This window comes from Adiantum capillus-veneris, chromosome 9 (genome assembly GCF_014529385.1).
Source record: "Adiantum capillus-veneris isolate H3 chromosome 9, ASM1452938v2, whole genome shotgun sequence".
In the NCBI taxonomy this organism is placed as follows: Eukaryota; Viridiplantae; Streptophyta; class Polypodiopsida; order Polypodiales; family Pteridaceae; genus Adiantum; species Adiantum capillus-veneris.
In genome coordinates, this window is record NC_140939.1 from 146,541,090 (window position 1) to 146,613,178 (window position 72,089).

The 72,089-nt window shown below is 40.8% G+C and overlaps 2 protein-coding genes across 2 annotated transcripts; both read left to right on the forward strand.

The window, feature by feature from the left end:
* The first annotated feature begins 33,620 nt into the window (after positions 1 to 33,620).
* On the forward strand, positions 33,621 to 34,118 carry LOC147451323 (uncharacterized). The gene has a single exon (XM_086520902.1). It carries the CDS (start codon positions 33,636 to 33,638, stop codon positions 34,116 to 34,118), a length of 483 nt encoding a protein of 160 aa, XP_086377028.1. The 5' UTR covers positions 33,621 to 33,635.
* Positions 34,119 to 46,375: 12,257 nt separating this feature from the next.
* Positions 46,376 to 48,147, forward strand: LOC147451324 (F-box/kelch-repeat protein At5g15710-like). Its single transcript, XM_086520903.1, has one exon. The coding sequence runs from the start codon at positions 46,856 to 46,858 to the stop codon at positions 48,044 to 48,046; it is 1,191 nt and encodes a 396-aa protein (XP_086377029.1). The 5' UTR covers positions 46,376 to 46,855; the 3' UTR covers positions 48,047 to 48,147.
* Positions 48,148 to 72,089: the final 23,942 nt, after the last annotated feature.

Consider the following 72,089-nt stretch of genomic DNA (forward strand, 5'->3'; position numbering starts at 1 on the left):
TGGCTTTACAATAATGGCAACGCATCTTCTTTTTGCCCTTATCACCAGAATTGCCAGACGAAGTGCTGCCAGCAGAAGCATTAGGAACAGAATTTTTGCCACTCGCAGCAGAACCATAAGAAGTGGCTGCATTACTGTTACCACCCTTTCTTTGAGAAGCAATAAAAGCCTGTTCAACTGCACGCTGCCTAGTCCTGTTTTTTCTAGAAAGTGACTCTTGCAACAGCAATGTGCATAATGCATCAAACTTGACAACTTTAGGATTTCCTTGGGTCATCAGTCTCCAAGTACTAGCAAAAGTCTGGTAGGAATCTGGTAAGGCATCAAGAACAGTCTGCACAAGGGAACTGTCCGAATGACTTCACCTGCAGAAATGAGTTGCTCATTGATATCCTTGACACTAGCAAGAAAAGTGTCCATATCATCTTCCTCATGCATAATCTTCGACTCTAGCTCTTTACGCAGCAAAGCAATTTTAGCCTCATTGCGGCTTGCATAAAGACCTGCTAGAATATCCCAAGCCTGTTTTGCAGATTTTGCTGAACGGATGTGAGGAATAATGGTGCGCTTCACAGACAACGCAATCAATGCATGAGCCTGCGCATCCTTAACATCCCAACGAGCTTGTTCTGCCGTAGGCAAAACAACTCTAACAGCTGCAATCCTTGCAGCAAGACCTGCAACATCCTCAATATCGCCTACATCTTCAGAACCAGGACGTACATCAATGCCCTGCACAATGTTCCAGACACCTTTTGACACAAGAACATGTTGCATCATATAAGCCCACATAGGGTAGTTGTCCCCATCCAACCTGTCCTCAGTAGCAAACATCTTGAACACATCTGTGTTGTTGTTGTCAGCCATGGTAAATGCTGCACCTCATGTGAAAACTGCCCAAAAATAGGAGAAATGGAGCGGGAACAACTTGTGCTATATAGCACAAACCGTAGAAGACTATAAGGCACCTGTTATGCAGAAAACGGCACTGACAGAAAATCTGCACAAAATGACGAAATAGCCTGTGCAGTACTGCCCGTAGTGGAAACGGAGGCCGAAATGAGCCCAAATCAAAATTCTGAGCAGACCAAGCTCTTCGAGCTTGTCCAAAATATTTGTCGACCTGCGAACGCTCGCCAAAGCTCACTGAAATCGGAGAAAGTGAGCAGGCGTGTGCTGGAGGACGTGACCTGCTCTGATACCAATTGTTGGAATTAGGGTTGCAGAGAAACACACACAGCTTGGAGAAGACGAAGGAAGCTCAAGGCACACAATACAGAGTGTGTTACTTAGTGTGCAATGGAAAGATTGATAGCCCTAGAGTGATGGGCGTATATACAATGCACGGGAGAAAAAACCTCCTAAAGAGGGAAAAAATGCCCCGGCGGTCCTAGTGTGTTCACACACATCACTACCACATGTATATGGTAACAATAGGTAGGTCCACCTTCTTAGTTGAGTTGGTGTTATTGTCATTGATTAAAGTGAAGAAGTTCATTAATGTATAAGAAACACATTATATACATTAATGATATATCCATTGCATAATTGGTCTTAACACTAGAATGGTAACCTAACAGGACATAAAAGTGTCCTTTCAAGGTTTTGGGAAAAATTTCCAAAACCATAGTAGATCCACTCATTTTGAAAAATCCTTTCATAAGCTTATAGTTCAATAACTACTACATATACAAAAAAATAAGAAACTTGTAATTTTTCTTATCCCTTGGTCACTACAAGCCTCCAAAGTTGATGGACCACTCCATTTTTCCCAAAACAACAATTTCTTACGGTTGATTGCATATAAATAAGAGTGGAGATTTTGGTAGGACCTGAGATAAAATGCCCCGTTAACTTCAAAAGGTTGGTGACCAACATATATGGTTGCTTTTACCTCACTAATTTTTTTTTGGCAAAAAAAATGGTACAAAAAAGTTGCATTTTTGCCATTCTGCGGACCTATCATCAAAGTTTCTATAGTCACGCTCAATACAGATACTATATACATGTTTTATTAGTTCCCTTTGGGCCTTTGGATTCAAAAGGAGCCATGGAGCATGTTAAAAGGATAATGGATCTCTTACAATTGGAACCTTGGGGGCAATGATAAAGTGCTAAATACAACAAACGTGAAAAATCTGGGTTCAACATTATGACCTCTAAAAACCCATAGAAACTACTCAATATCTAGCCAAGTTTGTAGTCTATGATTAGATATGGTTACTACCAGCAAAATACACGCAATTGGCCTAAGAAACTAGCAATATTGAGAAAGTTATACTTGCTACTCTAAAATGTATCGTATTCTTCGGCAAATGAAAAAACTCAACCATCATCATATATTTATGCTATATAGCATATTAGGTCCCCCAAAACTCAAGGAAGATTAGCTTTATGTTAAACATTACATTTACACAATCAAAATTGAATTTGGATATCAAGAAAGCCACCAAAAAATGTAAAAGTGCTTATTGTGGGCAAAAAAAACAGGACTATGCAATTCTTGTAAATTGGTCATAACTTTCAATTTTAACACTTAGCTCTCGCTACAGGCATCAAAATATGTTGAGAACTATGAAGGCCTAACCTCTAGCCATCTAAACCTCACAAACATGAAGTTTATAGTGGATAGTTGCCAAAAATTGAAAAAAAGCCAAAAACAGGACCCGTTTTTTCACACAGTTTAGGTTCAAAAATGTTGTGCAAGAGTAAGGTTAATGGTGAGATTGATACTCCAAAAAAGCTAAGTTTTTTTCAGCTCATAAGGCAACTTTGTGGATATATAGCACCTAGAAAATCATTTTCATACTCTTCAAATAATTCAAGCAAAATGGTCACTTAACAAGACACAAAAGTGTCCAAGGACATAAAAGTGTCCTGTTACCATTCTAGTGTTAACGGTGAGAACACAAAAAAATCATTTTTTTTTTCCTTTGAAGAGGAGTATTATGAGAAGGGAGGAATGTTTTTTTTTTGGCCGCAACAACGCGCAGGTGACATACTAGTCTTCATAATAGCTTTATAGGGAATCCTTCAAGTTAAAATCTAGACCACATAGCTAAAAGCTAAAACCCGTACAAAAACCTAGACCTATAAGCTAAAAGTATAGTTATAATGTAAATAATCTTTACTTCATTAAATTGCGAAAAAAAGCAAAAGATGTTTTGCCAAAGATTTTGTATCTATTGACCGAACTATACCCCTTGTGGTAGTCCTTTGTAATTGCGTTTCTTCTTTAATATAATTCTACTCTCGCCTTTTATGGTTTTTTTAAAAAAAAGATATTCCGCATTAACTATAACAACCTAAGAGCACATGCTCATTGCTACCAAATTCCCAAACTAAGGCATTGGGTTGCTTTCAATTGGTGCATAAAAAGCTTCTTTTGTGGGAGGTATATTGTATTGTACTTATGTAATCAATTTCAACGAAAGTCAATTTGCACAAAAAAAATACTAATATTGAGCAACTCTGTGGTGTCTAAGTGCTTGGTGTTTGGGTAATTTTAAAAAAATAAAGCCTTAATTTTCATATGTTTGAATTAAAAGAAAACGTACAAATGGTCATAGTATATTTTTAAAGGAGATGCATTGTAATATTCTTTTTTTGGTGGTTCTAGATTCTTTTTCTCACATGGTAGTAACATGAGATTCTCGTGTAGATTAGGATAGGGGTAAAATTTGCTCACATGGTTCAACATCCCAAATGTCAATATTATTTTGTTAGAGAGTGTAGTATCAAAAGTGATCTCACGAAGTACAAAATATATTTCTGGTGGGACTAAACACATGCGTTTTTTCTTACTTTTTGGCTTGGATTCGTCTCTTAAAATATTCTTTGCCAAACTTTAGGCTTTCAAATGCAATGTGTGGTGTTTACGCAAGCTTTCAAGTTCAAGTTCTACAATTAGGATCTTTATTGCAAGCTTTCAAGTTCTACAATGGAATTGACATGGAGGACTCGGGAGCTAATGACTGTTGGCATCATTGACACATGACCACCTTTTCTTTTGTGTCCTCTTTGAAATTCTTTCTCGTTGCCCTTCACAAAACGAAAAGATTGCTACTCGTTGGTTCCTACGTTCCATGCGTTCCGCCTGCACCTCCGGACCTGCTATCTGGGACGCATAGCAGCCCCTCCCTCACCTTCTCGCATGCATGTCCCTCCCTCTCCCTAGTCGCAGCTTCTGGATATAGACGGCGCAATCATGTCGTCCACTGCAATGGCTGAAGAACCACCCTGCCTAGATACAGACAACGCGAGATGAGTGCGCATCGGAGGCAATCTCTCTCCCTCTCCCGATGCGCATCAGTGCTCTCTGTCCTTGTCTGACTCTCTGCCTCGCTCTTTCTCCGGTACAATGCCTTGAGCGATTGTGCCTCGCCTCGTATGCCATGCAACTTCCTACCTAGCAGGCTGCGGCTAGTTGAAAAGAAAAAAAAAACACACACACGTGCACAGCCCTATGCTAGCTCTTGCCCATCTCCAGTTGTTTCCTCGCTGAAAATATATGTCTCTTCTTGCTCTCTCTCTGTTCCACGCGCCCTCCTCTCAAATCTCCCATGCAACGTCAAACTCCTTTCCTAAAATTTTCCAGATTTTTTGGGCCTTATCCGTCAAAAAAAAAGTGAGCATCTTCGTAGATTCTACCTAATGTGACGTGCTTGCAAAATCAGAGGCACATATTTTCAGTGTCTTTCATTTATTGTTTCAAATCTTTATTGAGAGGCCAAGACCAGGGAAGTATATGCTCTACCTAGCCATCTTTATTTATACTTATAAGTAGGCCTGTGCCGGTTTTGATCCACTAGCTCTTGATTTCACATTACTCTCTCTTGAAGAAGTGTTTTTGTCGTCGAAGATATAACTGGGGCATGGCATTTCTTCATAAGAAGACAACTGCTAATGGACTAGGTAATTTGAATGGTATAGTTTGACTAACAGATTTGTTTAGCTTGATGCTACAAGGAATTTATAAGAGGTCAAAGATTAATCTATATTATTCAGCACCAAGGGAATCCCTACCACAACCTACTAAACTATAGGATACATCACATTTTGAGACTCAACCACATGCTGGGTCCATTTGACTAGTTTTCATTAATTAAACGCGTAGATTCTCTTCACTCAGATAGGCAAAAGTATGCCTTAGAGCTTGGCTCTTGTTCTTATGTCCAACCCCTTCTCTCCCCCTGGCCTACAGGTCGCGATGACAAGCAAGAAAGGGCCCGCTGCTCGCGATGACAATGCCGTGTAGCAAACCACACAGTCTATGCTTGACAATCCGCTGCAGCAAACCACACTCTACGGGGCGTGGATAGACAGAAGCTTCATGTTGGCTCGGGATCTTCCTGTTGCGTCCACGGAGGTGTCGGCCTGTCCATCAGCTGTGCAGCTAGTGCAGAGGACGCGTTGTGCATGCGATCCCTCATCCTCGTCTCTATCTCTTTGTGCTTGCAGACGCCCTGTGCATGCTATCCCTCATCCTCGTCTCCGTCTACTGCACATGGGGCCTCCCTGTACACAAGCAAGACAGAGAGAGAGAGAGAGAGAGAGAGAGAGAGAGAGAGAGAGAGAGAGAGAGCCCTTGACTACGCGATGGCCCAAGAGAGAGAGGCCGTCACTGCGCCAACGTGCCCCACTGGTAGAGAGAGAGAAAAAGAGAGAGAGAGAGAGAGATATCTGCATCTCCCTGCATCGTCGTCACCCTCCCCTTCATCATGCGCCCACTGGTAGAGAGAGAGAGAAAGAAAGAGAGAGATATCTGTGTCTCCAACCCCCACGCCAAAAATCTACCCTCTCTCCTCCACGTGCCAATTTCTCTTTTTTTGCTTGGTAGACATGAGAGCATCTCGCTCAGATTCCTATTAATTCTCCTGCTTCCCAAAATTAGAGGGACATACTGGATTTATTTTTAGGAACATCTGATTTGAATCAAGGGGACTAGAGTCTTCAAGTTTTAAATTGTTTGGGACCTATTAGACATGTGGTTCAACAGCCATACAATCTAGAGTCGTAGTCAACCATTGGTCCAGTATATGTGACGTTGGTGCAGCTAAAGTTGATTGGTGCTACAAAAAGTGCAATGCAGGTTTGTGTGGACTCTCAAGGGCATGCCAAAGTGATTGTGGAGATATGGAGATCAAGAGCAAGCAAGGAACAATCTATATGTATGCTTTATGGGGTTTTCAAGGCAATAATGCTCTGCTATGGTTCCTATCAAAGGTGGAAGGTTAAAGGATGCAAAGTGCAGAAGTGGGAGTGCCAAAGATGGCCTTCACTTTAATCTACAGGCTCATCCGGACGACTCCTCAAACGAAGCTACGACAGGAAAGATATTGCAGTTCGAAGGTGGAATACTTTGCAAATCCTCGTGGAATTTAGTAGGTAGAGATGAATGGCCAAAGATGATAAAAATTGATAGACTTGATGCTTAAGTTGTGGTGCATGCCGATCTTTTCGGAGTGTTAATTGGAGCTCGGATGGGCAAGTTATGGGCCGACAAAGTTTTCAAGGGGGCAAGTTGTGTGGTTAAATAACCGCCTCAATAGGCATGCCGACATGAATTTTTTTGACCTTACCAAGGTTCTAGAAGGTTGCATGCAATGTGTGAAGTTGGCCAAAATTTACGGCTCGTTGATCGGAGGCATGGACATTGAGATAAGTCCAATTCAAGTTGACAGGCAATTACAATAGGAAGAGATCAGATGTTTTTTATTTATTTTTAAATGTATTGTCCGAGGCCATGATGCAGAATAATGGAGAAGGGCAGAGATTTTGGAGTCAACAAGTGGAGCTCTCATGCAACGTGAACGAAAGATTTATTTGGCAAGCCCGATCGGATGTGATGTGAGAAACTCATTCTAAAACAAGGTGAGATTTCACGATGGCTTTCCAAAAAGGAAATCAAGATATGAGGGAAAAAAAAAAAAAAAATATATAATATATATATATATATATATATATATATATATATATATATAGAGAGAGAGAGAGAGAGAGAGAGAGAGAGACAGAGTCACAATCGCTTGTTCTTGTGAAAAAAGCTCTTTACTCTTTAAAAACTTTAAAAATAAAAAGGTACAAAAAATAAAAACAATGCAGTCCCATCCTAAGAAAAAAGAACAAGTATAAATTGTGTGTTCATATTGAAAATAATATAAGATAAGCAAAGACAAAAAAAATAAACAAGGCAAAGTCTTAAAAAGCCCTGTAAGGCTATGAAATGAAAGGGACCCATTTGACAAACTTTATCAACATTTAAGATGAGTCTCCACCGTTGGCACCGAAAACATTGGAAAGATGCCTAACTCGACTCAACACTAAGGCTTCTTTTAGAAAGCCAAAAGCTCCTTGGTAGTAAATTCAAAAGCCTAAATGGTTGGTGGACTTGAAAAAGTAAAGGAGGTGAACTTCAAAAGCTAAGGGGGAAAAAAAAGAGGTTCAAGTAAGTGAAAGGTCAAAAGAGCAATAGCGCCAGGGAGAGAGATATTGCCACGAAGTCTTTTTTTAAGAAAGAGAGTGGGAAAGAAATGAAAGACAAAAGTATATATGAAGCGGCTTAAAATTTTGAAGGAAGGAGAGACCCTCCATGTATCAAATTCTGCTTCATTTCAAACAAAACTTTAAAAAAAATATTTAAGTGAAAATGAGGGTAAGTGCTAGGATGGTAGAAAATAAAAGACTTGTGAGGGAGTCTTGGCACTGGCACTGGCACTGGCAGTGGTGGCAGTGGAAAGTCAAAAAAAACTTTAGTACTCTATATAAATTTATAATACTTAAGCATATAGTTTTGGAGTTTTGGGCAGGTCGTTTCACTCCATCCCTCAATTTAAAGGCACACCATTAACTACTTTTATTTTTGAGAATCATTTGACGGTGGCTTTCCTTTACATTTTGAAGGTCATGAAGAAGTTTTCATCATGTGTGCTCAGTGAACCTCCCTCCTTCGTAGGTTTGCACGGACCTTCTATGTCATAAATAATCTTTGATCTCGACGTTCGAAGTTCAAAAGCTAAATGCATGTATTCGTGTATGTGTGTGTGTGTGTGTGTGTGTGTGTGTGTGTGTGTGTGTGTGAGAGAGAGAGAGAGAGAGAGAGAGACCCATTGTCTCGATGTGTGTGAATATAAGAGACAAAGTTGATGTGCCATTCCCCGAGGTGTTGGCGCATTGTATGAAGGTTTTTCACGTTTGCATTGCATTAATGAAGTACATTGAGCTCAACTATTTAGCGATAGGAGTTCAACAATTTGTTATAGATGTCCTACACGCATTATATGTGTGTCCGTGTGTGTGTGTGTGTGTGTGTGTGTGTGTGTGTGTGTGTGTGTGTGTGAGAGAGAGAGAGAGAGAGAGAGAGAGAGAGGGTGAGAGGGTTCTCACACCCGCACTAGAGAGAGAGAGAGAGGGGAGGGAGAATAAGCATTGGATTTTACAATCAGCAATCAACAAAGCAATAATCGACGAAATCCACAATCGAGAATCAAAAATAAAAAATCGATGTTGACATCTACGAAATTGAGAATTGACAAAATTGAGAGTTGACGAAATTTGGAAAGTTCAATCTAACAAATCCAAGGTAGAAGATGTGCAAGCCCAAGGTAGGAGCAAACCTCAACAAACGGCAAAGGTGGATGACGGGAGACAACTCCAACAATTTTAGGCTATTTCTGAAGATTTTTATGCTAGATGTCTTTGAGTTTTGTCAGTGCTCTCGCCTTTGGGTTGACTTGGAACTCAAAGGTGAATCTCAAAATTGTAAGTGGGATTGCACTAAATATAGCTTTTCTTGAGCGTTTAAAAGAAAATTAGAATTTTTTAGGCAAATCTCAAAAATTTGTAAGGAGAATTACACTAAATCGAGTTGTACACTAAATCGAGTTGAGGCATATTGCTTTCTCCTAAAAACTTAAAAAACTTTGGAAGAGAAATTTTAGGGACAACCTGATTATATTCAAAGGTTTTTACACTGAATTTCTCTATACAAAGTATACTTTGTAGGTTTCCTCACCTTCAAATCTATAATTTAAAGATAAGTTTCAATTTCTCTATACAAAGTATACTTTGTAGGTTTCCTCACCTTCAAATCTATAATTTAAAGATAAGTTTCAAAATTTGCACGTGGGATTACACTAAATTGAGGAATCCCACTAAATTGAGGATTTTTCAACCATTTGTCGATACCATCCCTTTCTTCAAAAATTTTAAGAGATAAATTTACTATATTTGAAGGTTTTTGCACTAAACTTCTCTTTACTTTGTAGATTCTCTAAACATTAATTTATGTTTTCTAACCTTTGTAGTTTCTTTTTTCTTTAATGCTCTTAAGAGTTTTATTTAAATTAACTCAAAAAGAATACATGCAGACCTTGGCATACCCTTTGCAGAGGGGTCTCCAACCAATACAACATATGCACATTGTGACCCAAAACATACCCGAACATTTTTGCAAGTACACTATATTTCTATCAAGGATCTATCTTATTCTTCTCGGCAACAAGCCTCTTCCTCGTGCTTGATAAAATCCATTAGCAATTAGAGATAAATCTCAAAAAAATTAGATGGGATTATACTAAACCTAAGTTTTTTCGTCCAGATGTTGTGGGTGTCCTAACATTCTAATTAAACCTTATGAGTGTGTGGCCCATCCTATGGAGATGTTAGGACACCAACCAATGCTCGAGAGTGCAACCGGCTCACGAGCAGAAGTGAAGGGCATCAAATTGGGCTTCTTCAATTTTTGACAGATAGAATTAGAGAGTAGAAAATTGAAGAATTTTCTTTTTATGGTGTGTGTAAGAGTGTGTTCCCACACACACACATAGACTCATCGACTAGAGTTAGAGAGCCGGTATCGATACTAAAGCGGCAATGAAGATAGGAAGAGAAACAGAGAGCAAGCGATAGAGTTCTCTTGGTTGAAAAAAAGAGAGTGAGTGTGTACGCTTTTGTCATGGGTGCACACACACATACATACATTGTATGCGAGCCTCGACAAGTAAGCCCGGGCATCCCCCGGCATCGGTCCGGCATAGGCGGCTCTTTGTATTATGCATTTTTTGCATCTTTCTGTGACTTGGCCTCGACTCAATAGCGGCTACGACTTTGGCATTTTTCCTCCACATAGGCGACTACGGCATCAAGGATTTCTTTCGTCCAACGGCGGAAGGTGGCTTCGACAGTTTTTTCTTGTCTTAGACATAGTGAGCGTGAGAGAGAGCGGCATGGCTCTCCTCTGGTGTAGCTTCGCTAGTGAGTACCCTCCTACGTGGCCATTCCGGAGCGAATTTCCTCCAACAGACATTCCCCGACATTCTGGCTTCAATTTGGCCATTTTCACTTTGATGATTGTCCGGTTTCCAGCTCTAGCGACACATACCGATGCATAGCAGCTCCGACAAACCATTTCGAAGCAATTTTCTTGCGAGAATGGCTCTCAGATGTTGATTTCAACTACACAAAGCTAGTCGTGCTTTGCGCTTGGTTTTTGGTAGACGTGTTTTCGGATCAATGAGGTAGTGTGCCAGTTCCCAAACTATTTTTGCTCACAATTTGTGCATTCTTATAGTGAAGACTATGTATGGTTGTGTGAGGCATTCCAGAGAGATATTTTTAGTACAGGTTTGTGCAGCTTATGCTTTGTATGAATGTGCGGATATAGATTGAGCTAGGTATAGCTTGCAGGTACCAAGTTCATAGGTTTATGTCATTTTCGGACAGGTACAGGTCCATAGAGCATTAAGTTATTTTCATTTCTTAATCATCATTATAGTACATTGACATTATCCATAACTAGTTGCATCTCTCACTAATTAATCCCTAATCTAGCTTAGTGATTAGCATATTCATTAGAGCAATTTGCATTTCTTAATCATCATTACAGTACATTGGCATTGTCCATAACTAGTTGCATCTCTCACTAATTAAGCCCTAATCTAGCTATGTGTGGGCATGTCCTTGGCACACCCAAGAGGGCACTACTCTCCATGGCTAGGTAGGCTTAGTTAGGGAGAGGATTTGTATCCAATTTTGTATTTTCATTTAGGTTATCTATACTCTACAAGGCCGAGTTAAGTACCTCATTTTGTGGAAGGCTCCCACAACCAAGCATTGGGGCCATGTGGCTAGCTTGACTATCTAAAGGCTTTGGACGTACTTGCAAGTCTTGGGGTCAAACCTCATGTCCATTTTTGGAGAGAGCAAGCTCGACGGACACGAAATGCACTACTCAATTGGGCTTAATGCCCCTAGCGGGTCGGCATGCAAAGACTCACATGCGTAATGCCTTTTTTTAAAGCTCGTAAGGTGTCTTCTCACTGCCCAACACCCTATCCGTGTATGCAGGAAGGGTTGTCCACACCTGCCTAGTGGGTCCCACCCCCCCTTCCCATAAGCAAAGCATTTTTAAAAAAAAGCCCAAGGCATTAAGCTACAACCATCTACCCTAGAGGCCCTTCACACCCAAGATCTTCCCCATCCTCAAGATGTTTCCCACGAGTAGTCGGTTAGCCAAACCCAAGCTAGAATTCATTTCCACCTACACAGGAACTTAAAAAGCTTGAGACTCACAAAAGAAGCTTCAACAAGTTTTCAAGAGGCCTTCATAAGCAAGTTCAAAATCATCACTAGCACCAAGCATCAACACAAATCACTAAGGGTCTTTTCCCTTTAAAGGCTTGCTCCCACTGAGCTGCATCTCTTAAACATAAAACTCCCATCACTTCCATGGAGATTCCCCATGGATGGAAAATGATGCAAAAAAAAAAATGGTATCATCCAAGATGGGGTTAACTTGAAACGTACATCGAAACAAAACCTCAACTTTCAAGAGACTCGTTGTTTTCTTAAGGTCTCGTTTGAATAGAATTTAAAAGGGGATAGGAACTAAGGGATTATAATGCAAAGAACCTAATCTAAATTTCCATTAGGATTAAAAATTTAGTGAAAAGACAGGATGTGAATAGTCCTAGTATAACATAGAAGATTTGAATGTGAAATTTGTCTTACATGTTTGGAAAAAGTGTTTACCTGCCGGATGCAGTAGGGGATGGTCCTTTTTGGATAGGACTAATAATCGTTGGCCTATACTTAGAGCCCGGGTGCATTCGATGCCTTGAAATCTAGATTGGATGGGAGTGTATCCCGGTCGGCGGGGGTGGGAGGACCCAATTGGGATGCGTCTGGAAATTGTCCTAGTCCGAGTAGGCCTCATGCCGACACGAAAAGGAGGAAGGAAATCGGATCCAAAGAGGGATCGGACAAGGGAGGAATGTGTGATTTAATTAAGAAACTGTTCTACTTGTTTGGTAAAAAACTAAACCTTGGGAATCCTAAATGGGCCATCCCACAATTTTCCTTATCAGTCGGGACTTTGCTCTGCTTCTCAGAATACTTATCTAAAAGGATCTTAAGGTAGATTAAATTGTAAGCCTTTTCCAAACAAGATAAAGAAAAATAATAATTGAAAATTGTGTAAAGGCGTCGCCTCCACATGTGGCAGAGGATATAGGATACCCAAGTCTTGGGACGAGGATGGGAGTATGCGTGGAGAAGTATATGTGATTGTTTGAAACTTAAGTAGATAACTTTAATAATACTAAAGTAAAAAGGAAGTTAAATATTCTAAAAAGAAAAAAGGTGGGAACAACCTAATACATGAACACTTGCAAGGGTATGCAATTGTTTGCATGTTGCTTTCAAATGCCTCAAATGTATTCTTGGTTTGACATAATTGGAATAATGTTTTTTAGTATCATAGCATGACCTTGGGAATGTGCATTTATGGATATAGATTGACCTAGGTATAGCTTGCAGGTACCAAGTTCATAGGTTTATGTCATTTTTGACAGGTACAGGTCCATAGAGTCACTCGTTCAAAAGTGAGCAAATTTGCTAGGGTTTTGGCAGTGCATGTGTACCATTTGTGGATTTGTTATGCGGTATTGGTGAGATTTTTTGAGTTTTCACTCAATTTTCAGGGGAAATTCTATCGGTGTTTTCCTAAATGCTCGTCATGTTTTTCACGTATTGATCATTGAAATCTATAATGGTTTAGTGGTTGAGTTTGACTCCCACTTTAATAGTGATTGAGTGTTTACTCTCACTTTTGACAGGTTTGTCACCTTGGACATAGTTGAGTGCTCTTGTACCCAGTCTCGCAGGAATGAGGATTGTGTATGCTTCTGTGTCTACAGGCAGACAGTCACAAATTTCACAGGTTTTTTGTACATTTTGGCAAGCAATTTCTCTTGTGGGATGCGTTTTGAGCTAGTTTGCTCACTACTTGTGTATATGGTTATGCACTTTACGCTCAGTTGAGTTTTTCGTCTAGATTCTATGCTCGTTGACATAGTAGATTGTGGAGATGACTTTATGCATATGGGAGCATCGGTTTTGATGCGTTTGATCATGGTATTCATGATTGTGTAGTATCAAGTTATCTTCCACTTTGTTGCCAGTTTGCCATGGTTTATGATAGAGATTGTACTTGAGGTTTCTGCTCAGTTTACAGGAGACACTCTACCAAATGTCTCCCAGGTTTTCTTGCCAGTGTTTCTTAACATTCAATTATGGTTGTAGATATGTGCGACATTTTAGAGTTTGATGACTCGTGAGAGACGACGGTCTCGTTCTTGATGATACATGTGATGTTGGCATTGTGGTCACACAAGGCACATTAGGCGTCATTGTTTCAGACGTATGAGACAACAACAAAGATCAATGCATGGTGCATATGAGGTTTTGACACATGCTAGAGTGAAAACTTCATATACCAATGACGGTGATGTCATGTTTGCCTTTAATTTTCCTCCCGATTTCATGTCTTTGAGAGGTGACACTTCTCCCCGTTGGTTTTTAGATGAGGATGCAATTTTTTACGTCACACCATATCGTGACTGGTTTAGCATCTTCTCTAGTGGGAACTTTAGTTGTGTGCACTTAGCCGATGGTTCAATGTTTGACATAAGGACTGGAGGAGATGTTTTCTTGTCATTGCCCAATGGTCCATCATATACGCTATGTTCATCAGCTGAGACAAAGTTTGATCTCAGTGAGATAATTAGCAAATTTTGGGTGTCAGACATTGCTTAGAGAGAATTATTTCTAGATGTATTGTGGATCATTAATGATTGATAGAGGATCCTTTAGTGGCTTGGTATATCCTATGCATGTGTCGGATGTTTGAGAGGACATAGTCTCATTTTTTTGTTGGCATGCTTTGAGCAGGAGACGAGATGTATCTCCTTTGTGGGTGAGCTCCACCATGCTCATGAGGTAGAGGATTTAGCTTTGCAAGACATGCCAATAGACTCTATAGAGATAGAGGTAGAGCGGCATAATTCTAGTGAGACACCGTAGGTGTTGCCAGAGTTTGTGTGGATAGAGACACATGCAGAGATGACGGACATGGAGTTCTTTGATATGCTCATGTTAGAGGCTGCTGACTAGGTTCCAGGATGCATAGTTCTGCATATGGGTGAGAGGCACGTAGCCAATCCAGTGTCAACGTTGACACATCCATACGCAATAGTGGTTAGTCTTGATGATGCAGTACATGAAGATAGCGCATGGGAGGCAAGTACAATCAGGTTCGCATAGATTTTTTCAACGTTCAAGCGTCTCATGTATGACCTACTAGTGTCGAGGCAGGGCTTGCCAGTCGTACGGTGATTGACACTAGCATGATGCATAATGGAGGATCTATGAGGATAAAGATATTGTAGTTTGAATGCGGAATGCTTTGCACATCCTTGCCAGACTCAGCGGGTAGATATGGATGGCCAAAGCTAATGCGAAAGGATAGACTTGAAGAGCTTGAGTTACGGTGGTGCATGACGGTCTTTTTGAATAGCTAACCGGAGCTTGGATGGACAAGATATAGGCCGATACAGTTTTCAAGGGGGCGAGTTGTGTGGAAAATGGACCGCCTTGATAGGTATGCCGACATTTTATTTTTTTTTTGAGTCCGCGAAGGTTCCAGAAGGTTTCATGCAGTGTGTGGAGTTGGCCAAAATTTATAGCTTGTCAATGGGAGGCATGGATGTAATATATGAGCTTTGTCCTAGAGTCACTAGAGTATGAGTCAGTGAGAGGAAAGGTGTAGTTATCCCACATGTAGTGGTGCAAGGCTGTAGAGCTACTTCAAGCTCATTTCATGAATAAACATCCATTCCAATTTTTCATTACATCTCTCTTGTTTATGGTGATCTTGTGATGGGTTACCAAACTACTAAAGATCGTGTTTATGAGTCAAAGTTACTCTATCTTGCAACCTAATTTGCTTAACAATCTAGCCTACACACACTCACTTGTGTGCATTATGTTTGTCTTCCATCCACCCTAGCTAGCATGATCCCATTCTCTTCAAGTGGTATCAGAGCCATGGTTTTCTAGCTAGGTTTGTTTTTATGCTTTTGTGTATTAGTGATTAGCATATTCATTAGAGTAATTTGCATTTCTTAATCATCATTATAGTACATTGGCATTGTCCATAACTAGTTGCATCTCTCACTAATTAAGCCCTAATCTAGCTTAGTGATAAGCATATTCATTAGAGTAATTTGAATTTCTTAATCATCATTACAGTACATTGGCATTGTCCATATCTAGTTGCATCTCTCACTAATTAAGCCCTAATCTAGCTATGTGTGGGCATGTCCTTGGCACACCCAAGAGGGCACTACTCTCCATGGCTAGGTAGGCTTGGTTAGGGAGAGGATTTGTATCCAATTTTGTGTTTGCATTTAGGTTATCTATACTCTACAAGGCCGAGTTAAGTACCTCATTTTGTGGAAGGCTCGCACAACCAAGCATTGGGGTCATGTGGCTCGCTTGACTATCTAAAGGCTTTGGAGGTACTTGCAAGTCTTGGGGTCAAACCTCGTGTCCATTTTTGGAGAGAGCAAGCTCGACGGACGCGAAAAGCACCACTCAATTGGGCTTAATGCCCCTAGCGGGTCGGCATGCAAAGACTCACATGCATAATGCCTTTTTTTGGAAGCTTGTAAGGTTTCTTCTCACTGCCCAACACCCTATCCGTGTCTGCAGGAAGGGTTGTCCACACGTGCCTAGTGGGTCCCCCCCCCTCCCTTTCCATAAGAAAAGCATTTTTTTTAAAATCCCAAGGCATTAAGCTACAAGCATCTACCCTAGAGGCCTTTCACACCCAAGATCTCCCCATCCTCGAGATGTTTCCCACGAGCAGTCGGTTAGCCAAACCCAAGCTAGAATTCATTCCCACCTGCACAGGAACTTGAGGCTCACAAAAGAAGCTTCAACAAGTTTTCAAGAGGCTTTCATAATCAAGTTCAAAATCATCACTAGCACCAAGCATCAACACAAATCACTAAGGGTCCTTTCCCTGTAAAGGCTTGCTCCCACTGAGCTGCATCTCTTAAACATAAAACTCCCATCACTTCCATGGAGATTCCCCATGGATGGAAAATGATGCAAAGAAAAAAAATGGTATTAATCCAAGATCGGGTTAACTTAAAACTTACATCGAGACAAAACCTCAACTTTCAAGAGACTTGTTGTTTTCTTAAGGTGTCGTTTGAATATAATTTAAAAGGGGATAGGAACGAAGGGATTATAATGCAAAGAACCTAATCTAAATTTCCATTAGGATTAAAACTTTAGTGAAAAGACAAGATGTGAATAGTCCTAGTATAACATAGAAGATTTGAATGTGAAATTTGTCTTTCATGTTTGGAAAAAGGTCGGCATAAGTGTTTACTTGTGGGATGCAATAAGGGATGGTCCTTTTTGGATAGGACTAATAATCACTAGTCTATACTTTGAGCTCGGCTGCATTCAATGCCTTGGAATCTGGATTGGATGGGAGTGTATCCCGGTCTGCGGGTGGGAGGACCCAATTGGGATGCGTCTGGAAATTGGCCTAATCCGAGTTGGCCTCATGCCGACAGGAAAACGAGGAAGGAAATCGGATCCAAAGAGGGATCGGACAAGGGAGGAATATGTGATTTAATGAAGAAACTCTTCAACTTGTTTGGTAAAAAACTAAACCTTGGGAATGCTAGGAACCTAAATGGGCTATCCCACAATGTTCCTTATCACTCGGGCCTTTGCTCTGCTTCTTAGAATATTTATCTAAAAGGATCTTAAGGTAGATTAAATTTTGAGCCTTTTCCAAACAAGATAGAGAAAAATAATAATTCAAAATTGTATAAAGGCGTCGCCTCCACATGTGGCAGAGGATATAGGATACCCAAGTCTTGGGACGAGGATGGGAATATGCATGGAGAAGTATATGTGATTGCTTGAAACTTAAGTAGATAACTTTAATAATATCAAAGTAAAAAGAAAGTTAAATATTTTAAAAAGAAAAAAGGTGGGAACAACCTGATAAATGAACACTTGCAAGGGTATGCAATAGTTTGCATGCTGCTTTCAAATGCCTCAAATGTATTCTTGGTTTGACATAATTGGAATAACGTTTTTCAGTATCATAGCATGACCTTGGGAATGTGCAATTACCAAACGGTTTGGTGGGAGTGTGGATTCTGGGGGGTTAAATTGTTGGCCAGAAATATGAAGCCAATTTTATGTTGTAAATTAAGTTAAGTCAAGAACGGTGAAATGGATTTCAACTTACGGAGTGGGAACCAAAAGTCACACAGGTTCACCCTTGTGGGAGAGGATATTATGCTTTATGGATGCAATGGGTTTCTAAGAAGAACCCTCTATAAAGAAGAGATCAGAATGGTTTTGGAGAAATTTCATGAAGAGAGTGGGCATCAAGGTAAGGATTGGGTACGTTTTGGTATTCTTAGAACAAGTGTTTTGTGGCCTTCCATTGTACGAGATGTTCATTATTGGTGCAAAACTTTTCATGAGTACCAAACCATTGGAGAACAAAGGTTTGTAGCAGAGTCAAAGGGGGCTATCATTGCTCAACATTCATTCAAGAAGTGGGGTTTTGATGCCATTGGTCCTCCTCTCAAATTAGCTAGTGGTAAGAAGTACATTATTGTTTCCAATGATCATCTTACCAAAGTGGGTCAAAGTTAAGACGTTCAAAGAGATAATGCTCACACAATGGAAAAGTTTGGTTTTTATCATATCTGTTGCCATTTTGGAGTACCACGGGCTCTTATTTCTAATAGAGGCTACGGGTTCTGCAGTACGTTAGTATGAGCTTTGGTTGAGAAGCTGGATATTTAGGACATGTTTTCTTGGTGTCTCCAAACAGGACATACATTGTTTGATGGCATATTGGGTACAAGCATCATGAGGAGAATCCAATACACTTGCTAGATGAATCTCAGGTATGAAGTTATTCCTATCCTTGTTTGTGATTGTTATAGCATTCATGATGTATAGCACTCTCGTTGTGGTGTATAGCATGTACTCAAACTGTTATCAAAATTATGTTCTTTGGTTTTTGTAGAATGATGTATACTTTGTAAAGTTGCGTCTAATCAATGAAATTATGGGATAATAGCATCATTTGGAGACAAGAATGATGGTGTATATCACACCCAGTGTGTGATATATGTAATGTACTATGTAACAACACAGAAAGAGAAACATATGAGTGCTATGTATCTTTAGGTAAGCATAGTAACCAATCTATATAGCTTATTCCATATCATGAAAACTTTAGATGTGTGCATTACTTATAGTAGCACTTTTCTCTAGATATGCCATATAGTGATGTACATGTTATATAGTGTATGTTGTATGTTTTTTGTGAGCTATACTATGCTTAGCTACATCTACACATCTCTATGGTATTATTTTTCTCTATTGTAGCATAGTACACGACATATAGCATCCTCTTTGTGCTATATAGTATCCCAGGGCGGTCACTTGTTAACTAGAGAGGATTACTAATAGCCCAAAATTTATACTTTTATGTATAACATTAGAGGGGGGTTGGGTTTCTTTTTAGATAGGTCCACAATGTAAATATAATATGTATATTAGGGTATTATTAATAATCTCCTGAACATACGTGATATAGGGAGCTTTTGATGAGTGGTCACCCCGGATATAGTATGTACTCTATTGTATAGTTGAAAAATTTAGCTGTCTGCATTACTTATAGTTTCTCTTTTCCCTAGGTGTGCCATATAGTGATGCACATGATATATAATGTATGTTGTCTTTGTGTGGGCTATCCTAGCTACAACAACATAGCTCTAAGATATTTCTCGTTCGTTGTATTACATAGTACATGCCGTAGAGCATCATGTTTGCGCTATATAGCATGTACTCTCTAGTTGAAAATTTCATTGTGTGCATTACTTATAGTATTCCTACATAACTTTGAGATATTTATGTTTTTATGTTGTTAAATAGTACCTACCATATAGCACCATGTTTGTGTTGTTGAAATGTTTAGCTATGTTCACTAGCATCACCAAATAGCAACGCTATAATAATCTATTTATGGTGCTATATACCATGCAATATATACCATAGCTATCACAGTTTAGCAATAGAACCATATACCATGTAGCATGCAGTTTTAATACTGTAGTTTAAGGATAGTTAATAATTCATGCACATAACTATAATATTTCTTTATATTTTTGTCATGATTATAATGCATTGCACAAAGCTATAATTTTATCAACATCTCAAACTACACTAATCACTAATCTATCATGCTTCACATGATAGCCTTATAGCACACCATGTTAAGAAAACATACAGACTTTATGCACATAGCAGAGTGGCCTATCAATAGCACATGTTGTTTGCTATATTTCACATACTATCTGCACATACTCCATGCAAATGGCACATGCAATGTGTTCATCAATGATACATACACCATGCAATGCAAACCATCATATAACAAGATGTAGCATGATGCAAATACTATTTTCTATATAGCACATACTATCTTTCAAACAATGCACCTACTATCTGCCCATGCTCCATGCAATGGCACATGTAATATGCTCATCAATTGAAAATACTCCATGCAATGCAAACCATCGTGTAATACATCACATTATTGAATGTAGTATGATACACATAGCTCAATAGCTCATCAACGACACATAGCTCAATAGCTCATCAACGACACATACAACATGGAATGCAATCTCATACTCCATGCAATGGCACATGCAACGTGCTCATCAATGGAAAATACCCCATGCAACGCAAACCATCATGAAATACATCACTTCACTACATGTAGCATGATACAAATAACTAAATAAATCATTAGTGATACATACACCATGCAATGCAAGCCCATACTTTTTGCAATGGCACATTCAATGTGCTCATCAATTAAAGATACTCCATGCAATGCAAACCGTCATGCAATACATCACATAATTGAGTGTATCACATTGCACATAACTCAATAGCTCATCAATGACATATGCAACATGCAATGCAAGACATAATGCAATTGATACATCACAACCTCGTAGCTAGAAAGACATTATCTACAACTACATCTACCAGCAGTTGGGACCATGCATCATACCTTGTTTGTAACAAGAGCTTCGTCCAACAATTATAGATCATTGTGGGCATCTCCCCTCAGCTTTGCAATCATTACAATTAGACGTCATTCAGATTCCTCCTTGAGAGAATTGATCTCACCTTCCAAGGCATTGACCATCGCATTATTGCTTTGTCTACCCTCAACATAATGCAACTCCAACATGGCTTCCTTCACAGCTACCTTTGCATTCTCCAGATCTCATTTGGCCAAGGCCATTGTATCATTAGCTTTATTTCTCATAAGATGAACCTCCTCCTCATGTCTCTTCTCAGACTACATTGGTCTACCAAAAACATGCATTTGGACCTTCTGTGGGAAAGTAGCATGATGTACTCGGGATTTGAACTCTTGCAACATTGTGCATTGTAGCTTCCCATGTCTTAAGTTTATTTCCCAATTTGTGCCTTTATTTGTTTCTCTTCATTTCACACTCTCCAACACGATCTCCAAATACTGCCCAAGAAATCACCTATTCCTTTCGAGAACCTGCCCTAGTAGCCCCACAGTTTTCTAGACCAAAGGCTTTGGAAAATTGTTGGCCAATCTCATACATACGTTGGCCTTCTTGGTACACATCCAAGTGACAGTGTACCAGCCTCACTCCAAACTCCTCCTCCACCACAGTGCATGACTTGTTTGGATATTACTTTGGGCAAGTGAAGACGTGTGACCAATGTTCATCTGAAATGTCATTTTTTCCCTTTGTACTCTAAGGATCCATACCCTCAAGAGACAAGCCCCTCTCTTGGTGGAACTCGTTCACAAAGCCGCAAAAGGTCTTTTGCAATGGAGGGAGAATCTATTTTATGCAGGACGTACTATGAGAGGGTTCATTCTCGGATGGTGGTATCCTCGTCCTTGCTTGTCGAGGTCCTCCCCATCTTATATCTGTAAAAACAAAACCAATGAAGGTGAGAAGGGAAGTTGGATCATTGATGCAGTCTCCCAATACTTTACCATACCCTTGAGGATCCCTAATTAAACAAGCAAGTGATCAAAGCATCTTACCTTCGAAAGAAAAGCTCATTGTGTGTACCACAGCTCTATACGCTAGCTGCAATGGGTGAGAGTGACTCGGAATCAGGAGGAAGATGAAGCGCCAAGCAAGGGCATGTAGAGACAATGATGGCTAAGGTTTAAAGAGGATGCTACCCATGACCATGTGAAGTCCTCCTAGCTACTTTCAGCTATCAAATAAAATGATGACTTGAAATGGTCCATCACCCACTAATAGAGTGACCTTGCACTTTTTATTGATAGTATGACCTCATTGATCGATCATAGTAAATTAATCACATGACAATGCAAGGTCATTAAAGAATGATAATTACCTCATTGATAGGTCATAGTAAAATAGAGTGACCTCTTCTTAGGCCTTAAGTAGGAAGCTAGTATAGGGAGAGTTCCCACTAACTAAAAACTAAACACTACCAAACGATCTTGGGTGATATCTTCCTCTCACTCACATTTGGGGTGCACCATTATGGGAGGAGATGAAGGCATAGATAAATTTACTAACCAAGGATTCTTGGCAAACAAAACTCAAGGGATATCTTATGAGGAAGCACTTGTGGTTAGTTGTTGAGCCATTGGGACAAAGCGAGAAAATACAGGCTACTCAAGCACATTTCCATGCCAAAGATGAGCAAGCCATTGGAGTTTATCACCCCGTTGGATCAAAGCTACATCTTTTTCATAGACACTTCTACTACAACCTATGAAGCTTAGACTACTCTTGAGAGACACTCTAAAGTTGTTACAAACATTTCACAATTGCATTAGAGATGAAACTCTATGGATTGCTCATGGAGTGAGGAAAGAATGTGTTCGCTCTTGTCAATAGGTTTAAAAGCATCGACACATAGTTAGCATGAATCCAAAGGTTGATACAGAATGAAGATGCAGTCTTGTATTACTAAAAACTACATCACACTTGTACCGCAATCAATGAAGCTTGCAATACACATGAGACACACTTGGCAACTATTCCAAACATTCTTTGATTGCATTAAAAATGCAACGCAATAAATTTTGCATGGAGCCAAGGGAGGATCTCTCCTCTCTTGTCAATAGCTCAAAAGCATGTGCACATCCCAAAGGCCGGTAGAGAATTAAGATATAGTTCTTGTAGTACTCAAAGATGTACCTAATGCATACTTTGGGCAAATTGTGGGAGTTCTTAAAGTAAACGATTCCTTGCCAAAGATAAACAATGTTATCATTTCTCTCCAGGATCATGAGAAGAAGCTTCTATGATACCTACAATAGTGAAAGCAAAGATATTCTAAGCTAGAATACCTCGATGATCAAAGAAAAATGTGCCTATACCCCCAATGTGTTTTGAGGCATTCCACTTCTCTGGTCTTTGTGCACAACACCCATGCAAAAACCATGTGTATGAGCTATGTCTAATGACCCTAAACATCCTTGTGAACATCACCTCAATGCATTTCTTAAATTACATGTCTAGTCTAGTTGGAGCCTATGTGGCACAAATCATGTGATAGCTTTATAGCTAGGATTATTGACACACGAAGATGATTTATGCATAATGTCACCCTTTATGTATGCATATGTAAGAGGCTTCTGCTCTTGTCATAATTTATGATAAAAGTAAAATTTAGTCTACTCTCTATCTCTTACCATATTTATTTAGTTATCTATTTGTGTTTGTGTTCGCATGTCATTGATCCACCCTGCCCTACAATTCTTTTGACTTTTGACTTTGGAGATGACCATGGAAAAGGTTGTTGTCAAATGCTTTTGCTCCAAGTCTTGTGGTACATTCAAAAGGCTTAACAAAACCCTAGGTCACATAAAATTCACAAGTTGATGTGCCAAAATTAGTCCATTGCATTTTTCCATTTCTAGTTTACCCATAGGCTATGCTTGCTCATCTTTGTTCTTGATACTATATAAAGACGTTCCACTCATGCAAAAAATGTAAGGTGCAGCGGAATGAATGTTGAACTTTGCTCAAGATGAGTGCTCCGAACTGTGCTCAAGGGTTCCTTTTACTTACGGAAGGGAGAGCCTTCCGTTCCTTTAGTGAGAGAGTGCAATGGACACAAACAAAGTGAAAAGACACTGTGAATGAAGGTGCATGAGACTGAGAGATAGAGAGAGAAGAATACGACACCAGAATGTTGTCAAATCCTTCGAGAGCGGTGTACTTATGATTACACAAATCTCTACAATGCTTGGACTCGACGACGATGTCGACGACGATGAGGCCGACGACAACACCGGCTGAAATCTGCAAATGCTAAGGGCTGAAATCTGCAAACCTTTATCTGCTGAATTCTGACTTTGTCGATGACGATGACGATGGTAACTATGCAACGACGACGCGCTAAAAACGCAGATGCTAAAATTTGCGTTTTTCGTGCTGAAACTACAAATTGCACTGGATCTGACCGTGCGGCGAGGATCTGGTGCGAAAAGGTGAGATTTGCGAGGTTTGGAACTTCTTCTGCGGGTTCTAACTGCTGAGAGCTGGAAATGCTGATGCTTGTGGGGATTCCGTCGCGAAGATATGCAAAGACGCTGAAGTGCTTTGCAGATGCAAAAACGCTAGGGTTGAAAATGGTCAGGTTATGGAGAATCTGCTAACGCTCGGGAGTCTGCTTGGTCTGCTATCGCCAGAAGACTGCAAGAGCAAAAACTCTAGCTGATCTGGTCTAAAAATGCTAGCCTTCTGTTGTGATGCAAAAACGCTAGGCCTCTTGGGGGTTCTCCTAAGAAGTTGCCTGTTGAGCGAGTGTTCCTGCTGCCTCTTCTACCATAAAGTGCTAACTCTGGTTTGCTTTTATATTATCTTAGCAAAATTGCCCTACCCAATTTCCAACAAAAGTCACTTAAAAATAATAAGTGAAAAATATCAAAAATAGAGAAAATAGGTCTATGCACTGTAAAAATGCTACTGATGGGATCTAACTGGACTCTGATGGTCATGCTGTGTGCAACCAGAGGATATGCATCTAATCTAAGTGTCTAGACATGCACGGTCTGCGAACAAACTCACAAAAGTGCCAGATCACTTCCTATTCTAGACTGACTTGACTGAACTGAACCCTGGTCATGTTGTATCTTGTCCATGGACACATAGGGTTGGATGTGTCACGTGATAAAAAACTTTGACCATCCATCACTTGTTTTGTTGTTACAAGAAAACTATATATGCTAGAAAACTAGCTAACATTTTTTAGAGGAGACATTTCCCTCGATCCTCCAAAAAAGGCAATGCACGCTCGATGGGGGAGATGCACAAAGACAAGGGTTTATGGTGTCCCATGTGAATCCCTAATTAGTATTTAACTAGTTTTTAGATATGTCACATAGAAGATAATGTGTTGGAGGAGCCGAAGTGTCGCACTGGGATCCATGGTTTGACTTCATCAAGATCTTCTAATACAAAGGATTTTCATTTGGACTTCCATACAAAATCGACAAGAGCTACTCAAATCGATACATCAACACATGTATCAAATCAATTTTGACACCCACTCATTGGAAAATTTGCGTGCACTAATTGATAATTGTGGCAAAAAAAACTCGCATTTCCTACCAACCTAAAAGTGGATTTGAACCATATAGAAAATGAAGATAATTTCCACATTTAAGTGTCAAAACTGGCAAGTAAGTGTACTCATCAAACTACAGACTTCACAATGTTTTGATTCATCGACCGACTGTTTTGATTTTTCAACCGGCTCAAGGCTAGGTTGAGACACACTTTTCCCGGACACTTCAAACTATAGACTTCACAATTTTTTGATTTATCAACCGATTGTGTTGACTTTTCAACCGACTCAGGATTAAGCTGAGGCACACTTAGGCACACTTTTCCTGAACACTGCTTGGGGTTTAAAAAAGGTAAACTATCTTTTCCAACATTTTGTTTTGAAATGCCCATGTGAGTCTTCACCTTGTTTAAAACCCAATTGTTTCGCAGTCACCAAAGGGTCCCGACTTGCGCGATCAAGCAACATTTCATCTATGTGACTTTCAACCATCCGACTCCTCCCTTCTGCACATGGATGATTATGTTCTCCAAGATGCAAAGCACACCTAGTACAATTATGCTTATCTCTAGGCAAACAATAGTAAATAACTACAGGACATGAAGGAACACATTCTGGAATTTTTCCACAATGAGTGCATACTAGTGTGCCATACTGAGAAGAGATCAATCCTTTAGGACCAGATTTAACAAGCCGACCTCTCCATTGAGACTCATTGAACATATTTGAGCGCAAATAAAATGGACAATCAATGTTGATGCAGCGCAAATGCCCAGAACATCTACTAAATCTGACAAGACCATTAAAACTATCACTGTTACAAGTGACACACTCCGTCCACATGTGACTATCATGTCTTTGCTCCATACCACTCATACCTGAAGAATTACCATGTGGCGGTAATTCAAAAGCAATATACCCATCATAATGAGCTGGAAGCTCATCAATACAGACCACTTTCTTGGCTTGATGGAGGGCAATATATAAATTGCTTTGCAATGGCATGCACTTAATCATGTCAATCACACTTGCGTTGATCTCTGAGAGAGGTACTTTCTTGTCTTGCTTGTCTTGAGAAACTCTGCCAATGCCACCATCAATCTGATCCTCACTTCTCATATCCACCTTGTAGAACTGTGCTGCTCATGATCAAGCATAAAAGTTTGTTCACCATCTGATGATATAGTAGCTTCTACCTTGACTTGCGGTCCAGATAATGTTAATGGACGAAGACAGAAATTAGCATCAGGAAGCTCAAAATGTTCTTGCAAAGAAGCAACTGTCAAAGAATAAATTATGGTATCAAACATAAGCATTAACTTCTATCCACGCCCTGGACCAAAAACTATAAGGCATCTCCCCATGTGTTACTAGTGTGCTCAGCAGAGGGTTGCCAATATTAGAAAGAAGTGGCATGGTTTTGATTGGTACAATGGGTCCCTCTTAAAATCGACTGATATGCTTAAAATCCTATTCATAACCGAAAGCCGCCAAGAGGATTGCATGTTCGTGTTCCCAGGAACAACAATCATAGCTTTATAAAATATATTATAATAAAAATAATTCACTTTGAGTTTTAATATTTTCAGTGAATCTTGCATAGTAATGACAAGCGAATTTCACCTACCCTCGTCAGTATCCCATGCACAAACCCCAAATACCCTCTCCAACCAAATTTTAGAATGTTTGCACAATGTTGAGCTACGGGCATGGTCACGCGAGGCTTAGTCAAAACCAAGGCCTGGCAATCTCTGACAAGAGCTCAGATATGGTCGACAAAAATAACCGAAAACTAAGCCTCGTGTGACCATAGCCTAATGGCCATCCCCTTTTGGGGTGGCAGATTGGTTGTTGCATCCAGTGCTAAAGCCCGCACGTTGTTGGTCAGGGAAGATTGACCGCCCATTGTCATGTCCATGCCAAAAACTGCACCACCACTAATGACTTGTTACGAGCGTCGTCCACCTCAGCACACGCGCGAGGTGCCCAATCTGGAGCACCCTGTGTGTAGTGCTCGAAAAAAACTTTTTCCCAAAACTTGGCAAACCTACATATGTGAAACAACATAGGTAAATTGACAAAATTTGAAGGCTTTTACACCGAATTACACTAAATTTTTCAAAATTTTCTAGGTTTTTTCACCTTTAAATTATAAATTAAGGAGTAAATTTCAAAATTTGTAGGTGGGATTTTGCTAAACCTAGGTTTTTTTTGAGCACTGCCTGTGTGTAAACATACTTACATTGAAACAGTGTTCGAAAAAAATGATTTTCACAAACAAATCCGAATCGAATTTTGCAATACTAGTTAGTATTTTTGTAAAATTACACTATTTTCCGTGTATATTAAGCGAACACTTTTCCCGAACACTATTTTCCGTGTATATTAAATCAGTCATTGAAAGGGCAAGGCAATCAAGAGATCTTTATTGCAATTTTTTTTAATAGATCTCTTGCACCAATCTGGCCTATCTATTGCGCTAGGCGGCAGGCTATTTTAAATACCTTTACCCTTGCATGTATGCCGTGATTTATGGTGTCTCATAGCCTCTGTTAGAACTGTCTGTAGCTATCCACGCCGGCGTGGATGGCTACAAGGAATTTTTGAATATGAGAATTTTCATCTATAGATAAGCTTTCTATAGAAATTTTCAGAGTTTCATAGCTTCTGTTAGAACTATCTGTAGCCATCCACGCCGGCGTGGATGGCTACAAGGAATTTTTGAATATGAGAATTTTCATCTATAGATAAGCTTTCTATAGAAATTTTCAGAGTTTCATAGCTTCTGTTAGAACTATCTGTAGCCATCCATGCCGGCGTGGATGTCTAGAAGGAATTTTTGAGTGTGTGAATTTTATATAAATAACTCTCTCTGGAGATTTGCAGAGTTACCTAGCTTCTGTTAGAACTATCTGTAGCCATCCACGGCGACGTGGATGGCTAGAAGGAGTTTCTTGGGACAACTTTTTTTTGCAGTGATTCATTCTTAGAAAGCTCCCTCAAACCATCCACGCCAACATGGATGGCTAGAAGGAAATTCTCAAGCTGAAATTTTATAGTTGGGCATGCCTTTTTTAAATATGTTAGCTCCCTCTTGTGATCAACGCCGACTTGGATGCTTTGGTGGATGATCAATAAATAAATTTTTTGATGTTTTTAATTGCCTCTAGGCATCCGCCTCGGCATGGACTCCTAGAGGCAGTTTCAATGAAGTAAATAAAGTGGTTTTTGTTGTGTTTTGCAAGTCCTTCAATACATGGACGAGGTCGTAGAGGGAGACGACTCTCTTCAACTCAAGCTTCCAGTATCTTAGAGAGCAGTGATCAAATAAGTGCAGTATCTGTCACAGATATGACAGAAGGTTTGGAGACACGGGAAGAGGAGATGCAAAGTCAAGATTTGGGGCTTGGCTCCATAAATGAAGTCAATGAATCTCTTGCCCCACAAGAGGCATGTTTACAAATAGTGCCTTATGTCGTAAGAGATGAAGTAGCAGTAGATACAGAGACATGGGATGAACACAAGATTTACATGCATAGAGGACAAGATATTCTTCAATGTACTCGCATGTTTAGCTGTTTTGATTGTCCACCAATTCCTTTATGTCGATTGATCCCCTAAGGGTGAGATGCTTAGAGATGATGTTAGTGGATTGAAATCTGCTTTTGCAAAGGAGGGCTACATGCAATAGAAAGGATCTTTTATTGTTTCAATTTGGAATTGCAAGAAGGAGGAAGCTTATGTTATAGGTATTTCATTTCTCTACTTTGATCTTTCCTACTGTCTGTTTCTACTGTGTTTTTTGTCGTTCTCATAAATATTAGTTGAGTATGCTTTTCTGTCTATGCTTATCTATTTTGCAGAGGACCTTCTTACTTCATGGGACCCAATATGGGTTGATATACATAAAGAGTTTGACATTGAGCTTTCTAAAAGACCAAATCTTCAAGTTCTCTCTAATAAAATGTTCTATGTTTGGGAGGGTAATCATAGAACGGTAGCTTGGACGGCTGCTATTAAAGAGAGATTCTCCACTGATCGAGAAAAGCATTGTAGTGTGCTTTGTACAATTATTGATCCTACACGAGTGCCAGAGATAGCTCTTATACGATGTAAGTGTCTCTGGATTGCTTTTCAAGAAAGATCTCATGTTAGGTATTTTTGAAAATTATGTGTTTTCAATTGTGTGTTGAAGGATAAATAATCCAAGTAATTGAGCCAAAGAGTATGTGCTTGTTTTTTTGCAAATTATTTATTTTTAAGTATGTGTTGAAGGTTCAAATGTCCAAGGAATTGAGCCAAAGAATAGAGCAAGCTAGGCAGACAATGACAAATGAAGAACTTATAAAAGAGGAGGAGAAGATATTGAATGATTTAGCACTAAAATATGGAGAGTGCGTTGGAAAGGTGGTTGAATTATTTCTATTTAGGTTTTTTGCACCTAGTGTAATAGCTGTTCAAACTTGGTTTTTTATTCGTTGCTCAAATATTGTAGTTGTTGCTGAATATTGTTGATCTGAATCTTGGACCGGATTGGATGGTTCGAGTTCTTGCACTCAAGTGGGGTCCTGATAGTTGGGCTACACTTGAGAAACTGAACTTGATTGCTATGCATGATGGTCCTGTCTTGAGCAAACTGTTATGGGTTTCCTTGCTTGAGGCAGACAAGATTACTAGAGCATCTTATGGTTTAAAGAAAGGAGATCATGTGTATCGCATGTAAGTAAATTTTCTATTGACATTTAAGAATCTTCGATGTAGGATTGCTAGTTTTTTGTGATTGTTTTAGATTTTTCTCGTCTTCTTTGTTATGTGGTTGGATTCGTAGAGAGGGCCTTCTACAAAGGATTTTTGATAGGGCCACAAAGTTTGTGTAGGACTTAACCAACATTGTTGGTGGTATTTTGTTGCCTCATGATTGCTCTCTTGCCTCTTACTTTGAGGAGCTCAAGTTTGAAGCACAACCCTACCTTTTTCCTTTGGAAACCTCTCTTGAAGCTAAGACAAAAGATGTTGACAAGCAATCTATGAAGAAAGTGGACACAGTACACATGGCATCTCAACGGCTAGCCTATAGGTCAAGCTCATCATACTTTTATTTCAAGCTTTTCATATTTACAAAGTTTATAGAGATGTTATTTTGCTTGATTGTTTTAGATTTCTCTTATCCTTGGTTGGAAAAGGCTTTCTTTCAGGGATTCCATTCTTAGCTAAGCAGTGGACACAACTATCTACTACTGGGGAAGAATGCATGTACTCCCCTTCCATACATAAGCTCACTACTTGGGAGATGGAGACATGTCCATGGTGGATAGACATGGCTTCTGGGCATGTATTGGCGAGAGAGAGAGAGAGAGCTTCATGATACTATGAGAGTTGGTGGCACATCCATCGATGTGACTCTACCTCCTAGAGTGAATGAGGTGATATCAGGTAAATGGTTACTCAAAAAAATCTCAAACATAATTTTTTGAAGAGCTTTAAACTCTCTTTTTCCTTAACTTATTTGTTTTACATACTGGTGATATTGTGTTTTTTTGCTTTTTTCTAAGCTACAAATACTTCTCACAAGGGAAAGGAGGTGATTGTTGAGACTAGGGTGGATGAAAACATGGAGCAAGAGCATGGTGAGCTATCACTTACGATGCAGTGGTTTGTATGTTCATTTATTGGAGTTAATTCACTTTGATTAGTCTCTTGTATCGCAGTAGCTCATGGGGAGATTGTTGCAAAGAAAACCATTTCTTTTGTCTACATCGTTGATATTCCCTTGACTTCTCTGTCCTCATTGTCTGACTCACGATGCATGGCCATTTCTGGGGACTACATAGCCATTGCTACTGATTTTAGGGCCGGTGTTCGACATCCGGCATGGATTTTTGTTCATGAGCACATGGGATCTGCACGCTTTGATTGGACCTTGTGCGTGCGTGGTGGGAGAACAGTCGCATGGGCTACTAATTTTATTTTTTTGGATCTTCCCTTTGGTGGTTCCCACTTAGCCTCCCCTGTTGTGCCCCTTTGGGATATTTATAGTGAGGATCATGTTCGTGCAGGCATGCAACTTGCATATTCGACTTTGTCAGACTCTGGGTGGTTGTTGATCATGGTCTCTATGGACAGGTTTGTGCTTCAATCATAATTTTATGCAATACTTGTCTATATTTTTGTTGTGTGTTTTTATTGTGACTTTAGAAAACGTTTGCAGGAGATACCATTGCGCTGGGTTGAGAGATTTTGTCGTGCATCAGAGATGGCTATTCATCATCGCATTGTAGTCCTTCATCATGGAGCTTATGGTTATGGTAATAGCTTTGGTGGTCGGATTGAGGTAATGCTCTTCTACATAATTAACTTGTTTGTTTCTCATTTTGGTGTGTTATTGTTATTTTTATTGTTCTAATTGTCTATGTGGTGGTGTAGTGTCATTGTTCTCTCTTAGTTATGGTGCATAGGGTTGGCATGCAAACACCTTGCTTTGTGTTTGAGAGCACTCCCCTATTCAATCGACTTGGCATGCAACCTTTGGATTCTTACATGATGCACCATCTTCCAAAGTCTTCTCTAGCGAGATAATCATCCGGAGATCCATGGCATGGTGGCTTGCAACAAAGTCATTCTTTTATTGCATGTTTTGTGAAGCTTATTTGTAGGCCTGGAGGTCTTTGTTTGGAGTTGGGATGTGGTACAACACCCATATTGGCAGCATGTTTAGGCATAGGGCGGGTGTTTGCAGCAGTCGACAGTGATGACACTTTGATTTCAAATTATGTACAACCATTATTTCACCCTAAAAAGTGAAGCAGAGAGGGGGCCTCCACCTCTCTTGATGTTGATGATGTGGGTGACATGCCTTCGCGTGTCAACCCCTTTGATGACTAGTGAGAGTCCACCTTACACTTCATTTTCCCCCCCTATTTTATGTTTCCATCATACTTTTATGCTATTTTGTCACTTTTTGGTATCATTATTCAGTATTTGAAAATTATGGATAATGATCCAAACAACAATTTGAGATTTCTTGTGTTTCAATAATGTAGGTTATGTATTGCTTACATGTGGATTGTGAGACTTATCTTTTTCTTTTTGTATGGAAGTCTGTTGCCAGTTTATGCCAAGGGGATTGCAAAAACCATGCTGCTGATACGATACGATTTTGACACCCACAAGAAGTGTCAGAGGCGCAATGTCTTTATTGATGATGAGTATGACTCTTCATAGTCACGAGATAGAACCGTAGCATTTCTTGTTGTTGTTAGAGTGTAGAGGCATGACATGCTTCTCTCTATATTCCACTTGTTATCTTACAATCCTGAAGAAATCTCTCTTTTTTGGGTATAAGCTATGACAATTGTCTCTTAATATAGTTTAGAAACTTTGTAGATGTATGGGCATTGTTGACTAAATTTAAAGTTAAAATTAAAATTATGGTGTTGAATGTAGTTGTGGATCATTGCATGGTTTGTAATAGCTTTGCTACCTGCTTGGGTTTCTCATTGCTCTACATCAAGCCTCAACTACACAAAAGAATCTAAAGTTTAATTTTGAACAATGCTATTGCTACGATTACTTACGGATTCAAAAAAAGATTCTCATTTTGAATAGTGTTATTGCTATCACTTGGGGCTCTAAGTAGGATCTTCATTCATCTTTCGTAACGAAGCCCATTTGCTTTCTTTATTCATTTGCTCGGATTTTCCTTCGCTCGAGAAATCTCGCTCGCCACATGGTAAGACTCTTGAGTTTCAACTTTCAACAGTCCAGGAATGGGATCTTTATATAAAGTCGATTATTAGAACAAAAACCTTAGTTGCAAATCAAGAAACCATTCTTGCTATTAACGTGCCACACACATATATAGCAGCTAATTTTGCACTCTCTTACCCATCTTCCTCTCCGCCTTCAATGGAAACCTTCAGAAATATGGCAGAATCGTCCCTCAGCTCTCTCCCTAAAGACATTACCATCAACATCCTCGCCCAGCTTTCCCTCATCCATCTCCAACGTGCCCGCAATGCCTGCACGGCCTGGAATCGGCTCACCGCCGGCCCTGCCTTCGCCCGCCTCTCCACATTCCAATCTTCTGCTCCTGCCTCGATGCTTGGCTTTGCCCTCTTCATCTCCAATGACTGCACCTCTCAGCTCTTCTACCTTGACCTCAATGATCCCTCAAAATGGCGCTCCATGCCACTCTCCTTCTTGCCCAACTGTGGCGCCAGCTTGAAGCTTTTGGCCTCCTCGGGTGGGCTTCTCCTTCTCGGCACCTTATCAGGCGACCTGCTTGTTGCAAACCCTGTCACACAAAAATGGTAGAAGCTTCCCACCATGGAGGCCATTCAAGACCCTTTCTACACAGCCCTAATGGCGGACTCCTCCACAAAGAATTTCACAGTAGCCATGGCCGAAAGCGAGCTTCGCAGCAATGCGCCAAAAAATATTTTTGAGTCGAAGACGGGGAGATGGAGAGCGGGTGCCAAGCCCTCACGGGCGGGCGGGTGGAAGAGAGTAGTATCCTCCATGTCCACACCATGGTTCTACGGATCCGTGCCTGTGTTTTGCAAGCCTGTCTCCTGCAGAGCGGGGCCTTCTTTCACTTGACATGGCATCCCGAAGAGATGATATCAGAGCTTGATGTGAAGAAGGGCGTGTGGCGGTGTGAAAAGAGCAATGGAGCAGTGCCCGGAGGCGTGCCTTGGGGCGTTATGGAGGACAATGGGAAAGTTGTAATGCTAGAGATGAGTTACTCCAAGGGCCTCGTCAATGCGGTCGGAGCCCTTAGTAGTGACGCCACCCTATCCATGTGGGAGCTTCGACAGGACCAGCTAAAGTGGGTTCTAACTCGACGCATCTCGCCACCCCCAAACGATAAATATCATGTTGACAAGTGGCAACGGTTTGCGTTAGGAAATGGCTTCCTTTGCACCACATTTCTTGTTCCCGGCACCATCGTCACTTTGGCAAGCCACTCTGACCCCCAATGCGGCATGATCTACGATTGTGCTAAGGCCTCATGGTCGACCATGCTTGACTTGCCAGGCACTCCATGGGGTAGTATCTCTTCCCTCTTTGATTTCAAAGCTTCTCTCCATCCTCTTTAACCAGATGGTTGTGTAGTGCAAGGTGGTGGCCTATGTATGTATAATTTCGTGTTATATACGGGTATTTATGCTACCTTTTCAATGAACTATAGTGAGCACACTAATATTGATTATTTTAGATACATTGAAAATCAACCTGTAATAAAAATTGAAGCACATTGTCAGGGTTGAGGTGCCACCTTAAAACTACCAATTGTGTTAACACGGTTCATCCTCTTGTTCGGGGAGCAACCGTCGCGGAGAGAGAGAGAGAGAGAGAGAGAGAGAGAGAGAGAGGGGGGGAGAGAGGGGGGGGGGGGGGGGGGGGGGGGGGGGGAAGGAGGGGGGGAGAAGGATGGAGGGAGGGAGATTGTATCTTTCTATGGAAGGATACATGCATGCTGAGATGAGACACTAGCTAAGCTTTTTAGGCGTCCAATGAAAATTTTAGTAAAATATGTTGAACTCTTGTAGAGGTTGGCTTGTTAGATTCTACTCATTAAGATCTTTCAAATGACATATAACATGACAGGGTATACTATGTGATAAACTCTAAAATAGAAGCTAATAAGGAGCTAATCTAGCTATGTCTGAAACAAGCTTTTTGGTACCACATTATCATGCTTTTACTAGAATATCTTTCTCTACTTCTCTCTTCAGTTCTCATCGAGGTGGGCATAATATAGCATACTTTTCCCAAACATGCCTATTTATTCTGTAAATGAATGTCATGAATTAATATTCTCACACTCGAGTCCGGTAAGCACCTTAAGTTAATATATCAATTAAGTAAATTGAAAAAACCTTGTATTCTGAGGATTAAATTTATTATTATTATTCTTACATTTAAACTTATTCTAGTGTAAACTTATAAACTCTAAACTAATGCACGCTAATTGTCACCGTGCCATGTTGCCATCCTTCAATTGTTAGGGTTTTTGAAAATTTGCAGGTTTTAAAAAGTGTAGACTTGGCAGAGATTGTAGATTTGCATTCTACACTTGTAGTACTTACCAGCAAAACGTCACTTGAAGGGGTTTAATTTAAGATTTTAGAATTACGACATGCCTTCTTATAAAATGGGAATGTGGTTAGGAAAAATTTTCTCCCCACATGCCCCCTCCCTTTCACTTAGTCATACGCTATATGTTTACTCATGCTTTATACCTCTCTCAACATGTGTCGACTCTCGAATAGTATCGGATGAAAAACCTAGATTTATTGTAATCCCACCTATAGATTTTAAACTACCTTTAGAATTTAAATTTGAAGTCTGAAGTAATATATGTGGTAATGTCTAGCGCTCTTTAAAAAGAAACAAAGTAATATTTGTTGTGTTTTTGGGCATACCTTGCTCTCTTAGACTTCGTCCTGCCATCGCACCTGCAAACCCGAACTTCCCCCATCTCTCTCTCTCTCTCTCTCTCTCTCTCTCTCTCTCTCTCTCTCTCTCTCTCTCTCTTCACACGCATGCGCACACACACAAGCTCTCTTTGGAGGATAACCATAAATTGGCATTCGTTGGAGCTCGATCGCAAAGAAGCAAGGAGCTTCTACCATAGTGGAAGATTGATCGCAAGGAGGCTCAAGCAAAAGGAAGCAAAGAGGTAAGATCTCCCCCCCACCCTATTGTTTTAAACACACACACACACACACACACATTAGAAAAGAGTAGACGTAAAGGGAGCATAGCACCCGATAGTTGAATGTTTCCTCTTGGGTATAGTGCCCTTTTTATCGTGGCATTGCGATTTTTGATTCACTCGTGTATGGTTTACCACAATGTACCCTTGTTTTTATCACGATTGAGATTATGCTTATATTTAACGAGGTGCCACTAGACCATTGGCATTACTAGCCCCTACGTAGGTCTAATAGTATATATGTGTGCATATATATACATATATATGTGAGTGTGTGTATATATGTATACATGTATATGTGAGTGTGTGTATATGTGTATATGAAAAAGTGAGTGTGTATACATATATTCTATCTCTCTTTCTATGCCTTCTCTATCTACCTTGATTAGGTAGAGAAGTAGAGGCTCAACAGAGGTGTGAGATTATGTGTGGAGAGAGAGGTAGATAGATGGAGATTTCTACCTCTCTCTCTCTACAACTAACATCTACTTAATCTAATTCTATTTACCATCTCTCTCTCTATGCCATCTCCAACTACCTCTCTCTCTCTACATCCTTTGTATCTACCTTAGGTAGAGAGATAGAGGTGGGTAGATTAGGTATAGATGAGGTGCAGAGAGAGATGTGAATAGATTAAGTCTCTCTACCTCGCTCTCTACACCTTCTCCTTCTACCTCTCCCTCTATGCCCCTTCTATCTACCTTGATCTACCTCCCTATCTCCACCCTCTCTATCTACCTTAGGTATAGAGATAGAGGTGTGTATATTGGGTGTAGCGGGAGAGGTAGATAGATGTATAAAAATATATCTACCTCTCTCTCTCTCTACACCTAATCTACTTCTATTTACCCTCTCTCTCTAATCCCTCTCCATGTACCTCTCTGCCTACCTTAGGTTAAGAGATAGAGGCATGTAGATTAGGTAAAGATCAGGTATAGAGAGAGAGAGAGAGAGAGAAAACGTAGAGAGAGGAGAAGAGATATCGGGATGATTAGAGAGAGAAAACGAGAGGGTTTAGATAGAGGTGTATAGTATTATTTTTTATGTATATACTTATGTGTAGGTAATCCATATGAATGCACTCATATAGATACGTATATACATGCATATTTTTATACTATTAGACCAATGTACAGATATACCAACTTCTCTACAATTCGGCAAAGATTATGCATTGTACAAATATGGACATTAGCAAGTGGTATATCCAGTGCTAGTTGGAAATTAGAGTCTTGATTGTGACGAGTAGGAGCCTTTCTCCACCACTTTGGGTCCATCACTTTTGCAGGCTCCATGCAATATAAGCATGGAGACTTTTCCATGACACCCATTCCACAATTATACATATACTTCAGTATTTTGAGGTCACCTACAAGATGCCATTGAACTTGAAAGTCTCCTCTCCCATCTACAGCCACTACCTCTCCTCGATACATTTGCCTATCAATGATATCTCTGGAATAGGGGTTTGATGGAACACCCAAAATAAAATTTCATGGTCTTCTTTATTTACCTGCAAGATTAATTCTTATGAGATACAAAAAACATATATAAAATTTAGGTACAATAGAGGACTTGCTAGAGCTGCAAAATTGGAAATAACTGGATTACCTGAAATGCAACAAGCCACCATATTTTTGTTTCTGATTGAACATTGAAGTATGAAGGATCATCAGTGGGACATTTGAAAAGATCTCTATTCATTTGGAAAGAGCTCTATAAAATTTAGGTACAATAGAGGACTTGCTAGAGCTGCAAAATTGGAAATAACTGGATTACCTGAAATGCATCAAGCCACCATATGTTTGTTTCTGATTGAACATTGAAGTATGAAGGATCATCAGTGGGACATTTGGAAAGAGCTCTATTCATTAATGTAATTGTAACTCGCTCTAGCTTCTTCTCTTTAAGAATTTCACACTCATCTAGCTTCAAAACAAAATGTAGAACGCCACCTGTCTCTTCGAATGTGATAATGTAGAACTCTACCATTCTAGTTTTCAACAAAGTCAGGTCCATAAAGATATTTTTTTTCTCATCATAAGTGACAGTAGTTCCCTGTGAGCTATAAATATCTTGAATATGAAATGGACATCCAATGAAGTCAATCTGTTCATTATTGAGCTGGAGTCTTTCCCTCCAAACACTTGCAGATGTTGATAAAAGCTTAGACTTTATTCCCTTCTTTACAAACATGGAAGTCATAGATTGTTGAATAGTTGAGTAACCTCTTTTACTAACGCCAAGGGAGTCCAATGTACCCTGTATTTTGTTGGAAGGCGCTGCGTTCTTTGAAATGAATCTGTCAACGATATCCCGTGAAAAACCATAAACTTTTTGTCATGATTATATCCTTTGCAAGACCACTAGTTATCAATGGCTTTAACTGCTTTCCTACATTGACCTTTGGGTCTATGTTTTCTTTGTCTAGATAGATAGAATCTCTACAAACAAATCATAACTAACATAAGGAAAAAACTTGGATTAGTTTAAATTAATTAGACAATTTACAATGCTCATCTCAATGCTTGGATTCTTTTCTTAAGGCCGTCAGAGCCTACCTTCAACATTTCAAGATTCCGTAGTTTCTTCTTTCGCACACGAGTGCCTAACGTTGTCTCTTTGTTTTGTAATGTCTGTACCTTTGTTCGCAAGACCTCTGATTCTCGTGTGCACTGCATTATAGTCTTTTGGTCCTCATAATGCAAGTTAGAAAGTGTCTGTGATCTGCTTGGTGCTTCACCATGTCTTTATAAGTTTTTGATTGACTGTTTAGAGCTTTACAGTAGCCAAGCAATCCTTTCTCTCCATTACCTGCAAAGGTCAACAAGTTATTGGGATTTGAAAATGCAGGGAAAGCATTGGTCATAGGATTCAATGGATAGAGTGAGCCTTTTGTCCAAATATCTAAGTGTTTTGCTTCCTCTGCTCTAAGTCTCCCTGTCATGATTGGTGTCACTTTGATGTTAGTTTTGTCTCGCTTACACAAGCCATGTCTCAAATGTACATGGTAATCAACCATGTGTCTATCATTGTTGCGCTGACAAAGACAAAACAAGGAGTGTTACACTTATACATGCTAATTTATGACAAAAAATCAAATTTGCATCCTCCAATTATATAGAACCAGATTGTTGTGACAAGGCTCAAAATTAAGATTAAGGGCCATTGTATAAGCATTTTAGAATGGAGAGTCCAAAGGCTACATGCTCCTAAATTTTGGAGTTAAAATCTTAGGCCAAAAGGTACTCCCGGTGTCCAAAGGCCGGTTCAGGGTGCTTCCAAGGCTTGCTCATTCAAACTCAAGGACAATAAACACACTGCTCAAAGACAATCCATTTCATTCTAACTTGAGGCCCATCCATTTCAACATGTTTTCTAAGCTTGCCTGTTTGAACTTGAGGCCGATCCCTTTCAGCATGCTTTCCAAGCTTGTTTCCGGAGTCCAAAGGCGAAAACATGCTTCCAAGGCTTGTTCTTTTGAATTTGAGGCCGACCCCTTGTACACAATAAACACAATATTAGGACAATCTCTTTCACTCAAACTTGAGACAGATCCCTTTCAACATGCTTCCCAAGCTGCTTGCTCGCTCGAACTTGAGACATATCCCTTTCAACATGCTTCCCAAGCTGCTTGCACGCTCGAACTTGAGGCTGATCCCAAGCTTCCACTGTGACTTTCACATACTAATTGGTGTGAGTTCACTTTAATTTGAATTCAAAAATGACGGACGTCAAATATGACGAGTGGGAGCGGGGCTTGACGTCACTCCACATCTCATCGCCACACAGGGATTCCCATCGCCATGTAGCCTTCTATCGTGACGCTATGCACTAAGACCGCTACAAAACAAGAGCCAAGGGGATGTAGACTCCTATCGACATACGCTAAGACCACTGCAACTGCAAGAGCCAAGGGCAGTGGAGGCACCTCGTGTCATGACCGATGCATAGTATAAATGAGGATGGCAGTATCGGTGCATGGTGCATAGACGAACAGAGTGGGCCCTACAACACCTGCAAGACCAGCTTGCCATGAGTGGATATACATCGCATGATACAGATTGCTACCCTAAGCAGCTAAAGGTAGTGCTTGTGGAGCACTGCATGGGTGGAGAGCACAACTCCAAGCATTCGCACACCGAGACGAGCTCCCCTTTATTGTTGCAAATTCAGATGGCGAGGCCAAAGTTGAGAAAGCTTGTCACAACAAGAAGCAACATTGCAAGATGGCGTTGGGGTTGGTTTCAACTCTATCTTCAAGCACACGCTGTGATGCAGACCAGATTAACTGCGTAGACAGGCGGAGGGAGCCCAGTTACAGCATCAGCACGTTGTCGTGAGTGGCATCACATGATGTGGATCTCTGTCCCAACAGCCGAAGGTGGTGCTTGTGGGTCATTTCATGAGGGGGGATCTCCTTGAACAAGGTCAAGCTACAATGCGCTTGTCATGGCAAGTGCGCAGCAAATGGGGATGGTGCTGAGCTGGTAGCAACTCTAACTCATTGTTGCTATCAATTTGGTAATTCCCTGTGACTTTGAAAACTTGCCCATGGTCTCCAAGTGTGACCGTCCCACGCTTCTTTGACTTAAGTTGGCGAGGTACCCAAGACACTAATGTGATATTTCATGCTGAATTACTCGAGTCACACATATATTTCATGAAAAAAAATTCCCATCTACGACAAGCTTCTGTGAGCAAACAATGTGGAGAGTCAAAGCACATAATGTTAGGAGGATATCCAGTAAAGGAAAGGCTGGGCTACCATCATTGGTATTGGAGTTGTAGCTCTCTCTCTCTCTCTCTCTCTCTCTCTCTCTCTCTCTCTCTCTCTCTCTCTCTCCGTCTTATCAATTTCATAAAGTCCTTTTCGTATCTAGCAAGGGTAGAGGCTCGAACTTTAGTTCGAGCCTTTTGTATGTCTTCTTCTACATATATAGTAGGGCTTTAGCATCTACCATTTTGTTAGCTAGCCATGGTAGAGGCTCAAACTTAAGTTCAAGCCTCATATACATGCCATGATAGAAGCTCAGTACTTTAGAAAGTGCTTGTCATATCTAAAATCTCTATACTAAACAGCTTGGTTTTTATGTAAAAATTCAAATTTCACCTCTAACTGGAACCAAATATGTTTTTACCTCCAAAAAGGTCACTAGTTTTAACAAATTCTCAGCTTTGTATCCGGAAAACTCGTTTAAGGAGGAGTTACTTTTTTAAGGTAACGAGCATTAAACTCGGTCCAATAGACCTCCAAGTGCCTTGAATTGGACTAATAATGAATCATCAAACTTCTTCTAAATGACTTCCAAGTGCCCTAATGTCCTTATTATGTTATGACTAGACCAGAATTCATCACATCATCTAACAAATACTATCAAGTGATGGGTGTCTCAAAAAGCTAAAGTATGACAAAATGAAGGTGCTATCTAGAAAAATAAGGAATTGAATTGATTGTGTCTACAAATAGAAGATAGCTCAAACTACACAAAATAACTAAGTTTTTGAGTAGCATTATAAAAAATGGGACTTGAATAATTCCCAAGATTCTTAAATATGTCTTAAAGGTATGATTTCTTTGAGGTCAGCGCACAAACAATGAGAGAGTAAGGAGAGAGCAGGTTTGGAAGGATACGTCTTTTTTTCTTTAGTCATACATTCCATGTACATGAAACTTCTCCAATTCTATGGTGTTGATTAAAATGCAACTGAAAACAATATATTCTTAAATCATCACGGTCGTTATGACATTGTGAAAAGAATCTAATTGTAAGTACACTTTTTGAATAGTTATTCCAAGTTTACAATTTCTTTTACTACACCTATTTTCTAGAGAGAGAAATTCAAAATTCTATTTTTCTTAGAAGGCCCTCCAAATGACCTCCGAAATTTCCTAATGGGGTACGAGCTGTTAAAAGACATAATTTTCTTTAATTATTTTATGAGATTCTTTAGTTAAGACTTTTTTTTTGTTAGGGTTGCCGATGACGACTACAATTATCTCCTCTCTCTCTCTCTCTCTCTCTCTCTCTCTCTCTCTCTCTCTCGCGTATGCACAAGCCTGTAGACAACACGTGTCTCCATCTCTCTTCTCTTTCTTTTTTGCCGTCCCCAGTCTGCATTGTTTCGTTGTTTCAATCTCCTCTCTCTCTCTCTCTCACACACACACACACACACACACACACACACATATCAGGTCATGCCTCTCCTCTCTCTCTCTCTCTCTCTCTCTCTCTCTCTCACACACACACACACACACACATATCAGGTCATGCCTCGAAGCGTGTGCATGGCATTGCACTCTGCATCTCCAAACTGTTGAGTGCAAGCTCGCGATTGGGGTAGAGTTAGCAGTAGAGCCAAGGTTTCACTCAAACTCTACCGCATGCAAAGGAACCTGTGAGACCCACGAAATTCAGACAGAGATTTCTTGTCACGACTATTGCAGGAGCTCTTAGTGAGAGAGAGAGAGAGAGAGAGAACGGGTGTAGGGACAGGGGCATGCACACACAGAGGCAAGGTGATAAGGGAAGGAGTTCTAAAAGAAAGTAAATCTTAAAAGTTAATGAACTTTATTTTGTAGGAGCCATTAGTTGCAAAGATTATCTAATATACATATATAGTCACAAATGGTTTTTAGAATATGAAAGGCCCCACTTAAATAATATGAAAGATACACATTGCACATCAATAAAATAAAATGAGAAAGAAGTAAAGTAAAAACAATAAAATTAAAAATTAAAACAAAAAACTATTTTAATGTTTTTTCATAAGTAAATGTAAATTTAATAAACATAAAAGATAATAAAACAAACTAGTGAAATAAGTCTTTATGAAATCCTTACATCAAAGGGCTCTTTATCAAAACTTTACATCCTGGGATCAAACTCCTAGGAATACTTTAGAAAATAGCATTGAATAAACCATGATTTCTTTTCATTCACAAAACTTTTTGAGCCTCCTTCGGACACTTGTCATGCAAACAAAAGTGAACGACCTTTACCCATAGTGCATTAAGGCCTTTAGCAAGCCGAAAAAGCTAAACGATTACTTAATCTATGCCAAGAAGACAAGGGGCTCTCAATGAAGAGCTTGGTACTATTTCTCAATCTAGGAATGATCTTTTTCACTATCTTCCAAAGCTTGAAACATTTTCTTCAGTGCAAGAACAGTTGAATCATAATCGCATGACTGAAGATGCCAAAGTATGATTAAAATAATTCCTTTCACACTCTTTTTTTTGTCTTCTCATCTTGAGAGATCTCTCCTTGATTTAAGCTTGTGTGCTTGACGCCTCTAATACATTCACCTCACACATCCTGGTCGAGCTATACAAATGAATTAATCCATACTACTAATAGAGTGACCTTGCACTTCCTTGTGACTTCTATGGATAGTATGACCTCATTGATCAATCATAGTAAATTAATCACACGACATTGCAAGGTCATTAGAGAATGAGAAATACCTAGGTCATACTAAAATAGAGTGACCTCTTCTTAGGCCCTTAGTAGGAAGCTAGTATAGGGAGAGTTCCCACTAACTAAAGACTAAACACTATAGAGTCATCTCGGGTGATAGCTTCCTCTCACTCACATTTGGGGCGCACCATTATGAGAGGATATGAAGGCATAGATAAACAAAATTCAAGGGATATCTTATGAGGAAGCACTTGTGGTTAGTTGTTGAGCCACTGGGGACAAAGCGAGAAAATACAGGAAAGCATTTGCAGATTCCAAAATCCGGTAGAGAATTTAGATATAGTTCTTGTGTACTCAAAGATGTATATAATGCATACTTTGGGCAAATTGTGAGAGTTCTTAAAGAAAAGGATTCCTTGCCAAAGATAAACAATGTTATCAGTTCTCTCCAGGATCATGAGAAGAAGCTTCTATGATACCTACAATAGTGAAAGCAGAGAGATTCTAAGCTAGAATACCTCGATGATCAAACGAAAATGTGCATATACCCCCAATGTGTTTTGAGGCATTCTACTTCTCTAATCTTTGTGTACAACGCCCATGTGAAAACCATGTGTGTGGATTATCTACCAAGCCTATCACTTGTCTACTTTTCTAATACGCAGACCCTATATCTACCTTGTTACCTTACCCGTGATGTCACCCACTATGTGTGATATAATTCCTCACTCAAGGCTATAAGAGCCTCTTGCATACACAGTTCTGAAGAAGGTAATAAACTAGTGTTCGTGTCAAGTTTATGCCTCTCTTTCATTGATTTATTATGATTAATTTCTCTGAATCACTTTAATTATACTTATATTATGGATGGTACATTGTCTTATGAACCATAGCAATACATAACAACAACATTCACTTATCATTGTGCAATTGGGCTCTTTGTCTTATTAAAGTCTTGGCGGGCTCGAATTAGGGTGGCCTAAATTTTCATCCATTTTGTAACAATAAAGACTGGCATTAACAACAACAACAAACCAAGAAGAGGAGCAAGGAAGTGATAAATTTCTCTTTTCAATGACACATTGTGGAAGACAAAATGTTCTCTACCTCATGGTTGATGTCCTTTGTAGACAACTTAGAAAGCTTGGTCCTACTGTGATTACATTGTTTAAAGTAGACCTATTTTTGTCAAAGGGTGTTGGCCTAACCATAAAGACAAGGGGCTTCAAGTGCGCCTGCTATGGTTCAACTCCTACGCCATGCAGGTGTGGGTGTGTTGGACACAATCCCATAAAACTCAATGATGCGAAGCGCCAGATTGCCAAAAAAGAAGAAAAAAGAGTAGACTTATTTCTCTTTTATGTGGAGCCTTCTTTTTTCCTATATTGAGCTTTGCTATCCTGTATATTATCATCATTGGTGGAAATTAGAGTGTTCTTTTGTCAATGTCCTAACCCTAAGGAGAGGGCATTGGGGATGGGCTATGTCTTATGACCCTAAACATCCTTGTGAACATCACCTCGATGCATTTCTTGAGCTACATGGTAATCTGGTTGGAGCCTATGTGGCACAAATCACGTGATAGCATGTGTAGCTTTCTAGCTAGAATTATTGACACACGAAGATGATTTATGCATAATGTCACCCTTTATGTATGCATATGTAAGAGGCTTCCACTCGTCATAATTTATGATAAAGTAAAATTTAGTCTACTCTCTATCTCTTACCATATTTATTTAGTTATCTATTTGTGTTTGTGTTCGCATGTCATTGATCCACCCTGCCCTACAATTCTTTTGACTATGGAGACGACCATGGAAAAGGTGGTTGTCAAATGCTTTTGCTCTAAGTCTTGTGGTACATTCAAAAGGCTTAACTACACCCTAGGTCACATAAAAATCACAAGTGGATGTGCCAAAACTAGTCCATTGCATTTTTACATTTCTAGTTTATACATAGGCTATGCTTGCTCATCTTTGTTCTTGATACTATATGAAGACGTTCCACTCATCATTGTTACAAGAAAAATATATATGCTAGAAAACACCCTTCCATTTTTTAGAGGAGACATTTCCCTCGATCCTCCAAAAATGGCAATGCACGCCCGATGGGGGAGATGCACATAGACAAGGGTTTATGGTGTCCCATGTGAACCCCTAATTAGTATTTAACTAGTGTTTAGATATGTCGCATAGAAGATAATGTGTTGGAGGAGCCGAAGTGTCGCATCGGGATCCATGGTTTGTTTGCCTTCATCAAGATCTTCTAATACAAAGGATTAAACTCAATAAGAGCTCCTCAAATCGACACATCAACACATGTATCAAATCAATTTTGACACTCTCATTGGAAAATTTGCTTGCACTAATTGTAACCAAAAAGCTCGACTTTCCTACCTACCTAAAAGTGGATTTGAGCTTTACAGGAAATGAAGGTAATTTCCACATTTGAATATCAAAACCGGCAAGTAAGTGTATTCATCAAACTACAGACTTCACAGTGTTTTGATTCATCAACCGACTGTTCAACCGGCTCAAGGCTAAGCTGAGGCACACTTTCCCGATACTTCAAACTACAGACTTCACAACGTTTTGATTCATCAACCGACTGTTTTGATTTTTCAACCGGCTCAAGGCTAAGTTGAGGCACACTTTTCTCGAACATTGCTTGGGGTTTTAAAAGGTAAACACCCATGGGTTTTAAACAAGGTGAAGACTCACATTGGCATTTCAAAACAAAATGTTGGACAAGAAGTCTTAACCATCTATAAATTAAAATAAGTCTTTTTAAAAGAACTAGTTGAAAGGAAGTCATGGAACTAAAATAAGTCTTTTTACAATAAAAAGTTGAAAGGAATCCGTGGAAAAACAGTTGAAAGCATGTCGTGGAAAACGTTGAAAGAAAGAAGGAAACTAAAATGTTGGATTCCTTTGGCTCCCCCCCCCCCCCCTTCACCCCCGAAAGATCCCACGGCCTAGATTTTGCCCGCCACATCTGAATGATGGTAGCCATAGATCCCCCTTGACGAGGGACATAGTGACGGGGCCCTCCCCCCTGCATTGAGGTGCGGTTGGATTTTCAAAAGTTAACCCCCCCCCCCCCCCCCCCCCCCCCCCCCCCCTCCCCATATCCTGTGATGAGAGTGTGAGCTGCACTCATCTCAGATGTCCCATCACTATAATTACACTAAAACTTGTGTAAATTTCCCGATTTTCTTCAAGGCAAGCTCAAAATCTAACAAGGTTATACGACTTCGGCCAACTAAAATGCATTGTGCCCGGTTATTTTCTGACGATGATTTTAACGAACTAAAACATGAATAAAAAGCATGTTGCGAAAATACGACATTGATGCGGCTTTGTCAATTCCCGTGCGTGAGACCCGCTTAAAGGCAATCAAAAACTTATGGAAGGGTTGAACAAGGGGGGAGGACAATGACGTTGCAAGGATGGCCAGAGGTCAATTTTCAACGCGGGCGAAGAAAGGAGAAAAGAACACGTTTTGTTCACACCTAAACGGCCCTCCAGTTTCAACTTTCAAAAGTCCCGGAATGGGATCTTTATATGAAGTCGATTTTTAGAACAAAAACCTTAGTTGCAAATCGAGAAACCATTCTTGGTGTTAACATGCCACACACACATAATTAACAGCAGCTAATTTTGCACTCTCTTACCCATCTTCTTCTCCAGCTTCAATGGAAACCTTCAGAAATATGGCAGAATCGTCCCTCAGCTCTCTCCCTGACGACATTACTATCAACATCCTCGCCCGGCTTCCCCTCATCCATCTCCAGCGTGCCCGCAGCACCTGCACGGCCTGGAATCGGCTCGCCGCCGGCCCTGCCTTCGCCTGCCTCTCCACATTCCAATCTTCTGCTCCTGCCTCGATGCCTGGCTTTGCCCTCTTCATCTCCAATGACTCCACCTCTCAGCTCTTCTACCTTGACCTCAATGATCCCTCAAAATGGCGCTCCATGCCGCTCTCCTTCTTGCCCAACTGTGGCGCCAGCTTGAAGCTGTTGGCCTCCTCGGGCGGGCTTCTCCTTCTTGGCACCTTATCAGGCGACCTGCTTGTCGCAAACCCTGTCACACGAAAATGGCAGAAGCTTCCCCCCATGGAGGCCATTCAAGACCCTTTCTACACAGCCCTAATGGCGGAGTCCTCCACAGGGAATTTCACAGTAGCCATGGCCGAAAGCGAGCTTCGCAGCAACGCGGCGACAGAGATTTTTGAGTCGAAGACGGGGAGATGGAGAGCGGGTGCGAAGCCCTCGCGGGCGGGCAGGTGGAAGAGAGTAGCATCCTCCATGTCCACACCATGGTTCTACGGATCCGTGCCTGTGTTTTGCAAGCCTGTCTCCTGCAGCGGGGCCTTCTTTCACTTGACATGGGATCCCGAAGAGATGATATCAGAGCTTGATGTGAAGAAGGGCGTGTGGCGGTGTGAAAAGGGCAATGGAGCAGTGCCCGGAGGCGTGCCTTGGGGCGTTATGGAGGACAATGGGAAAGTTGTAATGCTAGAGATGAGTTACTCCAAGGGCCTCGTCAATGCGGTCGGAGCCCTTAGTAGTGACGCCACCCTATCCATGTGGGAGCTTCGACAGGACCAGCTAAAGTGGGTTCTAACTCGACGCATCTCGCCACCCCCAAACGATAAATATCATGTTGACAAGTGGCAACGATTTGCGTTAGGAAATGGCTTCCTTTGCACCACATTTCTTGTTCCCGGCACCATCGTCACTTTGGCAAGCCACTCTGACCCCCAATGCGGCATGATCTACGATTGTGCTAAGGCCTCATGGTCGACCATGCCTGACTTGCCAGGCACTCCATGGGGTAGCATCTCCTCCCTCTTTGATTTCAAAGCTTCTCTTCATCCTCTTTAACCACTCACTAGATGGTCGTGTAGTGCAAGGTGGTGGCCTATGTATGTTTGTATGTATAATTTCGTGTTACATACGGGTATTTATGCTACCTTTTCAATGAACTATAGTGAGCACACTAATATTGATTATTTTAGATACATTGGAAATCAACATGTAATAAAAATTGAAGCACATTGTCAAAGTTGAAGTGCCACCTTAAAACTACCAATTGTATGAACACACCTCATCCTCTTGTTTGGGGAGCAATGGGGGTGGGGAGAGAGAGAGAGAGAGAGAGAGAGAGAGAGTGTTCGGGGAGCAACGGGGGCGGAGGGAGAGAGGGAGAGGGAGAGAGAGAGGGAGGGAGATTGTATCCTTCCAGAGATTGTATCCTTCTCTGGAAGGATACATGCATGTTGAGATGAGACACTAGCTAAGCTTTTAGGCGTCCGATGAAAATTTTAGTAAAATATGTTGAACTCTTGTAGAGGCTAGCTTGTTAGATTCTACTCATTAAGATCTTCCAAATGACATATAACATGACAGGGTATACTATGTGATAAACTCTAAAATAGAAGCTCATAAGGAGCTAAGCTAGCCAACTTATCATGCTTTTACTGGAATATCTTTCTCTACTTCTCTCTTCCATTCTCATCGAGCTGGGCATAATATAGCATTCTTTTCCCAAACATACCTATTTATTCTGTAAATGAATGTCACGAAATAATATTCTCACACTCGAGTCCGGTAAGCACCTTAAGTTAATATATCAATTGAGTAAATTGAAAAAACCTTGTATTTTGAGAATTAAATTTATTATTATTATTCTTACATTTAAACTTATTCTAGTATAAACTTATAAACTCTAAACTAATGCATGCTAATTGTCACCGTGCCATGTTGCCATCCTTCAATTGTTAGGGTTTTTGAAAATTTGCAGGTTTTAGAAAGTGTAGACTTGGCAGAGATTGTAGATTTGCATTCTACACTTGCAGTACTCTCCAATAATACGTCACTTGAAGGGGTTTAATTTAAGCTTTTAGAATTACGAAAATGGGAATGCGGTTAGGAGAAGTTTTCTCTCCACATGCCCCCTCCCTTTCACTTAGTCATACCCTATATGTTTACTCATGCTTTATACCTCTCTCAGGATCTGTCGACTCTCGAATAGTGTCGGAAGAAAAACCTAGATTTATTTTAATCCCACCGATAGATTTTAAATTTACGTTTAGAATTTAAATTTAAAGTTTGAAGTAATATATGTGGTAATGTCTAGCGCTCTTAAAAAAGAAACAAAGCATGATGTGTTGTGTTTTTGGGCATACCTTGCTCTCTTAGACTTCGTCCTGTCATCACGCCTGCAAACCTGAACTTCCCCCATCTCAAGGCTCTCTCTCTCTCTCTCTCTCTCTCTCTCTCTCTCTCTCTCTCTCTCTCTCTCTCTCTCTCTCCTTCACACGCACGCACATGTGCGCGCACACACACAAGCTCTCTTTGGAGGATGACCATAAAGTGGCATTCGTTGGAGCTCGATCGCAAAGAAGCAAGAATCTTCTGCCATGGTGAAAGATTGATCGCAAGGAGGCTCAAGCAAAAGGAAGCAAAGAGGTAAGATCTCCCCCCCACCCTATTGTTTTAAACACACACACACATTAGAAAAGAGTAGACGTAAAGGGAGCATAGCACCCGATAGTTGAACACTTCCTCTTGGGTATAATCCCTTTTTTATCGTGGCATTGCGATTGGGGGTGCCACTAGACCATTGGCACTACTAGCCCCTACGTAGGTCTAATAGTATATATGTATGCATATATATACATATATATGTGAGTGTGTGTATATATGTATACATGTATATACGTGTATATGGGAGTGTGTGTATATGTGTATATGAAAGAGTGAGTGTGTATACACCTAATCTACACATATTCTACCTCTCTTTCTATGCCTTCTCTATCTACCTTGATTAGGTAGAGAAGTAGAGGCTCAACATAGGTGTGAGATTATGTGTGGAGAGAGAGGTAGACAGATGGAGATTTCTACCTCTCTCTCTACAAGTAATATCTACTTAATCTACTTCTATTTACCCTCTCTCTATGCCATCTCCAACTACCTCTCTCTCTCTCTCTCTCTCTCTCTCTCTCTCTCTCTCTACCTTAGGTAGAGAGATAGAGGTGGGTAGATTAGGTATAGATGAGGTGCAGAGAGAAAGGTAGATAGATTAAGTCTCTCTACCTCTCTCTCTACACCTTCTCCATCTACCTCTCCCTCTATGCCCCTTCATCTACCTTGATCTACCTCCCTATCTACACCCTCTCTATCTACCTTAGGTATAGAGACAGAGGTGTGTATATTGGGTGTAGCGGGAGAGGTAGATAGATGTATAGAAATCTCTCTCTCTCTCTCTCTCTCTCTCTCTCTCTCTACACCTAAACTACTTCTATTTACCCTCTCTCTCTAAGCCCTCTCCATGTACCTCTCTCTCGAGGCCCTCTCTACCTACCTTAGGTTAAGAGATAGAGGCATGTAGATTAGGTAAAGATCAGGTATAGAGAGAGAGAGAGAAAAAACGTAGAGAGAGGAGAAGAGATATCGGGATGATTAGAGAGAGAAAACGAGAGGGTTTAGATAGAGGTGTATAGTATTATTTTTTATGTATATACTTATGTGTAGGTAATCCATATGAATGCACTCATATAGATACATATATACATGCATATTTTTATACTATTAGACCTAAGTAGGAGCTAGTAGTGCCAATAGTTTAGTGACACCTCTTTACATATCATCATAATCTCAATCATGCTAAAATCAAGGTTACATTGCATGAGTGGATCAAGGACCGGAATGCCATGATTAAAAAGGGACTATATCCAAGACGAAGCATTCATTTATCTGGTGCTATGCCCCCTTTCTTAGTGCCTACATACATGCCTATATGCACACACTCACATAGATACGTATATGCATGCATACATATATATACACACACTCACATAGATACATATATACATGCTTACAATATACTATTAGACCTAATACCAATAGTCTAGTGGCACCTTTTAGATATTATCACAATCTCAATCATGGTTGTTAGCGGGTCGCCGCGTCGGGCGTCTGTAGCATAGCTATCTGGCACTAACATATATTAATACTCAGAGAAGCGACCCGGGATGGGGCACGGAGACTCTTTGAGATTGCCAGTCTCAAGAAGTGGACCTACGAAACTACGCAATCGACTACTTTAGAAAATCTATCACTCTCTAGTCTGGAAATTTACCTATGTCGAGTCTCATCACTCTAGATCATCAAGCCTTTTCGATATCCAAACAGTGTCGGATTGCAACAAAACTTAAGGAGGAGTATAACAACACCTAAAGGCACAATTCTACCAAATTATGTGGTCATTCGGGGAGGTACCAAAATCACGATCCATCTTTAAAAATGTGCAATAAAATTATTCAGAAAGATAGCTCTATTGCATAGAAACACTCTTCCAAGGTCAAAACATAAAAAAATAGCCATTTTAGCACTTAAATCCACGCATTTAGCTCACAAACAGGTTGTCGTCGCGAACCACAATAAAATTGAGAATGATTACACTTAGAGTAAAGAGCAAGAGACAAGGAGCACAATGCACTAACTAGAATCGATTTTTATTACCAGTCAAAAAAAAAGATTGATTACAAGATGTAGAAGACTTGCAACTCACAGTTGACGTCCAAAAAGCTCTCTTGAGATAATGATAATGTCACTTTTGAAACTAAGGGTTTTGACCCAAAGACTTGGACCCTTTCCCATGGCCATTGGCCAATTTACAAGCCTTGTAGGTTCTGAGCGAGAAATAGAGAATAATTTGCTAGATGAATACACTTCAAGAATCATTACTTTCTAATTACAAGACTTCTTTGGAAAAAAGATAGATTACAATGAAGTGTGGGGTATAGCCAGCTCTTTACATGTGCATCCCTAATATCCTCCAAACATTCCTCCCTTCCTATTCATTGCACGTCCTTGTGCAAACTGCATCTATCTATCTTTGTGTGTTTAGCTTGTTGGTCCAAGTATTGGAGTCTTTAGTAGTCCAGTGTTCTTTTTTCTAGTGTCGAAGTAAGCTGCCTGAACTTCTCGGCTCTTGCTTCAATCTCTTTGTTGCCAGCTCCTCCCTGAATGGGTTATTGTTGAGAGTGCTCTGGTAGGCGATACGTCGAGCAAGCAATTCCTTTTTCATGGGGTTGAAGATTGATGAGTCAACTTCAAAGAATCCGGTCATGAATGCCTCTTCAAAGGTTTGCATGTAGTGTGAGTGAAAAGCCATGACTCATGCATACAATCCCATGATGATGTTTCTGCTTGGAACTTCAGTTTCTAGATTCCAGCATAAGCCTCTGGTTTCTTCCACAAACACTTGCCAGGGATGTTCCACTGCTTCAATGTCGTCAAACACTGTGATGCATGTGACTAGCATTTTGGCAATTTTTACAAGCATTTGGCATGCGAGATCTGGAACCTCCTTTGTTTGATTGATGACTCCGTTGAGGGTGAAAACCAAATATTTCTCTGAGGGGAGAATATTATTAGGTGGCTTTGTTATCACTGGGTAGTTGAGCACTACGGGTCTTTTGCTTTTCCATGAATAGAAACTATCCAAGGACCTCCTTCTACTGATGGGGCAATAGGTTGGGTCAATCCTGAGATGTTGTGGGGCATTTCTGTAATAACTCTCATCTATTGGGCACTTCTTGAACCATTTCTTTCGCCATATGGGCTGGTTATCAATGATTGTTTGAACCTGTGTAGTAGTTACAGGTACATTCCTGTAATCCCCCTTGTGGTTGGGCTCGAGGGTAGGCAACATTTTTCTTTTCCATAAGAGAGCTTCCTATCTCATCAATGGAAGTGCAATCATTTCATGCCCTAGATTCTTTACAAACTCATTAGGTGTAATCATGAGAAGATCAGCTCATTCTAACACCTTTAGTGAATTCATATTGCAGATGTTCTTTGTGTGAAGGATCGTGCACTTCCAAGGTCCACCGTTGAATTTTGTCTCTGGCAGTTTTGAGAACTTACATATCGCTTGGATCTTCAAACTCATGCAATGTTGTATATGTGCTCATATTGGGCATCTCTGCATGTTGAAACTCCTTTGCCATCTGTCCATGTCCTATTGTGTGGGAGACTTCTACAGGGCCTGGCTGGGCTTGCATTGTTTTTATGGTTTGATCTTTCTGTTGTAATGTTACCTGATGTGTTGCGCTTTGAGCAGCCATGTCCTAATTTTCTTTGGCAAGTTGTCATACTCGCTGATGTTGGTATGTCTTGCATGGCTAAGATCTGTGTAAGCTTTTTCCTCACCATTTCATAAGATACTCTAAGTTTTGCGTTCTTTTTCTTTTCTTTGGCTAACTCTTCTTCTAGGTGATGCTGCTCTATCTGCAAATTTGTATTTACCTCATTGAAGGCTTGAACTTCCTTGTAGTAGTATGTAGCATTTTCTTGTTTCCTATGCAGTTTCGACTGGACTTGTGCTTGAACTATTTGTAATCCTTCAATCTTTTGTTTCAGTTCCAGATTGTCTTTAGCTGCTTTATCTGCCTCTTTCTTGGTATCCTCCAGCTTCAGGTCACACATGTTGTAGAGTGCTTTTTGACATTGAAATTGTAGCTTGATTTGTTCTAAATGTGCGTCAATGTCAAAGGACTTGATCAATTGTGTCCCTTCATCTACCACTACCTGTGAACAAGGCGACCTTAAATTTTGTTGTGTCCCTTGAGCCTGGTCAAAAGTGCCAACTTCTGTTGTGTTTGTTTCTTTCGTCATCTTACCTTTATTTTGTTGTGCTTGAGGATCAGTTGAAGTTTGGTTGATCTTTGGATCTTCATCTTTGTTCTCTTGTGTTGTATGTGTTGTTAGCGACACTTTTTATGTTGTTTGTTCAGGCATATCCATTGCATGATCTTTATGTTCCTTCTCAACTGTTTGGTCAGCTGATTCTTGAGTAGGGAGAGGTGTGGTTGCATCTATCGTTGATGGATTTTCTGTATGACTTTCAAAATGCTCTAAACCACCTTCCTTCTCTAAATTTATTCCTGCCATGTCAGTTTTGTTCGCTCCCTTTGCTTTAATAGATTTGTCAAATGATTCAAGATCATCGACGAGTTGCCGCTTGGATTCTTCTCTTTCCCTTTTTTCCGCTTTGTGTTTGAGCTCGTTTTGAATTTGTTGCCGCATGTCACTTGCAATATTCAATTTTTTTTCTGCTTCTTTTCTTTTGTGCTGTTTGATCTTTCTAGAACTTCAGCCTTCCTGTGTTCTAGTGGCATGTTCTCCTCATCCTCTCTTTCATCGTCTACTTCAGTTCCAAGGTTTCTTTTTTCCTCATGTCTTTGTTGAAGGAGTTTTTCTCTTTGGGCTTGAGACTCTTCCATAGATGTCCATGCTTGTGTAATGGGTATTGTTTTGGTAGTCTTGTTTGACCGCACTTTGAGTCTTGTTTGCCTGAGTGTATATTCTTCCTCTTCTTCCTCCTCTGAAGATTGATACCCTGAGGGAGAATCTCTATCCTTTGATTTAAATTCATCATTGGGTGGTACATTTGATTATGTCTCTTCACTGTTAGATTTAGATTGTTTTGAGATTTGCCCAGTATGTTTTGCCTTTGAGGGTTGTATTGTACATGCTCTTGCAACCGGCTTCAGAGCTCTCTTGGATTTATGAATTAACTCCACTTGTGTTTTTTTAGGTGGTAGTTCATCGATCATTCCATAAGCTTGGTAGGAGATTCCGGTGAGCACTAGTCCAACATTCATGTATGATTTGCTTTTATCACTCCCCTTGATGTTTTCTTCCACTAAATTTTCAAGGATGTAAGCTCCAAAGTTGTAGCTGACCATCCTTCTTTCTACCAACCCGATGGCCATGACCACTGCCATATGCAACATCAGTTCAGTGTATCGACTTGGCTTTTGCACTTTGAGGTGTTGTGATATTAACCGCAGAGGAAACTCCGTCTCGGAGTAGAGTAGATCTTGATAGGTCAATGTGTGGTCCCTCTACTTCAAGAAGGTCTTGTAATTATCTTGGTTTTGCGCAATAAATTGTGGGTTTCTTGCTACAAGTGAAGAGATTCATTGATGATCTTCGATGTGATCTTCACTTTGATTGTAGCCCCATCTTTGTCTGTTAGTATTGTTTGCCCATTGTATTGAATGGAGCTGATTAGTTCATGGGCTCTCCAAAAATCTGTTTCCCATGGCGGCAATCTGAAGAAGCTATCCAAATGTAAGCATATGGCCCCTTCAAGTACTTCAGGTTTTTGGTGTATCGTCCATAATTCCTTGGGGAATATGGTGGTCTTGACTATCGTTCCATCAGTTGCTTGGAACTTTTTGATGAGATGTTGGTGATCTCATAAGCGCCACTCCCCACTCCTTATGTGTTTGGCTCTGAGACGTACATGGATCACGATCCATGTTGGAGCACATTTTGATAATTTGATCATACCACCTGATTTTAAGTCAAATTTTGGAAAATTTGATAGACTTAGGGAATTTGAGCTCTTTGGTTGGCAACAAAAAGATATTGCATCACATTGAAAGTGTTGGCTATGAGGAGGAAATGACAACCTGGTTGTATGATTGTCAGAATGAAGACAAAGAAGAGTTCAATGCTGGTGTATCTCAGTGCACTATAGACAAAATAGAAGAGAATCTGATAGTAGATGTGGAAGTTGAATTACAAGAAGACCCACAACACTCAGACGTAGAACCAGATAACAACTTCACAGATTCAATATAACTTGAGAGTAGAATGAAGATTGTGTCAAAAACCATTATGGAAGAGTTTGTATTCAATGTGTTTTGATCATATACAATGGTTCATAGTAGCAATTATACATAGTTTGTCGATCTCAATTGTTATGCTCAGAACCTGCATCTTGGTCACCAAACAGATTTCTAATTGTGCTACGGGTATCTTGGCAGGCTTGCTTGAATTTATACTCATTTGTCATGCTAAACATATAATATATTCTTTGTGGAATATCTTGTGCACAAATTGCGCATCGGCTACTATTTTGCATTAAACAAATTAAAGATACAAAGTGATAATAATGACCACATGTCAATGTGTAACATCCACTCCATCCATCAAAATTCTTGTAGGAAACTCGACATTGCGAAGATGAAGATGCATCCAAAGTGGACGAGGGGACCAAATCTGGATGCAGGACAAGGTGACTAAAGTGTGCCCCTTGTACATGCGGAGTATTCACTCGCTGTGTCAGATTCTGAATATCTTGGCTTAAGTGATGAATACTTTTCTCCATCCGGACCTGTGTTGGTTGGGGTGTTTGGGTGGCTATAGAAAGCCATGTTATTTTTGCATCTTTCTCTGTCAATTGTGTTGTGTAAATATCCTTCTCCTTTTTTAGCTATAGGTTGGCCTTTTCAACTATCAATGCCAGCTCATCCCAGGTGAAAGTGACACAACTCTCCCTGATATCATGGGTGACAACAGTTGTTTCCTTCGACAAAAAGTCTACTGGTCGCTGTTACACAAAATGAACATACAAAATTTTTGCAAAATATAACGCACAATCTGCATTGTGGAGTGGATGGCCATAAACTTCCAAGTAGATCCTCTCAGCGTTTTCTTTGATCGCTTTGTGGAGGCACTTTGATACCTTCCACCGTCCTTTCTTTATCTCCATGTCCTCACATGGCCATATTGTTTTGATCATGTCCTTGGTCACTTCTTTATTGATATCTTTCCATTGCATGTGCTTTGGATTCACCCATTTTGATAGTCGTCGAGCAATGTGCGTCACTTTTGTTGTGCCGACATACCATGCGCTGAAATACATTAATAGCCGCTTGTTGTTGATCATCAGGCACTGATTGTGTACCACAAACTTTTTCTTCATCGGCCATAGTATCTTAGAGTTGCAATGATATCATTGAAAAAAATATATTCTCACAATTCAACAGTTTCACAGATACACAAAGACAACAGTCTCGTAAACGCCGTAGGCCCCTTAAATCAAATCACAATTGATGCGCAAAACAAAATCACAACTGACTGAACCAATGGAGCCACAAGACAAATGACTAAAGATAATTGATCCGATTGAAATACAAGACATGACTCAATGAGGTGAACCAACCCAAACCCAGATAATAGACTTAAATTCAAATGAAATACCCAGACAACAAGACAAATGTATAGCACAAAAGTGTTTAGGCTGGGTAAAAACATGGTACAAGTTCAACAGACACGATTGCCTGTCTTTAAATTTTCTTTGAAAAAGATCAAAACATCTGATGCGTTTCTTCTAGTTTTCCGCTCTCTTAACTTCATCCAACAGTCTACTTTTATCTGAATGGCCCTCATGAAATCTTGATCGGGGTGGTAAAATACTTCTTCTAGGAAATAAACTTTCCTAGCTGCACTCCAAAAGTCTATCAACATGTCGAATGGATAACCTAATGCATAAATGTCACTTGCTTTTGTGTACACATCTGCGCACCGTGGATCATATATTTCTGGAGCAATCCACGGTCACTTTGTAATATCTTCTTCCCCTATTGATTGTGCCTCCAAAATTGCAAAGTCTGATTGAGCGCTCGAATGCAAATAATTATTTGATACACGCTTTCCTGGCGTTCTAAGCATCATGCCCCAATCAATGATGCTAATGCGGGGTTTATTTGTGCAAGTAAAGTCCAACATTATGTTGAAAGGGTGCAGGTTGTTGTGCACTATACCAGCTAAGTGAGCAGCCGCAACGCCATCAATTAAAGCATGAAAAATTATTGGCATCTTCTCAATCACTGCTTTGATCCGTAAAATTTCTATCTCTTGTAAGCGCTGATTTGCCGATGGCAATGACCTCCAGTCGTGTCATAGCCTGTGCATGTGGCGTTGAGGGCCGTTTTTCAAATTTTGCTTTACCTCTCTCTTGGTATACACTTGATGCATGAAAATCACAAAAAAACCTATGTATTTATTTTGTACATAGCTATGGTTTTGACACATTTGGATCTTAGAATAAGGAGAGGTAGGAACAAACCCTATGAAAAGAAGAAAAAAATCAATGGATATTGATTCTACCCAACGATCACTACCTGACGGTCACTACAGGTGAAGAGTAAAGATCAATAGTGAAAGGAAGAGAATCTTATACATTATTGAGTTGGAGTCAAAAAACTATTATCAAACTCAAGCATAACTCACTTGTGGACACAAGGCTTGTACATGAAGTCAAGAGGGGACCACCTGGAAGAATTTTGGAAGGGAAAAGACGGACACATAGTTTTGTGGTATTTTTCTCTATTTTGTCCATTCCAAATTGGAAAAAGTTTTCAACAACAAAGTTGTGGGCATTGAGCTGATCTTTTAGCCCCTATTTGTTTTATAATTTTTGGAGCTATGGTTTGGGAGATATGGACAAAATGGTGGAGCGTATCTGTCCACTTAGGAAGGAGTCATGGTTATCCAACTATACACACCAATTTCTTATAGGTTTCTCTCCATTATTGCTATATTTTCTCTTATTTTGTCAAGATTATCTGAAATATTATAAGGAATGGTTTATGCTTGTTCATTCCATTTTGATTATGTTAATGTGCGCGAATTTTTCACCATACACACCCTCTCTCTCCCTCTCGTATTCCTGTCATCTTGCTGCTTGTATCTTAAGGTGTGCAGATTTGCCACCTTTGGTATGAGAAGTGAGTGTACTTGCATGTTTCCTTTACTTGATTATCTTCCTTACTATATGGACAAGTAGAAAACCCATTCTCACTCACTTACCATTCCTTTCATCTTGTTTTCCGACCACCCCATCCCACACTTGGGCGTGGATCTTGAAATTGTTTTCCATGGCATGTTTGATTGTATATATGTATGCGTCCTAGCTACATATCTTGCTAGGTGGTGCCCCTATTGTGTACCTCCCATGATGAGGCCATTGTGCATAGTCTTGGTGTAGAGGCCATTGGGTTTGTTTTGCACTTCCACCTCTCATTTGGTGCCCCCACTGAGAACGGATTTGCAAAGACCTTCAGTCAACAAAGAATAGCGATGCATGCCATCAATCATGGACGAGTGGCTACAAGATTTTTTGAATTTGAGGACTGAAGAAGAGGAGACTGTAGAAGCACTCAAGGCCTTCATCGAAGTGCTACTGCCAGGTTGTAGTGTCGTAGATATCCAAGAGGTGAACTCCCCATCTCGCATTGCTTGGGCTAATTGCAAATCAAGAGCATCAAGTGGGAGGGCTACAAAATGTCATTACTATTGTCAACCAAAGCATTTTGTCAATGAGTGACGATAGAGAAGGTGAAGAAACAATGGTGAGTTTTTCTTTTGAGAACCACATCAGCACTATGATATCAATCAAATTTTGTGTAGCACCAAGTGTTTTCTCTCCAACGGTCAAAGAAGAGTCGTTAACTACATCTACCACAAAGTCCAAGCCACTAAGCCTAAAGCATTTGGGGGAAGCAAGCGGGCCTACAATCTCTCTAGGCCTAGAGAGTTCAAGTCAAGTATGACCATCCAAGTGTCGCTGTCGCATGCAAAATAGAAAGCCGATTGAGGTAGACTCTTCTTGACCAGCTCTTCTTGACCAGTCTGTTTTTAACGCAATATAGAGAATTATGTGGACTTCAACAAGAGGTAGAGACCTGTGGTGAAGGTGTCACCTTTTCAAGCACCTAAGGTATGCAACTCTATGGTCAAAGCCTTGCCCTACACCCAACATGGATAATAACAATAGGTCAGAAGTTTTTCCTTTCCATTTCTTGCAACACATGCATGTAAACGTGTACATTGATAGGAAGATATTCTACCAACAAAAGTTCTTTTCCTATTTGGATCAGAGATGCTTGATGAAATCCTCAGATCTCACGTCCCATCATCTTGCCCCTTCTTGATTACTACCACTCTTTTGATGTAAACATCTTTATTCTATTCTAGCCTTGCGCTCTTCTTAGCTCCTTCTCACGTTTTTCGCCCATGTATAAACCTTAGTGAATCACTAAGTCATTCCAAAAAAAAAAGTTTTGTGATTATCTGCTCATTGATTTACTATCATGGCAAGTGTCTCTCTTCCCACATTCACCGACAAGAAGGGAGAAGACGTCACCACCAATTTTGTGGATAACTTTGATATCACATGTGTGGTTTCCAACAAGGATGCCAACACCTCACGACTACGAATATTTTCTCTACTGATGAAAGTAGAGGCCAAGTCTTGGTACAATTCTTTGCCCCAAGCTACCAAGGATACATGTGACTTACTACGTGTTGCATTTGTGAAGAGGTTTGGTGGAGGCACAACCTCAAAAAAGTTATGGCAGCTACTGACATGGTTAAAGCAGGGAATTATGCTAGAGTATGCATTACGAATCCAAGTTTGTGGATTTGTGGGATCGATGGGTTGCCTCACTAGAGGAAGGTGAAGGAGCCCCTAATTTCTTGAAGAAAGACCTTTTCATTGCTGGCATGTGGTTTCCGCTTAAAGAGAAGGCAAAGGGGAGATTCCCTGCAACATATGAGTTGGCAGTGGAAGTAGCCCTCCTTAAAGACAAGAAGATGTGCATGCAATCAAGAGTCAATGAGTAAGAGGAATCAAACTAAGTCCAATTAACCCCAGTGACTGCAATAGCGCTCAAAGAACCCAACCACAAGAGGCATTAGAAGAGCAAAAAGACCTATTGAGTTGCATCACTACTTATCTTGAGGATATACATGTGCATTTGGTGCAACAAGGAAATACACACAACCACAATCAAGAACAAGGGAGAAGACAATGAAGGCAAAACCAAGAATACCACTACTACAATTGCGGTGAGGATCGCCATGGTATGTATTATTGCCCACACCCAAGGAGACAGAATTTCAACAGAGGAGCAAGACAAAACCAGATTTCACCACCGAGAGCAAGACCACCACCACTGAGGGCACCACAACAAGCACCACCTATGCAAATCCTACAACCACCCATTCAACCACATCCACCACTACCACCACAACCTCTCGTTCCACCCTTACCCCTACCACTAGTTGGCAATCAGGCACTAAGTGTCATCAGTCTTGAAGGTAAGGGAAATGAGAGAGTGGATGAGGATATCAAGGGAGTGACGAAAGGTAATACCAAGTTTAAAGGAGTAGATGCCATGGGGGTAAAGCGCACTAGGCATGGTGAATCTTCCCAAAAGGAAGAAAAGATGAAAACTAAAGGGGAAACTAACAAAAATCCATCCAAGTCACGACGTAAAATTGACATTGTAGATTTCGCTTTGGGTGAATGTTCTAAACCATATGATTTGGTTCAAGAGGTTTCTGTGCAGGTCCCAAAAATCACATGGCCCCAATTACTCCACCTAGCACCTAGGGTGAGGAGACAATGGACAAAGATGGTTAGCACGAGACGACCAAAGCCAAAGATAATTGGGGCTATCTCTGGGAGAATCTAGATGACATACTACTAGTGATGGATGCTCACATCAAAGGGAACACATCTCCAATATCTACATTGATGGTGGCGCACAAATATGCTTCATGAGTGAAAAAATGATGCACCGTTTGGGTTTAGAGATGAGTAGACCAGCACCATGCCGAGCCAAAATGGCAAATTATGTAAAAGTTCAATGTGTTGGTGTTATAAATGCGGTTAGGATAAAGGCGTTCAACACCGAGCCCTTGGCTTATGGCTATGAGAGCTAAGTAGAACTGGGACACCAGCATAATCCAAATGAAGGATGCCAAAGGGAAGCCAATACTTTATGACATGAAGACGGGTCGGCAATGAGACATGGATTTAGAAACCTCTGGGGATGAGTTTTCTAGTAGTGATTCTTCAACCGCTTCAAAGAAGGAGTCAACAATGATTGAAGAAAGCGACAGTAGCATTGAGGTGATGGGGGTCACCCTAAGAGGATGGAGCAACCTTATGCATCATCATCAAACCAAGGGGAGACACCAGGTATACATACTCTAGTAGAAGTAAGTAAGCTACATCGAATGCTCTCTAGTGAGTTGTGTGCAAAGGAGCGTGAAGATTCTATTTTGATGCTAAATAATTTTACCACATTGTTCATTGATGAATATGATAAAACCATTGGCATCACAATAGTTCAACATCACATTAAGCTCAATGAGGGAAGTAAACCTATAGTGCCAGAAGCTCAAGCGGCTAGGATTAATTCAACAAGACACCTTTATCAAAGAGGTAAGGAAACTCCTAGAAGCATGTTTCATCTATCCTGTTGAAGACTCAAAGTGGGGTTCTCCAATGGTAGTCACACCGAAGAAGAATGGTAAGTGGAGGGTTTGTGTTGATTACAAGCCCCTTAATGCAACCACAAAGAGGGACCCTTTTCCTCTTCCTTTTCAAGATGAAATTATCAATGAGGTAGCAAGACATGAGTGCTACACGGTATGTGATGGCTACTCAGGCTACTTCCCAAATTAGCATTGCTCAAGAAGATCAAAAGAAGACAACCTTCATCACACCATGGGGGTGTTTTGCTTACAGAGTTATGCCTTTTGGTCTCACTAATCTCCGGCCACTTTTCAGCGCTATGTGACATTTGTTTTTCAACTAGTCTTTGGAAAATCAATCTGTGTGTTTATTGATGACTTTTGTATCTATAGCTCCCGATCTCTTCATTTGGAGAAACTTTATGAAGTTCTAGCTAGGCTGCAAGCTTTGGGTGGCCAACTCAATGTGGAGAAATGCCACATTGGTGAAAGCAAGGTTATTCTTCTTGGCCATGTGATATCTGCCAAGGGCATTGAAGCTGACCCAAGCAAGGTTCAAGTCTTGGTGGCTTTGACCTCTCCCTCCAAAACAAAGCAGTTGGTCTCTTTTCTTCAAAAGGTGAGGTATTTGAGTAGGTTCATTCACCTGATCTCTCAAGTGGTTCTCCCTTTACAACAAGTTGCACATCAAGAGATCTTCACTTGGAGTGAAGAAAATGAAAAACAATTCAATGAGGTAAAACAAATTCTAGACTTACTTCCCAACATTGCACCTCCAAAGTGGGACATACCATTTTATGTAAACCCTAGTGTGGGCAATGACACACTTGGGGTGATATTGATGCAAAAGGATCCTCAAACTTCTTTCATGCATCATATCTACTTCTCTAGTCACATGATGACTCCATCAGCAAAGGGATACACGGCAATGGAGCACATGGTGCTTGCATTAATGTTTGCTACCACCAAATTTTTCTCTTATATATTGTCTAGACCATTCATAATCTTAACAATGGAAGAAGTATTTCCCTGTGTAATGCAGTACGTGGATGTTTCTTCTAGGATTTCCAAATGGCTCACAAGGTTGCAAGAGTTTGACTACACAATGCAAGTGGAGAGCTCCACAAGAGCTAGTCTAGGAGGCATTCTCACTCATCGCCACTATGAAAATAAGCTGAAGATATAAAAAAATTGACAAAGAAGTAACACCTGTGGTGGAAGTCCCTAAGATAGAGAGGGCACACTCTCTTTTCTTTTATGGAGCGTATAAGAGGACAGTGGACAAAGCTGCAGCAACAACAGGCATTGTCGTCTTCAACGAACAAAGGGAAAAGGTATTCTCCATTGGGAATCTCTTGGATTCCCACTCCAACAATCAAGCAGAATATGCAGCCTTAACTCTTGGGTTAGAGTGGTGTGTGACACAAGGTATTCAACGGCTAAATGTATTTGGTGATGCCATGCTTTTAATAAAACAACTACAAGGAGCTTGGGCTTGTAAAAATCATAGCTTGCTAGGCCATTCACACAAGGTTAAGGAACTTTTAGGGAAGTTTCAAGTTGTACAATTACATCACGTCCCTAGGGCAGAAAATCAAGAAGCAGATGCTCTAGCTAGAGAGAAGCTACAAGATGTTCCAGTGGTGGGTGCTATCAAGTTGAAGTTGCCTCTCTTCCACGATAGTGATGCTATGTCTAACATCATGAGTTTCTTGGACATAGGAGAGTGTCTCAGATCTTACTAAGGGCCAAAAGCAGTGGCTTGTGTACAAGGCAACAAAATACCGCCTTATCAATGATGACCTCTACCTCAAGGGTAAGGATCAAATTCTTAGGCGTGTACCTCTCTCTAGAGAAATCACAGAAATAATTTCAAGTTGCCATGATGGTATTTGTGGAGGACACTTTTCACTTGACATCACCAGTAGGAAGGTTCTACAAGTCGGGTTTGTGTGGCCTAGTTTACAAAGAGATGTGCATCACTGGTGCAAAACATGCAAAGAGTGTTAGAAGGTTGGTGATAGGAGGCTCACATGTGATCCACAGACTCCTATAATCTCATATGGAACATTTGAGAAATGGGGAATTGATGTCATTGGGCCTTTGCCAAAGAGACAATCAAGTAGATTGGATATCATCATGGGTGTGGACTACATGACCAGGTGGGCTAAAGCAGTTGCTACAACCCGGATTACAGCTAAGGAAGTGGCTAAGTTTGCATTTGAAAACATTTTCTACCATTTTTTCACTCCTCTTGAAATAATTCCTGACAGGGGACCAGGTTTTAGTGGAGACCTGGTAGGAGAGCTGATGGAGAAATTGGGTATCTCACGACGACACTACTACCCACAATGCAACAGTGTCAGGGGGTATGTGTTCGCTACGTGAGCCGGGCAGGCCTCTGACTGTGAGAGGTGTGGAAGAGAGAGAACAAGAACAACCGATGCAACTGACTCTGGCAATCGCCATAATCATCAATTAATCGATTAATACGTGGAGTACAACTTAATCCTTAGCCATGGCGGGCTGTTAACAGCGCAGTCACTTGGATCATCTGCTAAGAGGAGTTTAAGCTCCCGCTTTACAGAATTAACCGGGCCGTTAACGACACCGGGCTTAATAGAATGATTAATCAAACATTAGCTAATGACGGTGAAGTAACTTTTGCAAACTTTATCTCGACTCATTGTCTCAATCATCAGGCTTCAGAAATGATATGCAGCTTCCTACTCTGTTTGCTTGCACTACCTCGACTCCCGAAGCTCAATCCCCTTTCAACTCGAATCCCTTTGCTTCTGCTCCCTTGTCTTATACTTGCTCAATTCTCGACTTATGTAGGCTCAAAGCTTATGCTTGCTCGAAGCTTGATGTCCTTTCAACTCCCTTACTTATGTCCGGTGATCGTTTCCCTTTCTTATCTTGTTTCTTCTTTTCGTCTTCAAACTCATCCAGCTTTAGACCCTCCTTGGACCTTCTTCTTCAGCTTATGTTACCTTCCCTTCGAAGCTTCCCGATTTTCCTTCATGCTCGACTTGCTCCAAGCTCTCAAAGCTTGCCTTGCTTGCTATGTTCAAGCTCGAGAGGGAGAGAGGAAGAGAAAGCCTTGCTTTGTATGTTCAAGGTCGAAAGGCAGAGAGGAAGAGAAAGCCTTGCTTTGTATGTTCAAGCTTGAGAGGGAGAGAGAAAAGCTTGCTTGCCTTGAGGACGAGAGCGAGAGAGAGAGAGAGCTCTTCCCCGTGTTGCCCTTCAACTCCCTCCTCTCCCTTCTTCCCTTGCTGCTCTCGTTATTCCCCTGCCTCGTTGATAGCCCTCCTCTTGTTCTCGGTTGCATGGGAAAAAAATCTATTTTTAGCCATACCATTAGCGATATCGCTAATGGGAATGGCTTCTTGATGGCGTGGCAGCCGCGGGGTCGAGCTGCACCAAATTCGTCGGGATCAGCACCGAAATCCTGTGCGATAGCGAGCTGATGCGTTTTTCGTTTCATGTGCGTCGCCGTCGGAGCGTCACTGCACACGAGGCAATTTCTCCCCCTCCTTCACGCTGCCTGCGCGCTCTGATCCGCCATGCCCTTCCTTTGTTTTCTTTCACACTCATTTTCCCCTTATTATTGGGTGGCCATCCCCCTTTTGAATATGTTGGGTGGCCCTTTGATTATTTTGGGCGCCCATTGAATCCCTTTGGGCAGCCAACTCCCTTGTAAGGGCACCACATTTGGCATACATGCCGGCCAAAGCAACGCGAGCAATTGCTCCATGAGATGACATTCCGGACCATAAGCTCATCAAGAGCATTTTGTGCTTTCGTAATGGCACCGCATTTAACATGCATATCAACCAAGTACAACTTTCATCTTCAGTAGTCCTTGACTAACATTATCATCGTGAATTTTCCACAACCTTATCAACATCCGAAAGCCCTTAATGACGATATCGTCTCGAATTTCATCGCCCATATTAGTGTTTTGAGTAATGCCAAAAATCCACCCAGCTCAGTAGTGCCGACAACTGACACCGGACCCTGCCTGCCAAGCCGTAAATCCCATTAGACTTCCCAAACTGCATAAAATGCATACAAACCCTGCCGAGGCTGTAAAATTCCCAGGTGGCACTTCGACTGAGCGTACCGGATTGGTACGCAACCGGCCCCCGGTAAATCTTTATCGGCCAATATCTTGGCGACCGGGACTCCGATCACTGATCTGAAAAGACCGACGCACTCCACAATGTGAGCACTTCATGCCCGTGCATTCATTTCAACTCTATCACCTTAGCAGCAGTTGTCCAATCCGGTACGGATCTGCAATCGACTCAAACTTCAAACTGCCATAACTTCGTCACCGTAGCTCCAATCGACGAGCCGTAAAGACAGGCCGATAGAGCACTTTAAGAACTGCAGTTCTAAATCATAATATCCCATCTGTGCTCACTTCAAGCATAGTCCTTTCTAGCATCATTAAGGCATCCATTGGCTCTTTTAAGACGCTTCTGGCATACATTAATCATTAAACTTGGCCTGTTAACAAGCCTTGATCACTGACCATTAATCAAGTAAGCTTCAAATAAGATTGATGTATATTTTTTTGGCATCTTTCTTAGCATGGGAGCGGAGCTGCACGACATCCACCCCCTCTGAACCTGCACAGCCGCTGGTCTGTGCCAATTGTACTTCAATCTGCATCTGCTATAGGTACCTTTAGCTCTTTTCCATCATCAGACTCACGCAACTGGTAAACATATGAAAAATAAACTAAGGCTTACACCCTATCATCAATGTTCTAGCTTAATTATTAGGTAGCTGTCCATCAAAAATCTATGAACTGTATTTGTCGTATCTTCAAAACATTCAATTATGAAAAACCTGTTTAGTGAACCCCGCCAGACTCAAGTGCTCCAGTTAATGATGCACATGGCTTGACCATTAAGCTCGCTTTAAGGAACCCTGTCAAGCTCAAGTATGCCTTACTCTGTCTGCACACGGAATGGTCGTCAAGTCCTTTACATCAAGTTCTGGTAGCAGAACCAACTCAAAAGATGCAAAGATACTTCATTAATTGTCCAAAGAAGTCAATTGGAAACCAGCCATGTAAGCTTATTGAACGCATAACCAAACACTCTTCTAACCTAGCATAACCTAGAAAACAAAATCTTGTACCATGCAACCTGCTACAACAGATAACTAGTACTCTTCAAATCAGCAACTTGCACTTTAGTAGCCCCCGGGATCAATTTGGTAATTAATCATCTGTCCCACTATGAGCATTCCTTTTTTAAAAATGCACCATCCTCCAGGATCATAAGGAAAATACAAGAATTTCCAATCATTACAGCATAGACATAAATTAGCCCACAAATCTTCATACAAACCGCCTGGATCATATGGCATATAAGTCCATTGCCCAGGACCATGCATATATCTATCACCTCCTGGGTCAAAAGCTTGCTCAAAATCCCCTACATCATAAGGTATCATCAGATTCCATATAACATCAGGTAGCATGAGATACTACCATATCCCTTGTGCAATTGGCTCATCCAATTGTCGATCATCAATCACAGGTAAAAGCATTGGCAGTGCACCTTCACTCTCACTAGTATTGAAATCTCGATCATGCATATCTGAAAACATCAAGTCTCTGGTAAAATCCTCTTCATTAGACTCAAAAGATGCATCTGAAAAAAATTCTCTATCTCGTAGAGGCTCAAAATCAAGTAGTGCATCATCTAACAAGTGCATAAGGTCATCATCTACTGCACATGAACAAACTTTCTCATGCATGAATCTCGATTGATTGGTATCCTTAGCATCTATATTTGAAAAACCTTCCAAAGCTTTGTCCAATAAGCACATAAGATCTAGGTCCATTGCTTCAGAAGGTTCCTCTATCTTACACATCTTAGGTTGCTACCGTAAACCAAGATTTCCACATATGACATGCATACTAAACGTATCTGCAGTAAACTGCTCTTCAAGTCTTTCATCCTCATCCAAATTTCTTTGCACTTCTGTAGCACAAAGTTCAACATGCCCATTGAAAATTTCATCTACTGCCCTGTTTGTATCATCGGCACAATGAAACCAATCATATTCGACACCAAGAGATTGCACTTCACTATGCACCCCCTCTGAATCAGCATCATCAAGTTCATGATTATTCTACCATAGTGTGAGCCCTATGTCACAAATTCTTGATAGAGAAGAGGTTTGCTCCCCTTCTAAATCATCAAAAAATTCAGGATCAGTCTGCCAGATCGGTAGATCTAGGTCACAGAAGTGTGTCAAAGGAGTCTGCACCCCCTCTGAATCAAGCGCATACTCTTGCTTAGACATGTCCTCAAAATCTGGTACATCCAAATTCGATAAATCTGGTATACCAAAATCCACGGTCCTGCCGTTCTCAACAGTAGCCCTGCTTTGACCTATAACATTCATATCATCATTCAACACTATGGTAGAGTCTGTACCAGTAATATCAATCAACCCTACGGAAGAATCTGTATCCAAAAAATTTTGCTCATTTTCCAAGTCAGTAGAAAAAGTATGAGTTGTTGTAACCGAAGCTTCTTGCATGTCTACTTGAATATGGCTGCACTCATTCACCTACACAATTTTTTCCTGAGCTTTAACCGCTTTGTTGTTTTGGTCCTCTGATTTCCTTTCCTCCTGCACTGCATGTATAGGTTCTTTGCAAAATTTACCATGTATATCCTGAAGTTGTAAAGCCTCGCCCTGAAAGAATTCTCCTTCATGCAAGGCATCTGCAAACCCCAACTTCTACACAGCTTTGAATATGTCTTCATCATTAGCCTGTAAGAAGGTAGCATCCTGCACAATAAACTCATCAATCACAGCTTCTCACTGTGATCGTACTTGTCCTCGGATATATGCGTAGTCGGCTAGACTTGTACTCTGTTCCTGATAGCTTTCATACTGCTCATAACTTAGTTGCACAATAGCTTCTTTGAAATACTCCCAGTTGCCGATGCAGGCTCTGGTAACCTCTTGAATCTGCTCCTTCACATCTGAACTCACTAACTACTCAAAAGATTTGACCATCAACTCTTCTGGTATCCCTCTTACCTTGGTCTCCAGCTCATAGCACTCTAGGTAGCCCTCTGGATCGTATCCATCAAAGATTCGTCTCGCATCGTATACTGCATCTAAAGCTGCATCCAAAGCTTCATCGATTTGATTTTTCTTCTTTACGGTCTCCACTTCAAGCAAAGATCCTTGAACCAATTGAAGCATCTTCAAAAAATCATCAAAACCGTTTGCTCTTAACTCTGCAATCAACTTCACCATCTGCTCTAAGTTCTCCATCTTTACCTCCCACCCCGGCTCGTTTCGTTTCGGGTTAACCAAATATGTCAGGGGGTATTTGTTTGCTACGTGAGCCGGGAAGGCACCGTGCCTCTGACTCTCAGAGGTGTGGAAGAGAGAGAACAAGAACAACCGATGCAACTGACTCTGGCAATCGCCGTAATCATCAATTAATTGATTAATACGTGGAGTACAACTTAATCCTTAGCCAAGGTGGGCTGTTAACAACTCCGTCACTTGGATCATTTGCTAAGAGGAGTTCAAGCTCCTGCTTTACAGAATTAATCGGGCCGTTAACAACACCGAGCTTAATAGAATGATTAATCAAACATTAGCTAATGACGGTGAAGTAACTTCTGCAAACTTTATCTCGACTCACTGTCTCAATCTTCAGGCTTCAGAAATGATATGCAGCTTCCTACTCTGTTTGCTTGCACTGCCTCGACTCCCGAAGCTCGATCCCCTTTCAACTTGAATCCCTTTGCTTCTGCTCCCTTGTCTTATACTTGCTCAATTCTTGACTTATGTAGGCTCAAAGCTTATGCTTGCTCGAAGCTTGATGTCCTTTCAACTCCCTTACTTATGTCCGATGCTCGTTGCCCTTTCTTATCATGTTTCTTCTTTTCGTCTTCAAACTCATCCAGCTTTAGACCCTCCTTGGACCTTCTTCTTTAGCTTATGTTACCTTCCCTTCGAAGCTTCCCGATGTTCTTTCATGCTCGACTTGCTCCGAGCTCTCAAAGCTTGCCTTGCTTGCTATGTTCAAGCTCGAGAGGGAGAGAGGAAGAGAAAGCCTTGCTTTGTATGTTCAAGCTCGAGAGGGAGAGAAACAAGCTTGCTTGCCTCGAGGACGAGAGCGAGAGAGAGAGAGAGCTCTTCCCCGCGTTTCCCTTAGACTCCCTCCTTTCCCTTCTTCCCTTGCTGCTCTCATTATTTGTTAAGTATGGAGCCTGATTTACCCTTGTAATTTTCTGTGGTAAAAGCGCACATTTGTAAGGCCCCCATTATGAGGAGAAGCCATCGTGCGTGAAGGAAAATCACTCCCTGGAAATCAAAATTTTCACGGACAAGAATCAAGGGCAACTTTAAAGGCCTCGGCGGCGGAGGCCCCCGAGACTTTTTTTTTCGCAGGAATATTATGGCCGGATGGCGGCCGGAAAGTGGTCGAAAAACAACCGGTCGGTTGGCCGGTGGCCAGTAGTCAATGGCCAATGGCCGGTGGCCGAATTCAAAACGGACTTGTCTTCTCAAGGGCGGCCACACATGGGCGGATTGGAGGGTCCGATTTGGACTTATTCGCACAAGGGCGGCTACACATGGCTGTCTCTCATAAGAGAGGGCATCCCTTTTGGACTATAAAAGGAGGCCATTTCTACACACATTTCATAGTGTGAAGTTGATGCAACAAGGTGAGTGTGAGGTGGTGAGAGTGAAGCAAGGCGGGAGCTCCATTAAGGGTATAATCCCTTTGTAAACTACTTCTTGTTTTGAAGTACTAAAGCCATTGAGTGGCTGCTTTCCCGTGGACGTAGCCCACATTGGGTAAACCACGTATATCGTGTGTACTCTCTCTCTCTCTCTCTCTCTACTCTATAATCTCGTGTATATAAATTTGTCTCTCTCCATTAAGTAATCTACTCAATTATCTATTTAGCTACGTCTTATTTCCTAACAACTGGTATCAGAGCAAGGTTTGCTCGGAGCTAAATTATCTCAAGGAAAGGATTCCTTGAATTGAGTGGGAGTTATGGCGGAGGAAGGGAAGCTCAAGATTGAGAAGTTCAACGGCAAAAACTACCAACATTGAAAGATGCAGATTGAAGACTATCTCTACCAGAAGGACCTCTATTTGCCACTAGGCGGTCTTGCGAAGAAGCCCGCAACAATGGCAGATGAAGCATGGATTGTCCTTGATCGAAAGGCACTGGGAACAATCCGGTTAAGCTTGGCGTCAACGGTGGCCTTCAATGTTTCGGAGATGAAGACCACGGAGGACTTGATGAAGTCACATGACGACTTCTACGAGAAACCATCGGCATCCAATAAGGTATTTCTTATGAAGTGCTTGCTCAATCTAAAGATGGCAGAGAATGGTTCAGTTGCAGAACACCTAAATGAATTTAACACAAACATAAGTCAACTTCGATCAGTGAAAATCAATTTCGATGACGAAGTACGAGCTCTCCTTATACTATCATCTCTACCGGATAGTTGGGACATCCTTGTGATGGCTGTAAGTAATTCTATCTCTGGCACAAATACTCTTAAGTTTGATGATGTTGTGGGTGTTCTCCTAACCGAGGAAATGCGAAGGAGAAGCACAGGAGAATCATCAAGTGTTGCACTATCAGTGGAAACAAGAGGAAGGCTTAAGGAGAGGTTCAAAAACCAAAAGGGTCGTGATCGCTCAAGGCGGAGCAAGTCACGCACAAAGTCAGTTCTTGAATGTTGGAATTGCGGCAAGAAGGGCCAC

Excerpts from the sequence above, each read along its gene's own strand:
- LOC147451323 (XM_086520902.1), top strand. The coding sequence starts at position 33,636 with ATGATATCAGAGCTTGATGTGAAGAAGGGCGTGTGGCGGTGTGAAAAG.
- LOC147451324 (XM_086520903.1), top strand. The coding sequence starts at position 46,856 with ATGGAAACCTTCAGAAATATGGCAGAATCGTCCCTCAGCTCTCTCCCT.